We start from the raw sequence: 72,089 nt of genomic DNA, 5'->3' as shown, positions 1-72,089 counted from the left end.
AGGGCTAATCCTTTTCAAAGACCTTTGACTAGATGGGATGCTTTCACCATATGCAACATGGCCCTATGAATCCCATTCCCTTACACTCTACTAGAGGATGCACCCAGGAAAGACAATTGACCCATCTTGCAATGAATGTCAACACGATTTTTACCAAGCCAATCCATACCAAGGATTGGCTTGACCTATCTTGCAATGAATGCTAGCATCATTCCTATAAGGTCAAGGATGCCATGAAAGATTCCCAAATAAATAACCTTGAAAGCTTGAGAGGTGGAGTGGCCATGAAGGAGAAATGGAATCTCATTTGTCTCTGACTTGGAGTACTCTAGACATCCACTGGCCATTTCTACTTTTAATGACTTCTAAGTTTCTCTAGACTTAATACCAAGCATTTTCAAACATTGAGGATGCTGGAATTAGGGCTAGGGTTGCAACAATACACACACAAGATAGAGAAGCTTGAGTGCACAAAAACTCACTAGATTAGCAAAGTACACACCCCAAAATGAGTAGATAAGAGCATGTACATACGCACGGGGAAAAAACCTCCTAGTGAGAGAAAAAGTGCCCTGGCGGTCCTAAGTGTGTTCACACACATCACTACCATATAATGCTACGAATCCCCCCTGGAGTGATGATGTGAACATGTACAGGGTATGGCCGATTGATCTTGAAAAGGTAGTAAGCCCAAAGCTTTACGAAAAGCTTCGAACTTTTCACGAGGAAGAGCCTTCGTGAATAAATATGCCATGTTGTCATGTGTAGGCACATAGACCAAGCTAATCTCTGTTGTAGAGAGTCTTTCCCTGACATAGTGATAATGCACCACAATGTGCTTAGTATGAGCATGAAACACTGGGTTCCTCGTAATTGCTAATGCGCTCTGGCTGTTAGTGAAAATCGTAGTGCTAGATGACTGTCCAACACCCAAATCAGCCGTCGTAAGACGTATGAGCCACACACACTCAACTGTAGTAGCTGAAAAAGCTGTCCTGTACTCAACTTCACAGCTTGAAGTGGCCACTATATTCTGCTTCTTGCTGAGCCATGATATACATGAATCACCAAGGCGAATGCAAAACCCACTACTGGACACTCGTGTGTCATAACATTCAACCTAATCTGAATCACTGCCCCCCTTTGGATAAAATAATCCAAAACATTGAGTGCCTTATAAATAGCGAAAAAACCCACTTAACAACCTGCCAATGCTTCGTACCTGGGCTATGCATAAATCTGCTCAACCGTGAGACCACATACTGTATATCTAGCCTCGTGTTGCATACATAAAGAAGGGACCCAACATCCTGCTAATACAAACTAGCATCAAAAGAGTCTCTTGCATCTTGAAGACTAAGTCGAGTACCTGTCTCCCCATAGGTGTAGCCACAAGTTTACAATATTCAACATTAAACCTCTTCAATGGCTTCTGTATATATTTAGACTGCAATATAACAATGCCATCATTGCACTGCATAAACTGAATCCCCAAATAGTAATGCAAGGGCCCCAAAACTGACATCTCAAATGATGACTGCAAATCAGCCTTAAAGGCTAAAATCTAATCTATATCGAGTCTTATGAGCAGCATGTCATCAACATATAGAACGATGACAAAAAATGTGTCCTTACTCCTCTTCACATAGAGGTACTCTCTGTTGGACTGTTGCAAAAATCATTTGCAACTAAGTATGCATGAATCTTCTCATACCATGCTCTAGGAGCCTGCTTAAGGCCATAAAGAGCCTTTTTCAACCTGCATACTTTAGACTCTTCTCCTTTCACAACAAAACCAAGAGGCTGCAATACATACACTTCCTCATGTAAATCACCATTCAAGAATGTAGTCTTAATGTCCAATTGATGTACATTCCACCCATGAAATTCCTTGGACATATACCCCCCCCCCCTTCGATCTGAACGAAGGATGCCAACTTTACATTCACATACATATACTCCCCCCTTCGATCTGAACGAAGGATGCCAACTTTACATTCACATACATTTTCAGCCATGGATACAAAGTGCCTAAAGCACATAAAAACCTCTGGCTTCTGCTTTAATGGATACACCCAGCTATATCTGGAGTAATCATCAATAAAAGTGACAAAGTAGAGATATCCCCCAATAGATGGTGTCCTCAGGACCACATACATCACTGTGTATAAGCTATAATTTCTTAATAGCTCTCACAGATCCATTCTTTAGAAATGATGCCCGATGCATTTTACCAAGAATACACCCCTCACGTACATGTCTAATAGGGGTCTCAAGAGTTAGCAACTCAAACACCATATCATGCCTTTGAAGGCGTAACAAACTGCCATAATTCACATGGCCAAATCATGCATGCCATAATTCTGCATCACTCATAGAACGAGTCGGAGAGATTGAACAAGCATCATGCGCTGCAACTTCTCAAATACATCCATCTTGTATAGGCCATGAAACAAGGTACTTGAGGTAATGATAGAATAACCATCATTTCTATCATGAACTGTACATCTATCATCCACAAATTTCACCATCAAGCCTAAGTTCTTCTTAATGCTTGGCACATATAAAACTTTAGAAAGAGTAAATGCGTCCCCATTTGTAGTAGTAAGCACAACTCTACCAACTCCTTTGGTAGGATATGAGAAACCATTTGTACATGTGACAGTTCCTGCACTTAGGACAGATTCCAGAGATGAAAACAATTTTTTTGTGAAGTAATGTGCTTACTAGCACCGCTGTCAAAGTACTACTGACATGCATACATAACGAATAGAAGGGTCATAACTGCAATGTACAGTCCATGCCCAATAATCTTGAGCAAAACTTGTAGATTCCTTCTTCTCTGCACTTGGTGTAGATGCATCAGCCATACCCATGTCCGATTCTTTCTTTTTCTCCTTCTTTAGCCTTTTCTTGCACTCATTTATGTAGTGCCTGTTGCGTGACGAGTGGTGATCAATGCAAGGATGCAACACAAAGATGCAAGCAGGAAAACAAGAGACTTGACATTCTTATTTAGGGCTCTTGTAAAGAGTTCAAGTTGTAGATGAGTGTGGGAGTGGGCTTAAGAATAATCCCACATGGGAAGTTTTGGGAGTTTTAGGAGTTTTAGTATAAAAAGTGGCTCATTTGAGAGCTTAGGGACACGTTGGGCTAAACTTATGCTTGAGCTCTCTTGAGACTAGCTCTCCCTCTTGTTCATAGAGGTGCAAGCTCTTCTCTCTCCCCATCTACACAATTGTATGAGCAATGCTCTTTTTTTAATTCAATGCAATGAGATGATGTTTGTCTCTCTTCTCATTTATATTCTTTAGTGTGCATGCTTCCTTGTTGATGCTAGTGGATTCTCTATTAGGCTTTGTGTGGTTGTGGATTCAAGCTTAAGCTTCTCCATAGCTTGTAGCTTATCCATTGGATGGCATTGCTTGAGTAGTGATTAAGAATGCATGTTTATTTCAAGTTCCATTGAGCTTCAAAGGTTGTATGCATACTAGGGAAGTAAGAGCTTGAGAATGAAGTATGCTTTGAGCTTGTGTATGCATTAGCTTAGCTTTCTTCTTGTATTGGATGCATGAATGAGTGGGATGATGAGTGAATGAGTTATGGCAAGATTGAGCTTGTGTGTGTAAAGCCTATGTCAAGGTAGTGGTGTTCTTAGCATTCTCTCCATTCGTGGATAAGCTTCCGTGCACCGGTACGGGTTGAATCCCTAGCTCCGAAAGGGATGCAAATCCCATTGGATTGAGCTACACACGGATCATACTACTCATGCTACAAGTGAGAGAGTTTTCCGTCTCTCCATTGGCGCCGCTCTGCTAGGGAGAAGACTCAAAACCGGTTGAGAAGCTTGCATTACTACCACTATTTCTTTTTGTTTTTAGGTTTAGGGTTAGCACGAGTGTGGAATCTCGGAGCTAGTGATTAGAAGAGAAAAAGTAGATTAGTACTTACTTGTGCGATTGAGATCTACTCCCGCTAATGTTTTCTCATTCATGTATATGCTTTCCATGGTTGTTTTCATCGTTGTGTTCATTTTTTGTTCATAGATTAGAAACGAAAATCTGAATAATACATTAAGCTCAATGCATTATGTGTGAGCTTATTTAATGCAATATTACATAATGCATAATGCTCTACCCGCAGCAGTAGAGGTGTGAAGCAGACGAAAGAACCGAAGAAGAGGAGGCGTGACTCGTGAAGAAGTTGGCTGTTGTAAAAAATAAAAAAAATAAAAAAAATAAAAAAAAGCCACCTGGCCGCTGAAGGGCTGCGTGGAGGCGACGGGCAGCTGTGAAGGGCCGCAAGGAGGCTAAGGCGGCGAGCTTCAGCTGCTGGCGGGGTCAAGTGACGGCAGCAAAGGGAAGGAAGGGTGACTGTGGAAGGCGGCGAGAAGGCTGTGAAGGAGGCGAGAGGAGGCGAAGGTTGACGAGTGACTGTGGAAGGCGGTGAGAAGGATGTGAAGGAGGTGAGAAGCAGACGAAGGCGGTGCGAAGCTGGTGAACTGGCCGGCGAGAGGTAGCTGTGAAGGTGGTGGCCGGCGAGAGGCAGCTGCGAAGGCGAAGGCCCAAGCGGTTGCATCTGAGGCCGTGTGGGAGGCGAAGGATGAGAGGCAGCGAAGGAGGTGGCCGAAGGCCGGCAGCAAGAAGATTGACTGGCTGCAAGGAGGTGTAAAGAGGAGGCGAAGAGAGGCCGTGTGGCTGAAGGCAGCTGAGAGCGTGGAAGAGAAGGCGAAGTGTCGCCTGGCGGCTAAATACAGCTGAGCGAAGGCGACGGAGAGGTGGTTGGCTAGATAAGGCTGCAAGCTGGCGAAGGCTGTGCGCTGCAGAGAATGCGTGGCTGTGAAGAGGATAAACTCCGGCGAATCCGCAGAGCAGAGAGAGCGCGTGGCGGCGAAAAAGAAGATGCACCGGCAGAAAGATAGGTTAGTATTTTATTATTATTATTTTTTTAGTTTTTTGTTTTTTTCATATTTTTTTAAAAAAATAAAAATAAAAATAAAAAAACAATAAAACAATTAAAATAATTTTTTTTTAAGAAAAGAAAAGAAAAAGAAAAATAAATTAAAAAAATATAAATTATGTGTTTTATTTTGAGTCCATATTTCTTGCATATTCTGTATTTTTTAAAACTTTTGTAATTTTTTTGCATATTTAGTGTAACTTGCATCTTTTTAAATTTTTGTAATTTTTTTTTACATATTTAGTATTTTTGTGTAATTATTAAAATAAAATAAAAATAAAAATAAAAAATAGGATAGGTATTTACACACATATTCAGGTTAGTTACATTTAGTGGTTAGGTAGGGTTTAAAAATATATATATATTTTTTTTTAAAAACAAACCTTAAAATTTAACCTTATGCACTTGCGGTCGGGACGTCATATAGACACTGCCATAGGGCCTAGGGCACCTTCTAGAGTACCTACGCAGGAAAGTGGGACCCAATCGGTAGGAAATTTGGCAGATATTGCTGAAACCTTTTTCGAATCCCAATCTGATACCCTTTCCAGAACAACTAGCTCATTGTCCATGGACAATCTAGCGCCGTCAAATAGTCATCCCTTAGCCCCAAATAGGACACCCACAAGATCTTTTAATCCATTTGAAGCTGACACCATGGGGTTACCACTCAATGTGAGACTTCAATATGTCTACACGAATGCTCAAGGAGCTGAGATCTTTAGGGATCCACAACAACGGTATCTTGTTAAGATCGCAGACTTTTTCTCAGAGCTTGATAGAGCACCTCTAGTCAATGACCAGGGTAACATGTACATGGGTGGAGATGGTGTTCGCTACGAAGTCACCTATCATCCAGAGAATGTAGACAAATTAGGGGAGCTCTCTAAAAGCGAGTTCTTAGACTTATCAAAGCTTTTCAGAGCAAGGGAGTCTAGAGATGATTGGCTCATTGAGCCGGACATGCTTGGACCATCCAATGCCCAGTCCTCAAGCCATCCATAGATGATTTACTTTTTGTAGATCTAAATTTGGAAAGGGATAGGAAAGGCAAGAGCAAAATGGATCAGGGGGCTGAGAACCAATGGGAGTTTGTACGACAAATTCAAGTGACAAAGGTTTTACAGGATGACCCACTTCAAGACATCTATAAGGACTCTTTAGAAGGATATTATGCCACAACTAGATTGCCAAAGCTAGATCTTCCTCTAGCACTTGTGGTGGTAGTCGAGAAGCTTGCAGAATACAAGAACCGAATCGTTGATAAATGGGCCAATGAAAAAAACCTTAGATTGGAAGGAGATTCGGGAGCTCACGTGGAAAGGACAACCATTATTCATGGAAGTGTTCTCAACAAATACAGCTAAACCAGGAGAGACAGCCTTTCTTGGAGAAACTGCTGCTCCTCCCCTATGAGAGTTCATTAGAGAGGGACCCTCAACATCAAAGTGGACCACTGCAAGTAGCCCAACTCTAGCACCAAGATATTATCCTACACCAAAAGTGCGACCACAGATCACACCACAACAACGTTTCTCTCACTATGACAATCGGAGGGTAGGGGAGCCAACTCGGCCTCCCATAAATGCACCTCCTGAAATGCGAGTAACAACATCTTTGGAGGGGGTTGGTGAGGCAGGTAATAGGGGATCCACACCAATTTGGGATGCATGTGGACCATCTTACCAAAGAGAGAAACAATTCCCATTGAGAGTGAGAGGCCGTAGGCCCTATGATGAGTATTCAAGACAAGTAAGGCCATCAACTCTTCAGAAACTGGTAAAGAAGTACGAAGGGTCGGGAGATCCATATGAAATGTAGCAGCATTTAGGCAAGCAGTTCGAGCTGAGCAAGTGACTGATAAGTATATGCAAATTGAAGGATTTGGGCTCACTCTTGAGGGAAAGGCCCTTGCTTGGTTTCAGGCACTAGAGGCTTCAGACAAATCTTCTTTACGAGTTCTAGAAGAGAGATTCATTGCTGCTTTTTCCTTGATGGGGATTCAACATGACACGGTAGCAAACATCTACTCTTTCAAGCAAGGCGAGAATGAGAGTGTTAGAGATTGTGTAAATAGGATGAAGCAGGGATGAAGCAGTACATTAATCGTTGCCCAGAAGATGAGAAGCCCACCTAGAGTCGATTAATTTCTCTCTTCTTAAAAGGACTCAAAAATTCAACACTGCATACACATCTCTATACAAAGAAGCATACAAATTTCAATGAGTGTTGCCATGATGCTATGGATTTCACAGATAACTTCAAATTCCAAGATGGTTCTGGCCCTGAGGTGCAACCTAGGAATCAGTGGGGTGATGACCAAAGTTTAGGGTCTAGTGCACTAGTAAATCCACCAGACCAGATAGCTAACCTAGTACTAAGGAGATTGGGACAGACCTATTGCCCACCCATGTAGCCACAACAGCAGCAGCGAATGAGGAGTGTACTACCTACAGGTCCTCATCTTTGTGGAGCATGTGGCGGTAACCATAAAACCGAAGAATGTAATACCTTTTCTCCTCTAGTCACAAACCAACCCACAAAGAAGTGGTGCCAGGCCTGTGCTTGGAACTTTACCCACACCACACAGGAATGTACTCGCATTGCAAGAATGAGACAGGAGCGTGAGCAGCAAAGGGGTGGCGTGACTCCACAAATGCATCAACAATATACTAATTTTGAGCGTAAGTCATCGATGGCACAAGAGCAAGCATGACCTGTTCTTGGAGCTCAACCTCCTGCTCCTGGGATTGCTCCTGTGAGGGTTGTTGACTACGACAATTCAAATATGTGTAGAGACTTGGTAAACCCAGGCTATGTGGAGGAGGAATATGCATCATATTCATCCAAGGAAAATCTCTTTGAAAGTCCCGCATATCCAAGCCAAGCACTGTTGGAAGCTCAACCAAGGGAACAAAATTCTTTGATGTTGCTAGGCGGCTACCAACCTAGGACTCCAGGCCCCTCAGGTCAATGGCAGCAAAGGAAAGTAGAAGCCAAACTACTGGGCCCCTGTTATGAGTGCGGAGAACCCCATTGGGCTCGTGATTGTCCACATCGCTCAAGGCAAGCAGCTCGATCCAATACAACAGTACCACAGTTTCCACCAATTGAAAGATATTGTTTAGGGTGTTGTGTAGAACACTTCCCAAAGGATTGTTTACTGAAACCACATGAGGAAGGCACCTCTCAACCAAAGGTCTCACTCAACTTTGTAGGGGCAGTTCCATCGCCACCTTCATCAGAGAATGAGGATGTCGTGCCACTTAGAGTCATGACTAGAACACAGACACAAAATGCCGAAATGCAAACTGATGAGACACCTCGAACTAGGGATGCAAAGGCAAATCTAGTGGACAAGACCCTACATTCCAATAGAAGAAGGACCACTAGGAGAAAAAAGAACCGCAACAAGCGAACTAAAAGTGCATCCACTAGTTCTCAAGAAGTCTATAAACAAAACATGAGGGATCAAGCTTTTACATCCCAAGAAGTGCATGAGGAGCATCAACCTCAACCTGGGCCTAGTGCTAAACAAGATGAGGCTAGTACGACTGAGGATAGTTCTGGGGGTTCTGTTTTTGTGGATAAGGTGAACGAGACTCTAGATGCCATCATTGATGCTCATAGAAGTCGCATTGCAGCTTTATCTGAGCTACCCAAGAAGCTTCAAGAATACCCAAACCCTCGTGAGAGGAGAAGTTCAATCTAGCTGTACATCAGCAACTCATTAGGAAAGCTCAATCAATACTTGAGGGACCACCTCCACCTATCCCTCGGGGCCCAACCTCTCTTAAGCCAACATTAGAAACCATACCAAAAGTGTCATCAAGTTGGGAAATGAAAAGTGAGCTCATCTCACAATCTCATAGCGAGAAGTCTGTACCAATTGCCACCCCATTGAAAGAAGGTATTCTGCCACCACCTAACCTTGCCTTCCCATGCAATGATGAAGTTATTGATGCTAACGAGGACATGGCAAATGAGATGTAGGCAGCAGTTCATGAGAAAGTTAATGAGAATATGTCCTCTATTATTTCACCTCCATTCTCTGAGGTGGATTTTACCAGGGGCACAGAAAACAACTTTAGACGCCCAAACATCCAGGAGGAAGTTCAAACAATTGTTTCTCCTAGAAGTAAGCATACAATGAAATCCTTACCATCATATTTGGGAGAATATGAGAACTGTTCTCAAACCTTGAGGATACCATCCATTCATAGAAGGATGACAAAGGAGATGGATATGGGTATCGTGTGCTATTTTGTCAGCACCAGTGGCTTGTACCTTACCTTTGCTTGATTTGATAAAGCTTCGACCTGAGTTGTGGAATGATATTGCCACGTGTGTCAGAGCAGGTATTGCTACAAAAGGGTCACCATCATTGTACTATACACCCTGAGACAAAGCATGTTATGCCAGTTCCTATCAACAAAGTAGGAAAATTTTGTAAGGACGATCAGGGAAATGCTACCCTCCCATTAGAAGTGCGAAAAGTAGCTTCAACTGCAATACTTGATAGTGGTGCAGGAGTGGGCATTGTGACAAGGTCCATTTGGGAAAAGTGGGGCAAACCAGCTATTAGGAGTACCAGGATGCGCTTGCAGCTAGCAGATGGAAGCTTAGAACATCCCATTGGGCTACATGAGAACATATTGGTCACCACATGTGGGATTGAATATGAGCACACCTTTGCAGTAGTGGATTTTGGAAAACATCCAAACTATGTAGTGATATTGGGTAGACCATTCATACGACAATTTCAAATGATTCAAGATTGGGGATACAATTATTTGTACCTCCGACATGATTCTGTCATCACAAGGGTCAACCTAAAGAATCACTCATATCGTGATGTAACAAGGTCTCCAATAGATGAGTTTGATTCTGCTTCATCTGAGGGCTCAAGAGTTACATTGTCAGATGGGCAAGAAGATCTGTGGATGTGTGGAGCCTCATGTAGGGATTTCAACACTGAGAGACTTAAGGGTAATCGAAGTGTATCAGATGAGGCATACATTCCACAACCCTTCCATGAGCACTTAATTGAGCCACTAGAATGGAGTCATGTCCTTGCAACATTATCGACATGTGCTTTACCTAAGACAATTCAATTTTGTGACTCAGATGGATATGACATTATTCCTATACGAATGGTACAACCACGTGACCTTCTAGATGTTTTGTACTATGGGGATGCATCCACAACAGCACTGCATGTAGAGGAAGTCTCAGTGGAGGATTTAACACTCGAATCTGCTAATGATGCTGATAAGGAAGATGGATGGGACTCTGATTTTGTTAATGATGTGATAATCCCTGCGGAAGAGTTAGGAAAGGCACGCCTGCTCTTGAGAGGAAGGGAGGTTCAAGTAGAGATCCCTCGAAGCCGACCTAAACGTAAAAGCTGTAAGAGCCATAAGAGAATCCGTAAACAAGGTGAGAGGGAACGACGTGAGAGACTACAAAAAGAAAAGGAGTTTAAGAATGAACACTCTCGACCACCACCTCACTTCTCAGGAAAGAACGGATATCTATACTATGTCCAAGCACAAGACAGTAAGTAAAACGATCAGATGGATTCCAACCAGGAGAAAAGCTAAAAAATGTTAGCAAAAGTCGCAAAAAAAAACGAAGAAACAAAAACCAGAACTCAAGTCTAAAACCGATTCAAAAGAGAATGTCGGAAGTGCAAAGATAACGGTTGAACAAAAAAAACTGATGCAAGATTGCAAAGGAGAGCTCAAAACCGCATGGTCTTCAATGAGTGATGACTCAAGTGGACAAGAACAAGGTCTCAATGCTCCCCCAACTTCACACAGTACACTCTTCAAGATCGGAAGATTGTTCTTCAACAGCCCATGCGACAAAAGCCAAGCATGCCAGGGGTTTCATATGATGGTCCAGAAGATGCAAAAAAAATTGATATCGCTAAACCAGGAGAAGAGCCTCGCTATGTGTGGATTGCCACAGACTTGTCCTTAGATGAGGAGAAGTTATGAATTCAAACAATAAAGGAGTATCGCGATGTTTTTGCTTGGAGTTATAAAGACCTCAAAGGAGTTGATCCAAGCATATGTCAGTATACAATTCCATTACAAGAGGATGCAAAGCCTTCCAAGCAACATCCTTATACTTACAATGAGAATTTTGTACGAAAGATAAAAGAAGAAATAGACAAGCTCTTAGAGGCAGAATTTATCTATGAGATTGAACACACTGAATGGGTCTCCCCTATTGTAGTGGTGCCCAAGAAAAATGGAAAACTTCGAGTATGTGTAAACCTCAAGAAGGTAAATGCAGCTACTGTACATGATCATTACCCACTTCCAATCATAGATCATGTTCTGGAACGAGTTGCAGGAAAAAAGGCATATAGTTTCTTGGATGGATTCTCCGGTTACAATCAAGTGTCAATTGATCCAAAGGATCAACACAAGACAGCCTTTGCTACTGAAGACGGCATCTTTGCCTATCGTGTTATGCCATTTGGTCTAACAAATGCACCAGCAACCTTTCAGCGGTTAATGAGTCATGTATTCAAGGAGTACCTTAGGTAATTTCTTGAGATCTTCATGGATGATTTATGTGTTCACTCACAAGAGCGTGGTGATCATATAGAACACCTCAGACTTGTGTTTCAAAAGTGTCAAGTTTATCGTATATGCTTGAATCCTGACAAGTGCAAATTCATGGTAAGACAAGGGAAAATTTTGGGCCATATTGTTTCTCGCAATGGGATTTCAACAGATATGGATAAAATTGATGTCATTGTCTCATTACCTCGGCCTATCAACCCTAAAGGGGTACAAATATTCATGGGACATTGTGGCTATTATCGTCGATTCATTTACATGTACGCTGTCCTAGCCAGACCATTATATGCTCTTCTTGTAAAGTTTAATTGGACTGATGAGTGTGAGGAATCCTTTGAAAAGTTAAAGCAAGCATTAGTGACTGCACCCATCTTACGGGCACCAGATTGGAACCAAATCTTTCATGTCCATATTGATGCTTCAAACTTTGCAATTGGATGTATTTTGGCTCAATCCAGAGAACATAATAAGGATTTCCCAATCTCATATGCTAGTCGACATTTGAACAATGCTGAGAAGAATTATACCACAACAGAAAGAGAAGGTTTGTCCATGATATATGCAGTGAAAAAGTTTTGCCACCTTTTGGCAAACAAATTCATATTTTTTGTGGACCATCAAGCATTGCTATATTTAGTGAATAAGCCTTGTGCAACTGAAAGGATTGTGAGGTGGTTTGTCATCCTTCTTGAGTTTGATTTTGAAGTGGCAGTCCGAAAAGGAACAACTCATCTTAGGGCAGATCATTTGTCTCGAATCACCTCTGGTGAAGCTCCTGTCGGTGTGGATAATGATATGTTAGATTCAACACTTTTCCTTGTAGTAGAGACAGCTCCTAAATGGTTTGAATCCATCTTAGAAATGTTGACAAGGAGCAGATACAACTAGCGGGTCCTAATGTGGACCTATGGCGACCATTCAAGTTAATCTCAAGGAGATTATATCGTCAGGGTAATGATGGAGTGTTACGGCTTATACCTAACCCTGACCAATATGAGGAGATCTTGGAATGGGCACATGCGGGTATCGGTGGAATCCATGCATCAGCTACTTGTGTGCGACGTATATCTCAGGATGGGCAATGGTGGCCTACCATGCATGCGGATGCTGAAAAATTTGTTCGTAACTGTGCTTCATGTCAAATTCAACAGCTAATTCATAATGTCACATTATTCCAAATTTCAACTACACCAAGTTGGAGTAAGTATATTGTGGACTATCTGCAGCATGGTCTCCTAAATATCGAAAGCATGCTATTGAAGTTGAAGCGGCAAACTATATGCTGATAGAGGGCCAACTCTACAAGAGGGGCAAGGATGGCAACTTACACATGTGTGTATGTGAAGCTGACTACTTGAAATTCTTGACTCATGCACATGCAGGTGTTGGGGGTGGACACTTTTCGGGCAATACCACAGCTAAGTTGATTAGGTGGTCTGGGCTTTGGTGGCCAACCTTACAAATGGATGCCGAAGAATATGTAAAACTTTGTGACGATTGTCAAAGGACCAAACCTCCCATCACAAAGGACAATGTGCTATTGCGGCCTATGTTAAGCACACGTGCTTTTGCAAAATGGGGTATTGATTTTGTCGGTCCCATTAAACCTCCAGCTCGTCACACGCATGCCGAATATATTATAGTCGCAACTGACTATTTGACCAAATGGGTAGAGGCAAAGGCTACAGTTAAAAATGATGCCAGAACCACAGCCCAGTTCTTGTATGAGTACGTGTTTACACGCTATGGCTTACCTATTGAAATCGTTAGTGATCAAGGTGTGCACTTTGTGAATGAGGTCATAGAGTTTTTGCTTCAAGAATTTATGGTAATTCACAAGCATTCTGCACCCTATCATCCCCAGACCAATGGACAAGCTGAGAGTACTAACAAGATTCTCTGCACAGCACTCACAAAGATTGTTGAGGGACATAGGACTGATTGGGAGCAAAAGTTGCACTCAGTTCTTTGGGCATATAGGACAGCCTATAAAACATCTGTGGGCACAACCCCATTTGAGCTTGCTTTTGGGCTAAATGCAATTCTTCCCATTGAATTTCTTGTACCTACTCTACGAGTTGCTAAACAATTGGACTGGATTGGTCATGAGCTTTCACAACGCATTGATGAATTGGAAAAGCTTGATGAGACCCGCTTATTGGCGGTAATGGGGATGTATGCCGAGAAGAGGAGACAAAAGCAATGGTATGATAGAAATGTAACAACTGGCTGATTCAAAAAAGGGGACCTTGTGCTCTTGTACACACTTAAGAAGCATAAGAGAAAGCTCAAGAAACGTGGCCTAGGACCGTTTGTGATTAATGAGCTTACTCCAAGTGGTGCAGTACGTTTAGAGACACTAGAAGGTGAGCAAATGCCTAACTTCATTAATGGAAGTCGTCTCAAGAAATACAATGAACCATTAACTGAAGCCATGCTTCAACAAATGCATGCTGCACACACACGAAAAGAAGCACATGACCTACTTAAACGTCAGGCTCAAGAAGAGGCTAAAGCTAGAGTTGCAAAAGCCAAGGAGCGTCGCAAGGCTTCTATGTTGGTCTTATAGTTGGCTACTGATGAACAATATGTCGATCCTTTCAATATTCAAGTGTGTCTTCATCTTCATGAGACTACCTACTTTGTCTCTGCCTTAATTGACTCTGGTGCAGATTATAATGTTCTCTCATTTGACACATGGATAGCCTTGGGACAACCAACACTTGTGCACATTCCTATTGACTTACGAAGCTTCTCAGGTGAAGATAACCCTATAGAGGGAAAATGTGTCATTATGATGTCCATTCAGGATCACCAAATGTCAGTTCCCTTTTATGTGGCAAGTAAGTCCAAGGCAGTGGTAGAGGCTGTTCTCGGTCGATCATGGTTAAGTGCTACCAATTGTTCATTAGATTGGAAGACTAGACAATACAAATTACAAATTGATTCTGATTGCATCTTGGGATCTGCTACTCCACGAGCTTTATCGTGTCAAAAGGGTGGTATTTCTACCTTACACAACCCACTTTCAAAATCTGCTCTTGAAGCTCCAACACAAATGATGTGGATAATCGATGAGTCCTCAAGTGAGGGCCATGGCTGGCATGTTCCAATTATTCTAGTCACTGCTCAAAGAAGGCCAGGCAAGAAGGAATTATCAATTTGGCTACCCAAAGATGCATACAAACTTGTACCATCTAGCCTAGTTGCTAAGCCACCTAAAAAGCACATCTTTTCCAAGCCTAAACCTCAGATTGTTACTCATTGGGTCCCAAAGCATGTTCTTAAAGCACAAGGCTATTATGAGGGTGCAATAGCACTTTGGCTTCCCAAATGCCATGGTTTTCTAGGGGTAAAAGAGTGTATCAATAAGATTCCAAAAGCCACCCTTGGTTTTCCATATCAGTGGGTGCAAAGGAAATCAACACAACCTCTTCAAGATAGGATAGGTGGTTGTAATAGCACCTACAAATCTCCTTGTGTTGACCTCCCCAATACATGTATTGAATCACCAGTTGTCCCAATTTCTCCTTATTACACAATTCCACCATCAACTTGTGTACCTAAGACAAATCCAACTTTACATGACTCTCCTTTGAGCATAGATTCTAGCACTTCAATGCCTAAATCCTCTTATCTTGCTCAAATTCCTCGACAATTGCTAACCTTACCACCTCTTAAGAAGGACATACCCAAAACCAAAGGTAAGGCATTAACACTACAATTGAAGCTCTTTGGTAGATCAGTGTTTGAATAGTCTCACATTTACTAATGTGGTTCCTTATGCCTTTAGAGGATTGTGTTCTTTTTGAGATGATCTTATCTACAATGTTTTTGATTGGGATTGTAATGATGGATATGAGTGTATAAAGTTTGAAGTTTCTAAATTTCATTGTTCTACGACCAGATACCTCCTGATGGATACTTGACGAGATACATGTCCACCATGCATTGACCCTGATAGTACTCAACCTGAACATCGCGGGGGTTATAGTGCTCCTCCTTTTCAAACTCATTCTAGGTACTTTTATGCCCCCTTAGGTGAAAATTGCATCACTTTGTCACTGTATTCTATCAACAGCATCACCCATTTCCACATTGTCAAGAGTGTGCACGACTCGTATTAGGAGAAGCTTCACACATTTGTTGGCTATGCCGCTCTTACTTTCGACAATATGGCACGGGCTTAATGAAACAAATTGTGGGAATTACACCCCAACGCCATAACCTTCTTAATGTGAGAGTACCAGACCGAGGACCAAATCAACGTAGATTACCTGAGGAGGTTCAAGCATAACAATGGAGGGATACATGCATAAATGACTTGCAACCACCTATCTTGCAAGCCCTTCTTCCCCCAGTCTCAACATGTCAATTTTGGATCACTATGAGTACCTATATTGAGCAGTTCCAAAATCGAAATTGTCTGCTTAACCTTCCCATAGAACCAATGCTATATTTTAGCGAGGAAGCACTCCTTCCTCTACCACCTTCTCCAGAGGCCGGTTTTTGTTCAGGGTTATCCCTGCATCCTGAAGTGATTGATACCATCTTTCCAACAGAAGTGGACACGGATCCACCACCAGTACAAGGGTAAACTTATCAACTCCACAATAAGATCAACAAGCCAGGGCACTTTTCTCCCACTGGGTTTTTCCCCTCAGCTATATTCGGTGATTGGCACCAATAACAAATTTTATTCCTTTCTTTTCTTTTCTTTTTTGTTAATAAACATTTTGCAGAGATCTCAGCTAAACAAGAGCATACAAATACGCCCTAATAGTCCACCTACCGTGCACACAAATTAGGAAGGGGGGAGACATGCAATGCCTACAAAGAGCAAAGAGAAGCAATCTGCACAACATCAGCAATGCATCAATGCAAATGCACAACATCAACGAGCACTACAACAGGTGTATTCAAATCATAATCTTTTGTTCTTTATGTGCTTTTAACTTTTGGATATATTGATTGCATGTTCACACACAGTTGGCTGGTTTAAGTTTTAAATTAGTTGTTAAAATGTGGTGAGTGATTTCTAGATTCTTAGAGGACTTAATAGAAGGTATTTCTATTTGAAGACGGTGTAGGATATATACCAACGGAGTATGCCAAGTTCTTATGCTCTCAAAGCATATTAGTTATCCCTAGTGGTAGCTACCTCTTAGGTATGGGCTAGGTGCTAGGATTAATAAAAAATTTACGAAAATCATGCCCTAAAAAATATATACAAGTGAATCGAGACATGACGTGTCTACAGCCATGTGGAATGCTTGGTAGGACCTGGGGTTATCTTAGCACCTTGGGGCCGATGCCTTGGTTTCCATGGGGTGAACACTGACATCTAAAAGGTTAAGAAAGACCTTCAAGGACTCTATCGCCTTGATAGATGCTGGTAGGACTCTGGGGTACATTATGGGCCCTCGAGACCGATGCCCTCATCTTCATGGGATACTCCTTATGTCAAAAAGAAAGAAAAGGGTCTGTCGCCCTTGAGATACTTAGCGGCCTTTAGATTCTCTTGGCGGAGGTCTCTTGGCCATTGCTTGGGTCTCATTGGGATGGAATCTTCCTCGTTATTCAACTTTTACACACACACACCAAAAAAAAAAGGTCCAATCACCATTGCTCATATTTAGGAGTCGGGTTGCCACGTAGGAATAACTTAAACAATTGTAGAACATTGAGACTGCGGTCATAACCTATGGTGTACAAGCACACTTGCCTTTGCATAGCACTATCTACCACCTAGTCTCACTTTGGCTAGTCTTTACTCACCTCTTTTAGCACTCTTTAAAACTCTAATCAGCCTTTCACTTGTATGCTCACGTGTGAGATTGTCATTGCTGGTTTTTTTTCAATAAAAGGTAGTTTCCTGCAATAGTGACACTTACTCTTCTTTTTAGGCTTATCACCTTCTTTCTCTGCATCCTTACCTGAGGATTCTGATTTTGGCTTATAGCCACCATGCGAAGAAGATTTACCTTTGCCTTTCTGACTGGCAATAAAAGCTTGGTCACCAACTCGCATAACATATCTATTTTGCTTAGACTGCTCTTCTTGCAAGAGTACTGAAACCAGCTCATCATAGAAAGCTCCAAGAATTACCTTCCTCGGACACTCTACAACATTCCACATCACATTAGTTCAAAATTGAGAGCAAAAGAGAGAGAAGAATAAGAAAGCTCAAGAATTAGCTTCCTAGGGCACTCTACAACATTCTACATCACATTAGAGGCATAATTAAACCCTAGGAAAAACTTAATGAATATTTAATTACTAAAAATATACCAAAAACCCAAAATTTTTTTTAAGCACATAGAGCTTAACTTCGGGAGAGAAGAAAGTGATCCTCTAGCTCAAAAAAAAATCTCCAACAGCACCCACTAAGAGTGAAGGGGATAGTAGTAGGAGGTAATAGGCAGTAAAAGGGAAACTTGGCAATGATAAAAAGCAATCACCGTGGTGCAGGAAAGTAGGCACATTTTTTAGCCATGAGGAAGTAAGGAGAAGCATCTAGACATGCCAAATCCAGGAAAAGAAAGGTGGGCGGTGCCCCTTAATGGAATGAGCCCATGGAATAAGGATGGCACAAGGTGAGGTGAGAAGCATCCTTCCCATTCTAGAAGGGAGACATGGCTGCTTGCTGAGAATGGGTAAGCATGCCCCTTATTAATAAGGTCTAATTGACTAAGGCTATAATATGTGCACACCTATGTGCCCGAACAACCACCTACACTAGCCCAAAATTTCACCCTTCATAAAAATCACCAAGAGTTATTTTGAAAAATAATTTATTATTTTTCTTTAATAAATTTCTAATGTACCTTACCGAGCTTAAAATTAAGATTTATCACCATAACGCCCAATAATGCTCTACTTAAGAAATTTTCTAGCTTTTTACATCGTAAATTTTTTCTTCTCTAATATTCACTATACCATTACCCTATAAAATATATATATATATATATTATTATCTTTTGAGTCTCTAATTATTATATCCCCATATAATGCTAAGCTTAAGAATTTTCTCTAGCTTGTTGCCCAGGCAAAATTCATAAGTTCAATTTCTACAACATAAATGGTGTCAAGTAAAAAGAAAATGACTGATATCATTCATTTTAGAGAGGGAAGGATCTTACACTCTCACAATGTTAATGACTATGATCTTAAGGGTTACGGAGTGCGGATTGGTTTATCAAGGTTAACCCTGTGAGTGGCACTTTTTTGAGAGGATTTGATGTGGTGGTATTGTCTAACATCCCCCATAGATTGATCACAAATGGTGATCTATTTCTCTACAACTCGGGGGGTAAGTGTGTGAGTAGTTCCCAATAAATGGCCCCTAGCATACATATTGTGAGTTAATCGCACGAGTTCTCTAAATTAGGACTCTATAATGTTTATCATTTATGGTATTGAATAGGCTTTCTACCATCATCAAGAATCTACATCTATTAGCAAACGCTTGTATTCAGATAAAACATCCTTTGTGTGATGAAATTGACCATAAGATCTTCCTAGAGAGTTATTATTTAGTTTTCCCACCATAAATACTTGTTATTTCATTGTGATATCACATGGGTACCCAACTGACAATCATAACAAAAAATAAATTGCATAAAGACAAATGTCTATAAGTTATGAGTATCTTTCCTCAAACAATGTAGATAATAATTTCCCATGTTGTTGTTTTTGGACAAAACGTAATAAAAGTATTTATTTATCATGCCTAACCAAGCTTTTAATGTTGCACTTAGAATTGCAAATTTATGAGAGAGAGAGAGAGAGAGAGAGAGAGAGAGAGAGAGATTAAAACCCACAAAACGCAAGGAGAAACTTATCACTTGAATATGACAAAAAAAAATTCACATATCTTAGTTGCATTAAAAAAATCTAATAAGCATGTTTGATACAAAATGGATGAGATGAATATAGTATCTTAAGTACTTTCATGCAATGAAAAATTATGCCATTAAGGCTAATTTTTTAAAATGCATCATTGCATATAGCATTGTGGCTATATATCTTCTAATTTTGTAGCATTTTTAAAGACGTCGGTGGAGTACATGTGACTATTAGAAGGTTTCCTCATTTAATTAATGTCATAAAAAGTAACTACCAAGAAGCTAAAGATCATTTTCAAAGACAATAGTGGAGTATGCATGACCACTTAGGAAGTTTCTTCACTTAATTAATTATTGTGTAAACTAACTTGAACCAAGAAGATGAGATATTGGATAGGAGTGGTGTAAGATACTACATAACATTGGAAGTATCACGGCAAAGCGTGCTTAAAATTAATTTCATGAAAACAAGGATATAAATAGAATCATAAAAGTAGAAAAAAGAATCATGATTCAACACTTGTTTAAGAATTTTTAATAGAAAATGTTTTCAAGAAAGGTTGACATGACTAAGAAGTATTAAAGCAATGTGGCAAATTTCAATTTTGGGTCCTATCAGAGTCTTTATAGTAGGTAGTACACTATTCTCCATTACACTTGGCAATGTGCACATTGTTGAGCTCAAATTTTTAAACATTCTTATCATGCAGAGTGCATGCCACATGGTGGTGTTTGTTTTGTACAAAGCAACTTAGACAATGTGCCTCTCAAAAGGTTTTGACATTTGTACATCTCTTAAGCTTTAATTTTGCCTTAGACCAATGCTTTCTTGTGGAGCACAACAAGGCTTATAGTAAGGCTCTATTCCATGACACAAGGGTTTTAGTAAGGCTCTATTCCATGACACAAGGGTTTTAGTGTGGGTCTGATGTAGCTTATTTGCTTGAATTTCCTTTTCAAAATCATAGAAGAAGAAAGTGATTAGTTTGGTAATATGAAACTCACCAAAATTTCTTGTTCATTTGTCTTGTTTCATTTTCAACCTTTTGAGAGGAGGTTACAAGTATGGTCTAGAGTGAAGGTTTCTCCAAACATTACACATATGACAATACATCACAACCTCTAGACTAGATATGTGACCATAGAGTTCACTGGAGGAGTAGTTCAAACTTGAGGACCTAAGTGGGCCCAATACAAGTTTTGGTGGAATGAACACGACTTATTCGCGATTGATGATTTATTCTTTTGGCCAGCCTTGATGTGGTAGCTTGGAAAGGCAAGCAATGTATAGGCCTTCATAGTACGTTATGCCCCCATTGTCCCCATTGTATAGACCATCACAAGACATTATACATACACAACACAAAGGAGTAATGAGACACACAAAGAAGGAGTAATGAGACACACAAAAAGGCCATTTGAAAATCATATTGTGTGTTCAAGGACCTTTGGAAAATTGGATCACGTTTTTGCAAACGTGGAGGAACTTTGTTTCCTTAAAAAAAAAAAAAAAGGGCAAAACGACGTGGGGAGCTAGCCTGTCATCTATGTTTCAGCATGTGATTTCTGCAGCACTCTCTTCTTGTTCACTGCGTCTGCAGGGACGCCATAGCCTTCCCCACTTCCCCTTAGCCAGAACCTCAAGCTGAAGGCAAATAAGCTCTGCTTCTCTGCGTTTCTCTCTCCTTATTGTTGCCTGCATTTTCTCGCTGTTTTTCTTGCAGATCTGGTTGCATGCCATCGCCTTTGTAGTGTACGCTTGTCGAATTTCTCAGAGAGAGGGCGAGAAGCCATGACAGAAACCACCGGAAGGCAGCTTGGAACAGTCGGAGCCCTCAGCCTCTCTGTGATATCATCCGTCGCTATTGTCATCTGCAACAAAGCTCTCCTCACTACCTTTGGCTTCAACTTTGGTATGCTTAATTAACCCTAAATACTGTGTAACAGAAAAAAAAGACATCAAATTTTTACATGACCCTCAGATCCACAAACCAACACATATCTAATTTTTGTCGATTAATGCTGCAATTGAACTTGCTAAGGGAAAGCTGCTTTGCCATGGTAAATATGGATTAACTCCTAAATTGTTATCCACAGAACATTTATCTGAGTTGAAGAGAAGCATCACCAGGAGTAGATCTGTTTACTATACCCGTACAGAGATATCTCATTTTTTCCATGGCTCTGTCGTTGATGGTCCCCCTGTCTGATGCATGCTAAGTTAAATGTTTTTGCCGTGAAAGGAACCCATGATTTGTCGCATGGTTTCTGCGAGCAATTCATGCAAACTATCACTCATTCTTTCCAGCACCCTTGCAAACACTACATTTAAAATCCCCTCTACCAAAGGAGGCTTCTTTATAGCTGTCATGATCTTTTATATGGTTACTGCTGGTAATGCATGAGTAGTGTCATGCATGAAGCCTGTGCAGTTTTTTCCAAGCGTATGCTGATTACGCATGTGTCTTCCGAGTGATATGCAGTTGAGACTTGATATTGCCTCTAACTTTCTGCATGGCATTTTGGATGGAGTAGTGTGCGGTGTGCCTTCTTGTGGGAGAGTTTTCTATATTAACACGGGGCACTTTACCTATGTTGTGATACTGGTTTCAAGGGGTCTTACTCATGGTTTTACTCAACCTCTGTCAGGGTCACCGTGCAAAGCTTGAGCATATGTCTCTTAGCAGGTCTTGCAGTATGGTTGTGTCATGCCTGTTGCAGCTTGTAGTATGCCCACTATTATTACCTCTTGCATGCGATTATTTTTTTGGGGCTCAGAATCAACTTCTTCTAGAAGTAGAAGTAACTACTAGCAGACCAGATATGTGAATGGCAATGTGCCACTGCCGATTAATCAATCTAGGAAGCCAGTCGCTGCCCACTTTTCCTATGCATCTTCATGGCTAGGTCTACTGCATCACATAATATATTGCTGGTTCACAACCAGCCTAACCCTGACCACATTGACTTGCCTTGACTAGGCTGTCTGGTGCTGACAAATTGTCTAATAGGGGATAGGACACCGTGTACACATCACATCGTGCAAGTGGGCTACAAATATTGTGCAGGACTAGCACGACAGGACTTGTACAAGGCTTGCACAACACGACTCACCCCGATAGTACATGTGCAACTCGCCCTGGACAGGGGCTTACAAAATGCAGAGTATCCGACCTTGGGTCTTTGCACTTGTCTTTACAGTATGTCTATGTGGCATTCAAGTGTAGGATTCATGTGATGTCCTGTCTTGCGTAATATGTTGACGATAACGACGTTGCCTCCAGAGAGTCTGTCAACAATGTTGGACACTCTTGAAAGAAATCATCATCAAGTCAAACTGCTTCATGCGTCCCTCGATCTCGAAATGACGTAAGGCCCTAATGTTGGCGATGGGTGGTATGATGTTCGAGGCGAGGGAGGACAGTTTGCTCTAATATCAACACTTAAGCTTCGTCGATCACTTTTGGCTTTGGTTTGTTGTGGATCTTGGAAGTAGTAGGACCCACATATGGCTTCAACCAATTGACATGGATTACATTGTGCATGGTCCAACTCAGCGGAAGTTGGTGCTTCATTGAGACTTCATTTATCTTTTTTACAGCAGGATAAGGGTCCGAAGCTGCCAAAAAGGCAATTTGGGGCAATGCTTGCCCACTTGCTTCGTTGCCCACTTGCTTTCTAATTGAGAGATATATCCCATCATCTTTCGAGATCTTGACATCTCGGTAGTGCTTGTTGGCCTATCGAGGATACCTTTCTTGCGCTTTGGCCATGTAGTTGTTAATAGCTTCCAAGACCTCTTGGTAGGTTTGCCCCCGGTACATGTGAGATTGTCCTCGTTATAAGCGATTGAAATGGACGTCTAGATGTTGCCCCATATGGACTCACCGATGGAATTTGAAAAAGAATCATTAAGCATAGCTTAGGGCAAATGAATTCCCCACTTACCTTGTTGGTTGCTGAGGAAATTGGGACTCACCTGTGACCTCACTTATGGTTCAGGATGGCCAGCCTTGGAGGGGGTGCGCAGGCTGTTGGGTTGCCTTGGGACAAGCGCTGGTGGCTCATGGACACTAGGTCGTCCATCACACCAAGTTGTGGACAGTCCTATCAGCAAGCCGACCAGCAGTAACACTTCTTTCTATTGGGGAGGTGTGCTGGGTGCAAATCCATGGCTTGCAGAGAGGGAGAGAGAGAGAGTGAAAGGCGAGAGAGAGATGGTTTGCACGACTCAAAGATGATGATTAGTTGATTACTTCAGTTGAGTACAATGCTTTTTGTAGGCTTAGAGCCTTATCTTTTGACTCTATCAAACTCACTAGCAAGTGACACATGGCATAGCCAATGGCATCACTGCTTTTGTCACACACACATAATATCTCAGCCTAAGAGGTTGTTCACACACATACACACTTACAAACATATCAGGGTTGTTTCACACATATGGAGCTTCGGTTCCCAACAAAACCCCCCTTTGGAGTGAAGGAGGTGTGACCCGACACTAAAGGAAGAAATTGCCTCCCCCTTCCATCACATCCTGCAAAGGAACAACCTACCTGTGCATGTGCACCTCCCGTGCCTTTACAATAGTCTTCCAATCAGGAATATGTATGAAGTTGGATAGTCCTTTGACCACCCCTTGGTTGCAAACAGGGAATAACATGGGAAAGAAGCCTTTTATATCATGTAGGTCCTTTTTACACACATAGAACACATAAAAACATTTCATTTTGGGGGACATCCCGGGCAAAGGACCCTTATTGACTCAACATAAAAAGATAAGGGTGTTAGAAAGCCCACTCATAGTCTCCCGCCTCACGGAGAGAGAGGTTTTGAACTTGAGCAGTGATAGCATGAAATTCTTTATCTTCAGTATCCTTGTTTTCATCCTCAAATGTTTCTAGAACATCTTCAATAATAAGATTTGCATGATGCTGCTCTTGTTCCTTCTCCTTCTTTTTGAAGCAGTTAGCTTCTTTGTGACCAATTATCTTCCAATATTTGCACTAATCTTCTTGGATGTCTTCCAATTGTTGGTGTTGATGAAGGCTTTATCTAAGTTATAGATGTTGTTTGTTTGCTCTTCTTCTTTGTTTCTTCTGTCTTTCTCAATGAGCACCACTAGGTTATCATGGGTTGTGGCCACCAGGCGAAGGACTTTGAGTTTGTTGAAACCAAGTGATGCCATACATGCTCTTTATTAGCACAAGTATCTTATCTTCATTATCGGGCTCACATTTCAGAATAGCAAGCTGTTGGACTATCGACCTAAACTTGGCGAGATGATCTCGGAACTCTTCACTTTCATTCATTTTAAGGTCGTAAAACTTGAGCTTGAGAAAAACTTTCGAGTGAGTGATTCTATTACCAAAAATGCTCTCCAGTTCTCCTAGATTTGTTTTGCAGTGGGTTTGAAGTCGATGTGATGCACCAAGGAATCTGCCAGGCTGAGGCCAATCATGGCAACTCTCTGGTTACGTTGTTGCCGTAGCTTCAGCTTCTTTGGTTCATTGGCTTAAGGCTCCTTATCATCGTTAGAAATTGTCTCCCAAACTCCTTCCTCCATAAGGAGATGCTGCATTTTGGTTTGCAATGTGGGGAACCCGGTCTCGGTGAATCTGTCAATGAATGAAGAAGTGGTGGAGGACGGAAGAGACATTATGTGGGCTCAACAAAGCCGACGATGAGGCGAGGGGGTGGTGCAGAGAGTGCATGGGCTAGGACTGGTATAGGAAGTGGCAGGAGAAAGAAGGATGACGAAGGCGGGAAGAGGGCATGCAGAGAGGAAGTGGCAAGAGAGATACAAAAGGAAGTGCAGAGGGCGTGAAATGTTTGAAGTGAGAAAGCCTTGGCGAAGAGGCAAAAATGGGGAAAGTGGCGGAGCGAAATAGTTGAGGTGGGAAAAATTTGGGTGAAGAGGTGAAAAATGGGCACTGGCAGTCAAGGAAAGCTTGGGGCTAGCCTAGTGAACTTGCAATTTTTTTTCTTTTCTTGCACCCGTGTGCATTGATTGGTTGGATTGGGTGAAATTGGGTTTACTCAAAATTGTCACTTGAATACACTTGAACATTAGTGATCGAAAAGATGATTTCATGACACACATTCCTCTAGCACTTGTTCAAAATGCTGGAATGGGTCATGGAATGATGAACAAGTATGGGGTGCCAAGCACTAAATCTCCAATTGCAAAATGAATACAAAGTAAAACAAGAATTGCATTGACCGTCCAAGCAGCTATGCAAGGTAGCCGGTCACAGCCCTCCATCCTGGCGACATCGCAGCCCATATGACATCAAATGGGGAGAACCTCTCCAATGCTGCACAACGAGAGGAGTCACAACCTCTTGTTCAAATGACATCAAATGAACAAGAGCCATTCCACCGCCTAGGTGATAACACTTAGGGAGAACTCCGTGCACATCACCGCAAAGGGTATCTGGGGGCTATCCAAAGGTCTTTCAGCCAAAAGCCCCTTGACAGGGCCTCCAAGGGAACCCTAAAATGGCTCCAAAACACTAATCAAGGGTTTCCAATGCAAACCCTAATGCTGGTTCAGCCTAGTAACAGCTAAAACACCTTGTTTTCCTTGTCTCGGGCATTCTAAGGCTGCTTCAAATAAGCGAAAATGCTGTCAAAACCTGCAAACCCCATTTTTGAGACCTAAAACCCTGATATGCAGACAATCTAGGCATTTTCCTGTGATGAAACTTGGTACATAGATGCATCCCACCAAGAAGAAGCTTGAGATGGCTGCCTTTCACCTGTACTTGCTGTCCAGCACCTGTAAACCCTAATTTACAACTGATCAACACTAATTTCGTGGTGTTTGGCTCATCTCCCGGTGATGAAACTTATGGAGAGGTCAAGTACAGCATGAGGAACCTGCTTGCAGGTGGTTGTACATCATCAGGGTTGGTTATCCAGTCCTGAATCTGAAATCAGGGTTTTTGTCGTGTTTCCTGGTTGTACAACACCTACACACCCCAGGCCTCTAGCTCAAAAATGTCGTGTGCATGCATGTGGAATTAGTGGGGCTAGATGAAAGAAGGTCTCCCATGGATGAAACATGTAACATGTGGAAGAACTGCTTGCCTTAAGAAGTATGCAAAAACACAAAGATGAACAAAGAGAAGCGAGAGAGATGTTGCTGAAACAATGTTTTCTATATATATGTATCAAGATGTACATAGATCCTAGCCAATCATGGCCTCCAAAAGGTAACATCTATGCCTATGATATGTCCCACAAAGCTTGGGATCAAATGACTAATGATTGAAGTGACCCTTGCTATTTGTAGGCTCATGAAACTGTCCCTGAATCTACCCGATTGTTGTCAATGAGGTCCTTGGATAAAAAAACCTTCTCCGAAGCATCAAAATACAAAAAGGGGAAAAAAAGTTTGGGAAAAAAAAGTGATGTAGTAGTGATCAACTGTCTCACTGTTTCCATCTGCAATCTTTCCCATGCAAGGTGCACATGATCTTCAAACATCTTAGGTAAAAACTGATCATAAAATTGCTTCTTGAGATCTTTCCATTTCTTGGCAGACGTTCCCTCAATCGTGAGTGCCCCCCACCATGCATTGGCTGTCTCCATAAGATGTAAACTAGCCATGCGAATCTTGGATGACTCCGAATAGTTTTCTGAATCAAAAGCTTTGTCTTTGTAACCATAAGCTCCATCATATGGTGTAAACCGCACCATCCTTCCTTCTTTGAACTCCTTAGCTTTGCGCTTACCTTGAGGTACCCTCTGAGAGCAGCCAGCCATGGAGGGAACATCGTTCTTAGCTATTCTTTTGACCTCTTTTGACGGTTTTGAGCATGTACATGTAGCCTTTGGCTGTTTGATTTTTAACTAATGAAGGATCTTTTCTCCGCCGCGCGGGGTGGGGGGGGGTGGGGAGATGATTGTCAAAAATAGTAGACGAGAGACAAATATGCCCTAATCTACTGCATATATTCCATTATATGCATGAATATGAACTGTCACGTGCATCCCGCACTTGGATGCCACGTAGACATTTCTGTACAGAAGGTGCAGGACCTGGGATGGTGAACTGGTCCCATGTGAGCCCAGTCCGGGACAAGTCAGCCAGGGATCCATCTCAGTTGTCCGAGGTCAGGTGTGCATTGTCCTGCACATGAGTCCAAGGTCAGGTGTGCACTGTCCTGCACATGAAGCAGTGCCAGTCCGCGTTGTGAGTCTCCCTCTGGAAAGATGTCAGATGTTTTGTGTATCTGGTTTGCAACTGAATGCCAGACCTCTGTAGGCATGTAGGTTTGCATGTAGAGATGGGGCCAGCCATAGGGCTACCCCAGTGCGAAGAGTTGCACCCTTAGTGTGGGCATGGGGGAGGTGTAGAACCACCCCCAAGGGGCCAGGAGGGCCCAAGCTCTGTCCACCAGCCATGGCATGGGCTGGAAGGGCTGTCGGCCAGCTTTCATGCTGCTGGACACGCAGCCGACAGGGCTAATACCCCTACCTAGCAGGTCGGCCAGGTGTAGGGGGCAGTCCCACACCTCTGCGCAGAATGCCCAGCAGCCAGGAGCTGTCCGAGAAAGCATGCGCAGAATGGCCAGCATTTATTATAGTGTGAAAGCATTTTATTGAATAAGACCCAGTCGTGGAGCTTTATGAAGCTGGCCGACTGGATGCAAAAGGGAGTATAAATACTCCAGCCTAGAATCATTGAAGTCATCTCATAATTCACCAAGTGCTCCAAGCAAACAAGGGCCAGGACAGCCAAGAAGTTGCTAACGCAAAGGGGTGAAGGACTGAAGGTCAAGGGCAGGATTTTCCAGCCAAGAAAAGGTCAAGTTTCTGTATTTGTTTTCAGATTTACATCATTCTAATAAAGCAAATACACCATCCGTGGTGGGGGCCCTACAGAGGGTAATTGGGACCCAATACTGTGTCCTCTCCATCTCCCCCTTCTCTCTCTATTTTCTGCACATCTACTTTCAGTTTGTGCGTTAATTCCGTCGCGAAAAGAGTGCTGATTTCTGAGTTTTGAAGTACCGATCCTTCTCCGAAGCTTCCGCATATTACAGTGGTATCAGAGCTCACTTCAAGGACAAAGATTCAGCAAAGAAAACCATAAAATTTTTTCGCTCGTGTGGTTGGTTTTTAGACGCCGGTGGACTACCCCTTTCGGAGTGACTCCTGTCCCTCGAAGGACGGTTGGTTTTTAGCCTCCGGAAGCCTCCGGAAGTCTCCCACACAGATAGTGGATGGTCAGATTGCGTTCCGGAAAGGAATTGCATTTTCCCGCTATGGCGAGTTTCGGCGACGAGAGAGAACCAGAACCATGGGACCAGAGTGCACCAGGCAGCCCAGCTAGGGCACCCGGCTTGAGTGTCATAGACATGTTCCAACAGATGATGCGAGCAATCGCAGACCAGACAACCAAGTTGGTGTGTGGGAGAAACAGGAATTAGGGTTAGTTTAATGTGGGAGACATACACAGAGAGAACAAGAGAGAGAGAGAGAGAGTTGTGGGGATAAGTCAACTCATGAGGCATGAGTGTGTGACTCCCCTATCACACATGTATATTGCACTAGTACACATAGTGCACTTAGTACATTAAAAGTACTAAGTGTACTATGTACTATAACTTATGGGCTTGTACACACTATAAGGGTGGGCATAACGCCTTTACCCCAACAACCTCCCACTTAAAGGCAAAGTGCCCTTAAATGAAGGAAAAGAAAAATCAGCATGTACATGATAATATACAAGGCCATATCAAGGCTGAAACTGGCCTCATCCAATGCCCATCAAGTGTCTGCAATGAGCAAACCGCTCCGGAGGCAAACTCTTCGTCAACAGATCAGCCGGGTTGTCATCCGTATGAATCTTAACAAGCTGAATTTGCTTGTTCTCTATCACCTCTCTGATGAAGTGATACTTCACATCCACATGCTTCGTCTTTGCATGAAAGACAGGGTTCTTTGCCAACTGGATGGCACTCTGACTGTCACAATGCAACAATGGAATATCCCCTGTATAGCCCAAATCAACCACTAACCGAGATGGCCATAATGCCTCCTTGCAAGCCTCTGTGGCTGCAATATACTCGGCCTCTGTAGTAGATAAGGCAGTGCACTTCTGCATCCTGGATATCCATGACACAGCACCTCCTGTGAATGTAAACACATAACCGGTAGTAGACTTCCGGTTATCTGGATGACCGGCATAATCCGAATCCGTGTAACCATGCACTAATGCATCCTGTTTGCCCAAACAAATGCACATATCCTGTGTGCCCTTCAGGTATCTCATGACACCTTTCACTGCTTCCCAATGCTTCTTGCCAGGGTTGGCCATGTATCTAGAAACCACTCCCACTGCAAATGCAATGTCCGGCCTAGTAGCAACCATGGCATACATGAGACTGCCACAAGCTGAAGCATACGGAATCTTGGCCATATCAGCCCTGTCTCTATCTGACTGTGGGCTGTCCATAGCACTGAGTTTCACATATGGAGGCAAAGGAGTACTAGTCTTCTTCCCCCCGTCCATATTGAACCTCTGCAAGACTTTGCCAATGTATTCCTTCTGAGACAAATACAACACATGCTGATTTCTGTCCCGAAGTATCCGCATACCCAAGATGTGATTTGCATCACCCAAATCCTTCATATCAAAGGTTTGATGCAGCCTCTGCTTCAAGGCATCCATCTCCTTACGAGATTTCCCGGCAATCAACATATCATCAACATACAAGATGAGGATCAATAGACTGCCATCCAAAGCTTTCTTGGTGTATAAGCAGTGATCTATGTCACTTCTCATGAATTTCTGAGATTTCATGAATGTATCAAATTTGTGATACCATTCCCTTGGTGCCTGTTTGAGCCCGTAAAGACTCTTTTTCAGCTTGCATACAAGCTTCTCCTTTCCACTCACTGCATAACCCTCTGGCTGCTGCATATATATCTCCTCATGGAGATCACCGTGAAGAAAAGCAGTCTTCACATCCATCTGAATCAAGTCCAGATCATCATGCGCAACCAAAGCCAACACAGCTCTAAGTGTGGTCATTTTGACCACTGGAGAGAAGATCTCATCAAAGTCCACACCATATTCCTGCTTGAAGCCCTTAGCCACTAACCTGGCTTTGTATCTTGGCTTTGCATCAGATGCAACTTTGAGCCTGTACACCCACTTGCATGGCAAAACCTTCTTGCCTGCAGGCAAAGGCACCAACTTCCAAGTTCCATTTTTATGCAGAGAATCCATCTCTGACTTCATGGCACGCTCCCAAAGAGCCTTGTCTGCCCTCTGTAAAGCCTCTTTGTAACATGAGGGCTCCCCACAGTCAGTGAGCATCAAGTAGTCAACCCATGGAACAAACCTGTCAGGGGCTCTGGAGGGTCTAGTGGACCTCCGTACCCAATGACCATCATTTGCAGGTTGCTGTCCAGCCTGCATATCACCCATTGGTGGCTCCTGTTCCATGCCATAAGGCTGAAAAATCATGCCCGGTATCTCCTCTAACTGTGGTATATCCATAGGGATATCTTCTGCCATCTCTGGCTGTCCATTTGGACCATTTTCAGCACCATTTAAGGGCTGGTTTTCCTGCTGTAATGGCTGATTTACAGCCCTTGATTGTTGTCCATGATGTCCATCATCATCAAAGATGACTCTGCCAGGCTCCTGTTGCCTTGCAGGCTCCTTATACATGCATGTTTCATCAAAAATGACATCATTGCTGCGTATGATCTTTCTATTCATGGGATCCCAAAGTCTATACCCCATTTCACCTCTGTCACCATATCCTAGGAATATGCATTTGTGAGACTTAGGATCAAGTTTGGTGCGCATTTCCCTGCGTATGTGCACATACGCAATGCAACCAAACACTCTCAAGTGCTTGTATGACGGAGGCTTCCCTGTCCATACTTCTTCTGGCACTTTCCCACCAAGCCTCGTGTTAGGTGACCTATTTATAAGGTGAACGGCTGTCATAACAGCTTCAGCCCAAAAACCATGAGGTAATGCAGCATGTGACAACATAGAACGGACCTTCTCCTGAATGGTCCTGTTAATCCTCTCTGCTGTCCCGTTTTGTGGAGGATCATAAGGAGTAGAGAGCTCCCTCTTGATGCCTTTAGCATCACAAAAGTCCTGAAACTGTTTGGACATATACTCTCCACCATTGTCGGAACGCAAAGCCTTCAGTGTTTTGCCAGTTTGATTCTCAATAAGAGCAACAAACTTCTCAAACACTGAGAATGTATCGCTCTTCAAACGAAGAGGATAAACCCACACCTTGCGTGTGGCATCATCAATAAAAGACAAAATATTTTGCCCCTCCCAAAGAAAGCTGAGGCATCTCACATACATCTGTATGCACAAGCTCTAACTGAGCATCTTTCTGTCCAAGAGCTTTCTTGTGGGGGCACTGTAGTTGCCTACCATATATACAATGCTCACAAAACTGAAAACTTGAAAACTTTAGAGAAGGCAAGTAACCCAAACGAGACAATTGCTCCATTCCCTTGACACTCATGTGTCCCAACCGGCTATGCCACATAGAAATTTCCGGCAGCTCGGTTGCATTTACATTAGCATGGTGACAAACACCTGCATGCATGAAATAAAGAGTGTCCACCTTAGAGCCTCTGGCAACAACCAGTGAGCCCTTGCTAATTTTCCACTTTCCACTACTAAATGTGGTAACATAATCAGCATCATCAAGCTGTCCAGTAGAAAGCAGATTCTTCTTGATCTCAGGCACATGCCTGACATCATGGAGCATAAGCTGTGAGCCATCTGAAAATACAAGCCTCACATCACCTCTGCCAAGAATCTTGCATGCATGGTTATCACCCAAATAAACCACTCCTTCATTGCCAGCAGTATACCTGACAAACAAGTCTCTGCAACCTGTGACATGAAAGGAGGCACCTGAATCAATGATCCATGAGTGCATACCATGACCACCTGTAAGAAGTGAATGGGCATCAAGTGAAAACGTGAATAGGACTTCATCCTCACTGTCACCTGCATGTGACACATTGACTTCTTCAATCTTGACTCCACTTTTGCCCTTTGGCTTTGCTTCTTTGGCTTCATCTTTGTCTTTGTCTTTGCCTTTGCCCTTTTCCTTTTGATCATTCTTCCATTTGTAGCATTGCTTTTTGAAGTGTCCCTTCTTGCCACAATAATGGCATTCCAAGTCCTTTTTGGAGCGGGACTTGCTCCTTCCCCGTTCTTGGCTTTTACCCCTTTGCTGGGATCTCCCACGTGCATTCATTGCATTGGACTTTCCAACAGAGTTGTTTTTCCTGTTCATCTCTTCTTGAAGAAGAGCACCCTCAACATCTGCATATGACAGCATAGCATTCGAATTGCTGGTGGCTGTCCTGAATGTGTCCCAACTCTCTGGCAAAGTGCATAACAAAAAAGTGGCTTTGAACTCATCGTCCATTGCCAACTTTTGATTAATGACCTGGCTGACAATACCATTAAACTCATTTAGATGGGCTGTCATAGACGCCCCTTCCTTCATCTGAAGACCTATGAGTTTCTTTAACCAATACACTTTGCTTGAGGCACTTTGTTGGGCATACAAGTCCTGCAATCTCTGCCACATTCCCCAAGCTGTCTTCTCTTCACGAATGCTGAAAAGTAATGAGTCTGACACAGACAACATGATAGTAGATCTTGCCAGCTCATCCATATCTTCCCACTCTTCAGCAGTAAGAGAAGCGGGCATTACACCCCTTTCTTTGATAGGCTTGTGCTGCTTTTTCTGGAGCAACACATTGTAGCACTGGGTTTGCCAAATATCATAATTATGCGAGCCTTCAAGCTTCTTGATGTGAAGCAATGAAGAGCTCTCACCTGTGGTTGCCATAGCAAAATGCAACCTGTCAATGCCTGACTCCCTGCAAAATGTGCAATCACTGCACCAAAAGCACACAAAGTGCTCACAGTTTTTCTCCCAAGCTTTATCTCCCACTGCGGAAGCAAGAATGCAACTTTTCTCCCACTTTATGTGATGAAATCACCAAAATCTGGTTGCTGCAGATTTTGGACAGCACCTTAAATGTGCTCTATTGCCCTTCCAAAGTACTGTACAGCAGTACCAAGTGCTCACCAATGATGTACCAAACCTGTACCAGCAAGTACAGCAGCTGAAATTGAACCTTTTGGTCACTCAAAACAGTGTACAGCCATGCCAAAACATGCACAAAGCTGTGCCAAATCTGTACCAGCAGGTACAATAGCAATAAATGCTCTCCTGGCTGTCCAAATGAGTGTAAATCAGACTTTTACAGTCCTGTACACTGTATACAACAGTCCCGAACAGAAATTGGGCAAAAGCCCCTTGACTGCAAGCTGATTTTTCAGGATTGAAGGCATAAATGTCTTGCCTGTTGCTTTGCCAAGCTCAACAAGCATACAAACTTGAAAAGCCCCTTGATTTAAGATCAATTTCTGATCATACATGGTACATTGACGCACATGAAGGCATCCTGAGTGTTCACGATGCTTCCCCCTGGCCACATATACATCAAATACATGAAAGCCCCTTGATTCACAGGCACATTGAGTGCTTGTAAGGCATCAGCACATTATCCACAGCATCAAATGCGATTGCCTGCATGCAAATCAATCCAATCGGCACAAAAGCCCCTTGATTTGCACTGCAATTTGCTGCAATTTTGCCCAAATGTGCGATTTTTCACATCATACAGCATGTATGAGTGCTTAATTGCACAATTACATTAAAAGCCCCAAATTTTGACATCCAATTTCCTGCAAATTGATCCTGATTTGACCAATTTCCTGCAAATTTATCCTGATTGTGACCAATGTCACCCAATTTTGCCAATTTTGCTCAAAAATTGAGCAATTGGGCACCTGTACCTGCTCAATTGTTGATTGTACTTGCTCAATTGCAAATCCCAAAAAAAAATTGAGGCAAATACCTTGTAATTTCTGATTTTTGTTGTAGGAAAGGAGGGCGTCGATTTTGCTGTTGATGCTGCTGCTCGTCAGGCTTCTACAGTCGTATTGAAACGGAGGAGGCGCCCGTGGCTAGTTGTGCAGAGTAGGAGGTTGGGCAGACCAGCGTGGCTGTTGGAGAGGCGGACTGTTGAACAGTCGTACAGAGAGAGTCGGAGCAGCGGATTGTTGGCGGAGGGGTATTCTCAGAGACCACGTGGTAGTTGGCGAGCACCAGGCCATTGAATACTAGGCCAGCTTACACGCTTACCCACGCCTAGCGCCTAGTAGCCAGCGCTTCTTCGCTCATACGCGTGTTCGCTACCAGTTGTGTGGCAAAGTCTACGAGACAGCAGCGCTGACACGCCTGTGTGTGTTCCAACGCCCGTTTGCCTAGCTTCGCCTAGTGCTACACAACCCGGCTGTAGCCCGCGTGAGTTCGCAAACGCTCACTTCGCCGTGTGTGCCTTCGCCTAGCGCTGGCTCCTTCGCTTACTTGTCCAGTGCTAATGCGCTTTGCAGCCACTACAAAGGTCTGTTGCAGCACGTCACTTCGCCTCTATGCTGAAGGAGAAAAGGCTGCCCTCGACTCCTTCTCTTTCAGCCCACCTGCCTGCGAATAGTTCAACACACGCAGCAAATGAATTCCAGTTGAATTCCAGCGATGCAGCACTTGAGAACAAAACCCTAAAACCGAGGCTCTGATACCAGTTGTGTGGGAGAAACAGGAATTAGGGTTAGTTTAATGTGGGAGACATACACAGAGAGAACAAGAGAGAGAGAGAGAGTTGTGGGGATAAGTCAACTCATGAGGCATGAGTGTGTGACTCCCCTATCACACATGTATATTGCACTAGTACACATAGTGCACTTAGTACATTAAAAGTACTAAGTGTACTATGTACTATAACTTATGGGCTTGTACACACTATAAGGGTGGGCATAACGCCTTTACCCCAACAGTTGGATGAGCAGAAGGCGCGGATTTTGGCTCTGGAGGAGCGTTCTCGCTCTCCAGCGTCGCGTTTTCCATCTCCTCCTCCCTCTCCTTCCGTATCCCAGATACCAGATCCTCGTCTCACAGGGACCCTCTCGCGGGGTCACAGCCGCAGCCAAGCTCCTTGTTTGAGATGCAGATGCGTGCATTGGAGATTTGACAACGAGAAGACGACGCCATGCGACGAGTGGAACACGAGTGTTACCTCAGAGCTTTGGACGCCAGATTGACACCGGCGGCGCCCTCGAATCATTTTCCCGAGAAAATGAATTTCAGTAAGTATAATGGTAAACTCGATCCCACTACTCTTTATTCATGGTTACATCAATTTGAAGCTTACTGTGCCGCAGTTAGGAAAACAGATATTGACAAAGTGATCTTAGCTAGTTGGTACTTGGAAGGTGAGGCCATTCCTTGGTGGACTCAGTGGGCTCATGCCCACACCAGAGCAGGTATGGCAGCTTATGTGTGGGACGAGTTCGTCCGCGACCTTAAGCAGCAGTTTCTACCGCCCCACTACCTTGAGCGACTCGAAGACGAGTTCAGGGGAGCACGTCAGAACGCGCAACCAGTCCTTCAGTTTGCCAATAAAATTTCGACCTTGTGTCTGCAATTAGGCTTATCTGATACGGACAAGAAAGGGCAGTTTTTGTATGGCCTGGACACGCAAATCCAATGGGAGGTGCGTATGTTTAGGCCAGCCACCTTTGAGGACGCACTCTCGCTTGCGCAGAGTGCAGAAATGAAACACAATGGTGGCAAGCCCAAGACTTCCCAGCCGGCTTCCCCCAAGGCTAACGCCTCGGGGGGCAAAAGCCAGAACCAGACGGGGTCTTCCCCAGGACAGAGCCCGGGAGCCTCTGGCTCCAAGAACTCGAACAATGCGTCTAAGCTTACTCCAGACCAAAAAGCGGAGGCAGGCAAGACAGGTGGCAAGTTGAGTGCTGAGGAGCTTTCTCAGTACAGGACGGAGGGTAGATGTTTCTTTTGTCACACAAAAGGACATACTTCTCGGGATTGTCCGAAGAAGCCTCCAAAGGCCGCCGCAGCCTCCACAGCTTCCGTGGTGAACACAGCTCCCACACAGACCCCAGCGGCTACCCCTAGTTCTTCAACCCCCGGTGCTTCAGTTGGAGCAATTATTAGCCGGGAGCTCGAAGATTAGTAGAAGGGTGCCCATGACCAGGAGTATGAGCGCAACGAATTGCTCAAGTCCTTTGGCTACATAGGTGGCCAGAGAGTCGTTGTCTTGTTTGACAGCGGCAGCACGGAGGATGTGATCACGGAACAGGCCGCTAGGCGTGCCCGTTTCGAGCTGACTCCGGTGGACAAACAAGTTGAGGGTTTTAGCACAGGTATGACAACGAGCGTCAAGTATGAAGCTCTAGGTGCTAAGTTAGTGATTCAGGGCATAGAGTTTGTGCGTGACTTTATGGTTGCCCCTCTTGTCGGAGCAGACATAATTTTGGGTATCCAGTGGTTTCACAAGTTTCTTCCTGATGTCAAGTGGGACAAGCACACGTTCCAGATCGATCGGAATGTGTCAAACACCCCGGTGACCATTAAGTGTGAACCAGGTATTCCAAACTTCCCGCTCATAAGCCACTTGCAGGCTAAGCGAGCAGTCAGGAAAGGCGCACAGTGTGCGATGATTTACATCCAGACAGCCCAGACGGTGGCCAGTGCTTCCGAGAAGTACTCGGTTCTCCATGAAAAGTTCCAGAAGATTTTTCTTCGGGACAGTCTCCCTCTCCAGCTCCCCCCGTCCAGACCGGAGGATCACAAGATTGACCTCCTCCCAAGCTCGGAACCCCCGAGCAAGTTTCCGTATCGCCTTTCTAAGGCAATGGAATCGGAGTTGGACCGCCAACTCCAAGAATTGTTGCAAGCTGGCTTCATCCGCCCCAGCGTGTCGCCATTTGCAGCACCGATCTTGTTTGTCAAGAAGAAAGATGGGTCTTCTCGGTTGTGTGTCGATTATCGTGCACTCAACAAGCTGACTATCAAGGGCAGATTCCCGATGCCTCGAATTGACTATATTCTCGAGAGGCTGAATGGAGCTAAGGTGTTCTCAAAACTGGATTTAAAGAGTGGGTACCACCAGGTACGGATTGTTGAGGGGGACATCCCCAAGACAGCTTTCCGTACAGAACGGGCCCACTATGAATTTGTGGTTATGCCATTTGGATTGACAAACGCCCCAGCTACATTTAACCGCATGATGATGCGTATTTTCCGGGAGTTGATTGGAGAGTGTGTTCATATTTCTGGACGATATACTCATATTTTCAGCTACAGTTGAGCAGCATGACATTGATGTGGAGAAAGTCCTTAAGTTGCTGGAAAGCAACGAGCTCTATGTCAATGAAAAGAAGTCAGAATTTTATCTGTTCCAGGTACATTACTTGGGATATATAATTAGTGCTGAAGGCATTCGACTTGATCCGGCTAAAGTGGCCGAGATTGTTAACTGGGAAGTACCTCAGACCGCTTATGACATTAGATCATTTGTGGGTATATGCCAGGCATATTCCACCCACATTGACAAGTTTTCTGATCTCTCGGCAGACCTCACCGATCTGCTAAAGGGAGTGAAAACAAGAAGGCAAAAGATTCGAATGACTCCACGAGCGTTGGAGGCATTCCAGAACCTCAAGGTGGCTCTATCAGAAGCGCGTTGTTTAGCCCTTGCCTCGTGGGACGAACCATTCCAAGTGGTCACCGATGCGAGTAACATCGCAATTGGAGGTGTATTGCAACAGAATGGTCATCCAGTAGCTTACATGTCTCGTAAGTTACTGCCCGCCGAGAAGAACTACTCAGTCTATGATCGTGAATTCCTAGCAGTTATACAGGCCTTGAAACATTGGAAACATTTCCTGTATGGCCGTGACTTCGAGGTTCGCACTGACCATCAGGCATTGCGCTGGATTCAGACGATGCCAAGTGCACAGTGGAGTGATCGACAACACCGCTGGAGTCGGATATTCCAGCAGTTCGGTGGTATGATTGAGTACCTTCCAGGAAAGGCCAATCCAGTGGCCGATGCTTTGAGCAGGAAGGGACAAGTATCTGCGATTCAGACCACTAGACTTGACCTTGTTGGTACAGGACTAGAAGACATGAAGCACACGTACGCGGATTCCGAGGAATTCGGTACACAGTGGGAACAGGCATTGGATGCCACAGGACCATGCCATTTTCTGATACGCGATGGTTGGCTTTTCTACAAAGGCCGACTATGTGTCATGAAATCATTCCGGGCAGCTCTTCTCCATGATGCCCATGACGCCATTACAGGTGGTCATAGGGGCATGAATTCGACTCTGGAGAAATTAGAACGGCAATACTATTGGCCAAAGATGAGGCGTGATGTGTTTACATATGTACAACGCTGTGACATTTGTCAAAAGGTGAAAGCTCCTCGTGGAAAGAAGATAGGGTTGTTACAGCCTTTGCCGATTCCTGAGGGTCCTTTCCAGGACATTTCGATGGACTTTCTCACAAATCTGCCTCCCAGTCCGAGTAAGCGTAATACACAGTGTTTAACTATTGTTGATAGGTTCAGCAAATTTGTTATGCTTATTCCTTGCAGGGCCAATGTGACCGCCGAGGATGTTGCCCAGCTATTCATTCGGCATTGGTACCCGATTGGCGGGATTCCTAGGACCATAGTGTCAGACCGAGATGCCAAGTTTACTAGTCATTTTTGGAGGGCATTGTTTGATAATTTTGGTACTAAGTTGAATTTTTCTAGTGCATTCCACCCACAGACTGATGGCCAGACAGAGATATACAACCAGTTGGCCTTTGATGTGCTGAAGTGGTATGTCCACGATCAGCAAGGTAAGTGGGAATCGTTTTTGCCTTTAGTTCAAGCTGTTTTGAATGACTCTTTTTCTTCAGCTATTGGCAGGACTCCATATGAGGCAGCGTTTGGAAGGCCTTTCCAGTCGTTGTTAACCAGGACTTCGTCTTCAGTACCGGAGGCGAACAGAGTGACGGAGTCTTACCAGGAGATCCTAGAGTCCGTTAAAGACAGATTGGCTAAAGCGCAAGAGGCCTACATTGACAGGCCAATAAAGACCGAAGGGACATGAAGTTTTCGGAAGGGGATTGGGTGTATCTTCGGATTATGAAGCAAAGATTGAAGCAGGTGGGCAAGCGATGCCCAAAGTTGTCTTTCAGGAGCTTCGGACCATTTCCCATCCGGAAAAAGATTAATGAGGTGTCTATGCAGTTAAAGCTACCTCCGAGTTGGACTATGCACGATGTATTTCATGTCAGTTGGTTAAAGCCATATGCAGGTCCACCCCCTTCAGAGGTCAAAGACGAAGCGCAACCAGACATTATTGATGAAGCAGAAGTAATGGTTCCAGAACAGATCCTTCTGCACCGTTTCAAGCATGGCTCAGGCCGAAGACTACGACAGTTTCTCACGAAGTTTCAGGACCGAGGAACTCATGAAGCGGTATGGCTCGACAAAGAATTTTTCGAAGACTATCCGGCATTATTGACGGATTATTTGGAGGCTATGCAGCTTCCGTTAAGTTAAGCAGAAGGGGATGTCACGTGCATCCCGCACTTGGATGCCACGTAGACATTTCTGTACAGAAGGTGCAGGACCTGGGATGGTGAACTGGTCCCATGTGAGCCCAGTCCGGGACGAGTCAGCCAGGGATCCATCTCAGTCGTCCGAGGTCAGGTGTGCATTGTCCTCCACATGAGTCCAAGGTCAGGTGTGCACTGTCCTGCACATGAAGCAGTGCCAGTCCGCGCTGTGAGTCTCCCTCTGGAATGATGTCAGATGTTTTGTGTATCTGGTTTGCAACTGGATGCCAGACCTCTGTAGGCATGTAGGTTTGCATGTAGAGATGGGGCCAGCCATAGGGCTACCCCAGTGCGAAGAGTTGCACCCTTAGTGTGGGCATGGGGGAGGTGTAGAACCACCCCCAAGGGGCCAGGAGGGCCCAAGCTGTGCCCACCAGCCATGGCGTGGGCTGGAAGGGCTGTCGGCCAGCTTTCATGCTGCTGGACAGGCAGCCGACAGGGCTAATACCCCTACCCAGCAGGTCGGCCAGGTGTAGGGGGCAGTCCCACACCTCTGCGCAGAATGCCCAGCAGCCAGGAGCTGTCCGAGAAAGCATGCGCAGAATGGCCAGCATTTATTATAGTGTGAAAGCATTTTATTGAATAAGACCCAGTCGTGGAGCTTTATGAAGCTGGCCGACTGGATGCAAAATGGAGTATAAATACTCCAGCCTAGAATCATTGAAGTCATCTCATAATTCACCAAGTGCTCCAAGCAAACAAGGGCCAGGACAGCCAAGAAGTTGCTAACGCAAAGGGGTGAAGGACTGAAGGTCAAGGGCAGGATTTTCCAGCCAAGAAAAGGTCAAGTTTCAGTATTTGTTTTCAGATTTACATCATTCTAATAAAGCAAATACACCATCCGTGGTGGGGGCCCTACAGAGGGTAATTGGGACCCAATACTGTGTCCTCTCCATCTCCCCCTTCTCTCTCTATTTTCTGCACATCTCCTTTCAGTTTGTGCGTTAATTCCGTCGCGAAAAGAGTGCTGATTTCTGAGTTTTGAAGTACCGATCCTTCTCCGAAGCTTCCGCATATTACATGAACAATGAACTGTAGCATGGTAAACACAAACCCTGATGAGAGGGGGGCTTCCCTGTTGCTGATGATGATGATGGCACTTGCTGAAGTAAGCTCATGGTATGTCGGGGAACCACGGGCTACTCTGTCTTTGAGCTCACTACCTAGTGCATGCCTGGACTTCACAGTGACTCTCATTCCTAGCCCCCTATTTATAGTGTCCTATGGACTGGTTGGGTGGCTTTTAGGGTTGGTTGGCTGCCAGCCCTACTTTATTAAAACATATAAATAATAATAAGAATTAACCAATTTAGTTGTTGTTGGCGTATGTGGTAGATTTCGTGATGAGCTAAGTGATGGTACTTGACTGGTCTGTTGCTGGTAGATACAGTTACTCTTGTAGGAGTTCAGTTTATGGAAAAGCTTCTCCTTGTGTCAACTGCTTGGTCTCCTTATGTAGTTTTCCTTGGACTTTTGACTTGCATGTGTAGGAGGGTCATGCATACTTAATGCATGAGGCGGTTTTTCTCTGAGTTTAGGTGTAGGTCTCTTGCGGTGAGTAGAATAGTCATGACTCATGTGTGCTGACTTTTAGATTTAGATTACCTTATGGTGCGTACAAGGGTGAATGCACATTTCAATGTTTTCAAACCAGCTAGTGTTTCCAAGAGAATCTCTTTAATATTTTTCATTGCATGGTTGTTAGTGGTCATTAAAGATATTGGTTGTATGTGCACCTGTTTCATTGTCTAGATACATGGCTATTGAGACTTTTGTTTCAGTTTTCGGGAATGGGTGTTATGGAATGACACGTTATATTTTTTTTTCTAAGGCATGATGGAAAGATTGTTTGGGATGCTCGTTTTTTAGCATCAGATCAAACACTTAATCTAAATTCCATCTGTTTTGTGCAAAGCATTTTATTATCTTTTTTGTGGACTTAAAAAATGCTAATACTTGATGATTTTGATTGTGTGCAGCGACGACACTCACTAGCTGGCACCTGCTGGTGACATTTTGCTCTTTACATGTTGCTCAAATGTTAAAGTTGTTTGAGCACAAACCATTTGACCCACGAACAGTGATGGGGTTTGGAGTCTTGAATGGAATCTCAATTGGACTGTTGAACCTTTGCTTGGGTTTCAATTCTGTAGGTTTCTATCAGGTGTGTAATATAGCCGGGATAAATAATCCTCGGCAAAGTTAGTGCCTTTTACATTCTGTAGGTTTCTGTACACCAGAACACTGTACGTTCATCATAAGTAGACAGTTTTTTGTTCCAGACAGAGCCTTCTTTTGAGTGCTTTCTCACATGCCTTAGTGTTAGAGGGTTGATAAAAAAGCTGAACTCTACAGAGCTTGCTTGTTCTCTAGGAAATGGACAACTATTGTAAATGGATATGTTGTGTTAATTCTACATGCAGATGACAAAGTTGGCAATCATTCCTTGCACTGTTCTACTTGAGACACTCTTTCTAAGGAAAGTGTTCAGGTTAGTTATTCTCCACAATTTTAAAAAACATGCTAATTTTTTGCATAGGGCCTTTTTCAAATGGTAGAATGAGCGAATTAGTTTTCTTATAGTTTATTTAATCTTAGTAGATAGCTTCCCTATTTTGCTTATTGGCTATTCCACCCCTTCCTCTTTTAAACCCCCTCCTCCCATTTCCCTCCCCCTTGCTCTACAAATGCATCTTATTAAATGTGTGTCAATATTTTGAAACTCACAGATGAATGCATGCTTTTTTCTGGATATTTGTGGTAGAATGATTTATCAGCTCTATCATACATATGTCTTACAAATCACACACATCAGTGTCAAAACAAGTTTTTTTTGCCTCTCTGGATTAGTGCATTGTGTGAGAAATCACATTGCATCAAAATGGCTGGATAACACTTGTTTGAGTTTGTGCAGTTTTTTGCCCTATTTTCAATATTTTAGGGTACCTGATGCATCCGAAAGTTTGACTGTCTGATGTTCATGCCAATGTGGGAAGCTTGTCCCTTTCTTTTTCATGTTGTCTTGACATCCTGTCTATTCTTGGATCATATGTGACATCTTTGGGTAGTTTGTAGACGTTGATAAATTTTTTTCTTATTTCTATTTTTCCTGATGAACTCTTCATGTTGTAGCGGACAAATCCAGTCATCACTTTTCATACTCCTCCTTGGGGTAGGCATTGCTACGGTCACAGATCTGCAGCTCAATTTCCTGGGATCAATACTGTCTCTTCTTGCAATCATAACCACCTGCGTTGCTCAGATAGTATCCTTTGTGCTTAAGCCATAGGTGCCATTGATTTTGTTCTATCCTCTTTTTCTTTTTTTGTGTGGAGCTGGCTGTGTTGTTGTACGTGACCAGTTGAACTGTACCTTAACTATTGCAATTTTAGATGACTAACACGATACAGAAGAAGTTCAAAGTATCTTCCACCCAACTGCTGTATCAATCATGCCCATACCAAGCGACAACTTTGTTTATCACAGGCCCTTTTCTCGATGGCTTCCTGACAAAGAAGAATGTCTTTGCTTTTACTTACACTACTCCTGTCCTGGTAATACTTTGCTATTTCAATTTTATACACTTAGTTTCTCAGCCTATGCCAACTAGGCTACTGACCCTAGTGTTCTGTTGCTTACAGTGCTTCATTGTCCTGTCCTGTTTGATATCGGTCTCTGTAAACTTCAGTACATTTCTTGTCATTGGGAAGACTTCTCCGGTTACTTATCAGGTTTTGGGACATCTAAAAACCTGCCTTGTTCTGGCGTTTGGTTACATTCTGCTGCAAAACCCGTTTAGCTGGCAGAATATATTTGGGATCGGCATCGCCGTGGTTGGCATGGGCTTGTACTCCTATATATCTGTTAAAGAGAGCCAGCAAAAAGCCAATGAAGCTGTTTCTCAACTACCACAGGTGATGCTCCAATTGTTTTTTCTTTTATGGTTTACAGAGTAATATTTTTCACCAGAATGTCCAATGTGAGTTTATGTAATCAAGCTCTGATGTGGCTGTCAGTTCCATGAATACAGAAAGTACTGCATTTACTTAGCTGTCTTTTAAGCTCGGTTGACGTGAAAATATTTCAATACTAAAGTCTACATCACAAATCTAGACTTGACGTTGTTTAATGAAACAATGAGGTGTCATACAAGTTCAAGCATTTTCTTGTGCTTTCAGATATGAATAGTACATGCTTGTAGATAGTGAATGTGCACAGGTGCATGTGCATGCTGTTTTTTACTCACTTGAGTGCTAGTCTGCCAGAGTTTTCTATCAAACAATAACATTGCAGTTAATGGGCCACTATTTTAATATACTTTAAAGACAGGCACAACTGAAATTGGTTTTTTACATAGTAAGTATAATGATGGCAAGTCTGTCATGCAGTGTGTGTCAAGTATCTATGCTTACCCTGGTGTAAATCCTGAGAACTCAAGGTCAATCATACAATGATTGTCTGGGAAATACAAAGTGATCAACAAATAGATGGAGATTGCTGATGCTCCTCAATTGCTGGCTGTCTCCTGCAGATTCTTGCTTTTGGATGCATGCTTGGCCCTTGCTTTGGCTGCTTGATTGCTGTGTAGGCTGAATACGTGATGATGACGAAGTGGGGAGGGGCCATGGGGCCATTTAAACTCCTTTATTCTGGTTTGCCTGCTTGACCAGGTCCATGACCCCTTTCTATGTGCCCTGACCAGCCATTTCTGCTGCCCGACCAGGCCTTCTGCTGCCCGACCAGCCCCCACCAGCTCTGTCCTGCCTGTCCACCCACACTGTTGCCCTGTCCTGTGTCCCCATCGGCTTACGCCATGGCCCTTTCTGCCCTGTCTGGCACCCGCGCGATGGTCTGCAGGTTCATACCAGTGTGCATAGAGCCTTTGTAAGATATCAAGTCATTTACAAACTGCTATGTATTTCTGTGCACCTTGCCTTGACCTACTGTCTGAATTGCCTTAATGAATGTCTCACATCGTGGGTGTGCGTGCGCGTGATTCTATTTTTGTGCACCTTTCCAGGATGGGACGTGTGGCTCCTGAGAAAGGTTTGATAACCAGCTGGCTGAGATTGGGATTCTGCCTCTGGTCTTGCTTCCTGAGTGCACTAGGAGGCTCATGGCTCTCGGTCAGAAAGAGTCATTATGATGCAATGAAGTGGGCCTGACAACCTTGTAGAGCGGAAATGGCAGGGATTGCACATGTCATAGAAGGTGATGGTCTAGGAATAGCATTGCCATCAAAGGCAATGACAGAGAAAATGTATTTGTCACAAGAGGCAAAGACAGAAAGGCTACTTGACAATTGTAGCAATCTCACATGTTATAAGAGTCTAATATAAAAGCTACGTGGCAATGGCAGGGAACTAGCATGTCATAACAGGGTAAGATGGGTGGCAATGGTAGGGTGACATAACAGGATATAGGCTAAAATCGTGGAGTAGTGTGCAATTATACACTCTAGAGTCTAGACAATCTGCACTGTTGGTGGCTTTGCTTTGCAGCATATCTCAAGCTTTAATTCATGGGACTCTCCCCTGCTTAACAATGTTCTGCACGAGATGGACCTCACAGTGTCTGCAGTGGTCGAAGACCCACTGCATTACCATGGCTGAAAAGTGCAAGACGTATGTCATGTAACTAAGTTGGCATATAATAGATGAGGTTAGACCAGTGCTTAAAAACTAAACATGTTGCAAGGGTTATGTAAGTTAATGAGTTTAGAGTAAAGTGAGCTAAACTTAAGGACACTGTCACCTAGGGTCTATATAAGTGAAACACAGGATTATAAATGGGTATCAGCTTCTGCAGCGAGCCTCGAAGGATGGGTTGGTTGAGGGATTACCGACCATCAAGGCTCCGTCTTCTGCTTGTTCCTGTTGTTTACAGGGGAAGCAACACTGAGCCGCCTTTATGAAGGAGGCGACACACAGATCTTCGACATCACTTGCTCTCATTCATGCATACTTATGTGGTCCTATGAGTACCGCGTCTTTGAGTAAGGCGTACATGCTCGTGATGGTGGATGATTTTACCAAATATACTTGGGTTTTCTTTCTGAAGACCAAGGATGAGACTTTTCATCACTTCTGTGATTGGAAAGCTGAGGTGGAAAAAGAGACCGGTCACTCGGTCAAGGCTCTCAGGACCGATGGAGGGGGTGAGTTCACACCCCAGGAGTTTCAGCAATACTGCAAGACACATGGCATTCGGAGACAGCTCACTACATCATATACTCCATCACAGAATGGAGTTGCCGAGAGGAAGAATAGGACCATTATGGAGATGGCCCGTGCTATGCTTGAGCATTCTTCATTACCTCGACGTTTCTGGGCTGAGGCGGCTTCCACAGATGTCTACATTCAGAATAGGTCTCCTACTGTTGCTCTTCCCGACAAAGCTCCATATGAGGCTTTCCATGGTGATAAGCCCTCCGTTGTTCATTTCCGGATATTTGGGTGTACGGCGTATGTTCATGTGCCTAGGGAGCACCGCTCCAAGTTGGACTCGAAGTCTCAGCGCATGACTTTTCTCGGATACAGCACTGTGTCCAAGGCATATCGTCTTTATGATCCTCAGGCCGGTAAAGTTGTTGTGAGTCGTGATGTGGTGTTTGACGAGACTCCTACATCTTCAGAGGGGGGTGGTGAGCTTCTTGAAAGGGAGATAGAATTAGGGTTTCATGTGAGAGACATACACAGAGAGAAGAAGGAGAGAGAAAGAGTTGTGGGGATAAGTCAACTCACCAAGTGTGAGTGTGTGACTCCCCTATCACACATGTATATTTGCACTAGTACACATAGTGCACTTAATACATTAAAAGTACTAAGTGTACTATGTACTATAACTTATGGGCTTGTACACACTATAAGGGTGGGCATAATGCCTTTACCCCAACAACCTCCCACTTAAAGGCAAAGTGCCCTTAAATGAAGGAAAAGAAAAATCAGCATGTACATGATAATATACAAGGCCATATCAAGGCTGAAACTGGCCTCATCCAATGCCCATCAAGTGTCTGCAACGAGCAAACCGCTCCGGAGGCAAACTCTTTGTCAACAGATCAGCCGGGTTGTCATCCGTATGAATCTTAACAAGCTGAATTTGCTTGTTCTCTATCACCTCTCTGATGAAGTGATACTTCACATCCACATGCTTCGTCTTTGCATGAAAGACAGGGTTCTTTGCCAACTGGATGGCACTCTGACTGTCACAATGCAACAATGGAATATCCCCTGTATAGCCCAAATCAACCACTAACCGAGATAGCCATAATGTCTCCTTGCAAGCCTCTGTGGCTGCAATATACTCGGCCTCTGTAGTGGATAAGGCAGTGCACTTCTGCATCCTGGATATCCATGACACAGCACCTCCTGTGAATGTAAACACATAACCGGTAGTAGACTTCCGGTTATCTGGATGACCGGTATAATCCGAATCCGTGTAACCATGCACTAATGCATCCTGTTTGCCAAAGCAAATGCACATATCCTGTGTGCCCTTCAGGTATCTCATGACACCTTTCACTGCTTCCCAATGCTTCTTGCCAGGGTTGGCCATGTATCTAGAAACCACTCCCACTGCAAATGCAATGTCCGGCCTAGTAGCAACCATGGCATACATGAGACTGCCACAAGCTGAAGCATACGGAATCTTGGCCATATCAACCCTGTCACTATCTGACTGTGGGCTGTCCATAGCACTGAGTTTCACATATGGAGGCAAAGGAGTACTAGTTTTCTTCCCCCCATCCATATTGAAACTCTGCAAAACTTTGCCAATGTATTCCTTCTGAGACAAATACAACACATGCTGATTTCTGTCTCGAAGTATCCGCATACCCAAAATGTGATTTGCATCACCCAAATCCTTCATATCAAAGGTTTGCTGCAGCCTCTTCTTCAAGGCATCCATCTCTTTACGAGATTTCCCGGCAATCAACATATCATCAACATACAAGATGAGGATCAATAGACTGCCATCCAAAGCTTTCTTGGTGTATAAGCAGTGATCTATGTCACTTCTCCTGAAATTCTGGGATTTCATGAATGTATCAAATTTATGATACCATTTCCTTGGTGCCTGTTTGAGCCCATAAAGACTCTTTTTCAGCTTGCATACAAGCTTCTCCTTTCCATTTACTGCATAACCCTCTGGCTGTTGCATATATATCTCCTCATGGAGATCACCGTGAAGAAAAGTAGTCTTCACATCCATCTGAATCAAATCCAGATCATCATGAGCAACCAAAGCTAATACAGCTCTAAGTGTGGTCATTTTGACCACTGGAGAGAAGATCTCATCAAAGTCCACACCATATTCCTGCTTGAAGCCCTTAGCCACTAACCTGGCTTTGTATCTTGGCTTTGCATCAGGTGCAACTTTGAGCCTGTAAACCCACTTGCATGGCAAAACCTTCTTGCCTGTAGGCAAATGCACCAACTTCCATGTTCCATTTTTGTGCAGAGAATCCATCTCTGACTTCATAGCACTCTCCCAAAGAGCCTTGTCTGCCCTCTGTAAAGCCTCCTTATAACATGAGGGCTCCCCACAGTCAGTGAGCATCAAGTAGTCAACCCCTGGAACAAACTTGTCAGGGGCTCTGGAGGGTCTTGTGGACCTCCGTACCCAATGACCATCATTTGCAGGTTTCTGTCCAGCCTGCATATCACCTATTGGTGGCTCCTATTCCATGCCATAAGGCTGAAATATCATGCCCGGTATCTCCTCTAATTGTGGGATATCCATAGGGATATCTTCTGCCATCTCTGGCTGTCCATTTGGACCATTTTCAGCACCATTTAAGGGCTGGTTTTGCTGCTGTAATGGCTGATTTACAGCCCTTGGTTGTTGTCCATGATGTCCATCATCATCAAAGATGACTCTGCCAGGCTCCTGTTGCCTTGCAGGCTCCTTATACATGCTTGTTTCATAAAAAATGGCATCATTGCTGCGTATAATCTTTCTATTCACTGGATCCCAAAGTCTATACCCCATTTCACCTCTGTCACCATATCCTAGGAATATGCATTTGTGAGACTTAGGATCAAGTTTGGTGCGCATTTCCGTGCGTATGTGCACGTATGCAACGCAACCAAACACTCTCAAGTGCTTGTATGACGGAGGCTTCCCTGTCCATACTTCCTTTGGCACTTTCCCACCAAGCCTCGTGTTAGGTGACCTGTTTATAAGATGAACGGCTGTCATAACAGCTTCAGCCCAAAAACCATGAGGTAACGCAGCATGTGACAACATAGAACGGACCTTCTCGTGAATGGTCATGTTCATCCTCTCTGCTGTCCCGTTTTGTGGAGGATCATAAGGAGTAGAGAGCTCCCTCTTGATGCCTTTAGCATCACAAAAGTCTTGAAACTGTTTGGACATATACTCTCCACCATTGTCGGAACGCAAAGCCTTCAGTGTTTTGCCAGTTTGATTCTCAACATGAGCAACAAACTTCTCAAACACTGAGAATGTATCACTCTTCAAACGAAGAGGATAAACCCACACCTTGCGTGTGGCATCGTCAATAAAAGACACAAAATATTTTGCCCCTCCCAAAGAAAGCTGAGGCATCTCACATACATCTGTATGCACAAGCTCTAACTGAGCATCTTTCTGTCCAAGAGCTTTCTTGTGGGGGCACTTGAGTTGCCTGCCATATATACAATGCTCACAAAACTGAAAACTTGAAAACTTTAGAGAAGGCAAGTAACCAAAACGAGACAATTGCTCCATTCCTTTGACACTCATGTGTCCCAACCGGCTATGCCACATAGAGATTTCCGGCAGCTCGGTTGCATTTACATTAGCATGGTGACAAACACCTGCATGCATGAAGTAAAGAGTGTCCACCTTAGAGCCTCTGGCAACAACCAGTGAGCCCTTACTAATCTTCCACTTTCCACGACCAAATGTGGTAACATAATCAGCATCATCAAGCTGTCCAGTAGAAAGCAGGTTCTTCTTGATCTCAGGCACATGCCTGACATCATGGAGCATAAGCTGTGAGCCATCTGAAAACACAAGCCTCACATCACCTCTGCCAAGAATCTTGCATGCATGGTTGTCACCCAAATAAACTACTCCTTCATTGCCAGCAGTATACCTGACAAACAAGTCTCTGCAACTTGTGACATGAAAGGAGGCACCTGAATCAATGATCCATGAGTGCATACCATGACCATCTCCTGTAAGAAGTGAATGGGCATCAAGTGAAGACGTGAATAGGACTTCATCCTCACTATCACCTGCATGTGACACATTGACTTCTTCAATCTTGACTCCACTTTTGCCCTTTGGCTTTGCTTCTTTGGCTTCATCTTTGTCTTTGTCTTTGCCTTTGCCCTTTTCCTTTTGATCATTCTTCCATTTGTAGCATTGCTTTTTGAAGTGTCCCTTCTTGCCACAATAATGGCATTCCAAGTCCTTTTTGGAGCGGGACTTGCTCCTTCCCCATTCTTGGCTTTTACCCCTTTGCTGGGATCTCCCACGTGCATTCATTGCATTGGACTTTCCAACAGAATTGTTCTTCCTGTTCATCTCTTCTTGAAGAAGAGCACCCTCCACATCTGCATATGACAGCATAGCATTCGAATTGCTAGTGGCTGTCCTGAATGTGTCCCAACTCTCTGGCAAAGTGCATAAGAGAAAAGTGGCTTTGAACTCATCGTCCATTGCTGTCACCAATTGGCCGACCATTTGGTCCATCTCCAGTTTTTGCGTCTCGTTCACTTGAGGCCAGGCCGGTGTCTCGTGTGAAGAGGCCAGTATTTTGCTGACATGGACGGAAGCCAGACTGGTGCCACCCGTGTGTTAGCAAGACGGTGTCGTATGGACGGGAGCCAGACTGGTGCCACCCGTGTATGACTTGGACTGTGTTCAACCCATGGGATTGTCATGCCATGGAAGAGCCAGTATTCGTGCCGTGTTTTGCCTGTGGGACTGTCACACCATAGGGAGACTCGTGCCTGGAACTATGTCTTACCTATGGGACTGTTACTCCATAGGAAGACCAGGTTTTTATGTTTTACGTTGTGCCAGTTTTGTGCCGACAGATATTTTGTACTTGTTCCATGAACGGGAGATATGTCCCTGTTACTATTTGCACATGCACACATGATTTGCATGCTTGAAACTGTTTTCGCATGACTTGTATTTTTGTGTTTGCCTGCTTGACGTGTTACTTACTGAGCGGGGACGCCTGCCAGTGAGTCGTGAAGTCTGCTCTGTATTCTGACGAGTTTTGGTGCATGTGAACAGGTGGTAAGTATGTCGCACATGTTGTTTTTTATTATTTTATTTCTAACCTTTAGTTTTATAAGGTGAAGTGTTCACATTCACTTAAATGTGGGCACCACTTTGGGCACCCACTTAGGGGCCAAGGTGGGGAGCCCCACTTAAGTGAGTGTGGGGGTGGGCATGGTCACCTACCCATACTCCCCACCCACATGCAAGCTTAGAGAAAACTTCACTTTAATTTTATAAAAAAAGGCTCCCTCCATCAAGCGTAGACATGATTCGCTTCCACCTTACGTGAGATAACCGGCGACTTTCCCTCTCTCTGGCGCATGTTTTCATGAAGGCGACTGCTTCTGTTCCCTCTGCTGCTGGCTGCGCCTCCTCTTCCACAGGCGGCTAGTGCTGACTGCAGGTGGTTGCTTTCACCTCCCTACAGGCGGCTGTTTCTACTTCCTACAGGCGGCTGCTTCTACCCTCCTACAGGTGGGCTGCGCCTGTGTACAGCAGCCAGGCATCCTTCCTCACAGGCGGCTGTGTGCACCTCAGCCCCTTCAGCAGGCTGTCACCTCCAAGGGCTACACTGCTGCGCTGCCTCCTCTCCTCGAGGCTGCCCTTTTTCTCTTGCAGGCAGCTGTGGGTGTACACTCTCTTCATAACAGGCTGCTCCTCCACACCATCTTCTTCCCACGCTGCAGTCGGGTATCCTCTCCCTTGCAAGTGGGTACTCCTCCTCTCACAGCAGGCGGCTGTGGACTTTTGCGGTGGTGGCACATCTTCTCCACTGGCGACTACAAGAAGACTTCACATCCCCTGGGTGGCTTCATCTCCTACACAAACACCACGAGTATTGGTTTTCTATCAGCCATCCACAAGTAAGTGAATTTCAGATTTAAGTAAAGTATTTTGTGTTTAAATCTGATAAGGGATTCCCGACTCCCTCTATGGCCACACCCGTTCGGTGCCGGGTTGTCCAAGCTCTATTGGAGAACCTCGGTCCAAAGGTGCTGAGATCGGGAGAGCCAGGCGTTAGTACGAGAGCGCCTGTTTGTGCGTGGTCTCGGAACACCAGTGAGGCGCTCTCCGCGGAGTCCAGTGAAAGCACAGGACCGTAGAGATTGGACCACACTAGTGGTCGTTCTGCTTCGAGCTTCTACATCGAAATTCGACTTCGAGCCTATTTGTTTGGTACTGTTTTCATATGTACATGGACATCATCTGGTTCTTGGAACCCATGGAGCATTGTATTCATTAAATACTCCCAATAAATATATCATATATTGAGGGGGGGGGTCAGCCCGTTCTGGCCCCAGTGCTGGTGTCCATCTTTCCATTTCCTTTCATTTCAATTTCAAGTTGTATTAAGTTGTCCATTTCAAATTTGTGGTTTTAAAGTTGTGCTATTAAGCTTGTGGGTGTCCAACGGAGTCTTTCCCACTTGACGGGATCGGTTTCAATTGCCAACTTTTGATTAATGACCTGGCTTACAATACCATTAAACTCATTTAGATGGGCTGTCATAAACGCCCCTTCCTTCATCTGAAGACCTATGAGTTTCTTCAACCAATACACTTTGCTTGAGGCACTTTGCTGGGCATACAAGTCCTGCAATCTTTGCCACATTCCCCAAGCTGTCTTCTCTTCACGAATGCTGAAAAGTAAAGAGTCTGACACAGACAACATGATAGTAGATCTTGCCAGCTCATCCATATCTTCCCACTCTTCAACAGTGAGAGAAGCGGGCATTACACCCCTTTCTTTGATAGGCTTGTGCTGCTTCTTCTGGAGCAACACATTATAGCACTGGGTTTGCCAAATATCATAATTATGTGAGCCTTCAAGCTTCTTGATGTGTGAAGCAATGAAGAGCTCTCACCTGTGGTTGCCATAGCAATATGCAACCTGTCAATGCCTGACTCCTTGCAAAATGTGCAAACACTGCACCAGAAGCACACAAAGTGCTCACAGTTGTTCTCCCAAAGTTTATCTCCCACTGCGGAAGCACAAATGCAACTCTACTCCCACTGTATGTGATGAAATCACCAAAATCTGGTTGCTGCAGATTTAGGACAGCACCTTAAATGTGCTCTGTTGCTCTTCCAAAGTACTGTACAGCAGTACTAAGTGCTCACCAATGATGTACCAAACCTGTACCGGCAAGTACAGCAGCTGAAAATGAACCGTTTCTTCACTCAAATCAATGTACAGCCATGCCAAAACTTGCACAAAGTTGTACCAAATCTGTACCAGCAAGTACAGTAGCAATAAATGCTCTCCTGGTTGTCCAAATGAGCAAGTGGATTTCTGAGGATCTAAGGCATAAAAGTCTTGCCTGCTGCCAAAGAGGTGATAGTCCAAGTGTTAAAGTGTTTGCCTAGGACCGAAAGGTCTTGGGTTCAAACCCTGCTTGGACCCCTCGGCGGCACCTCTCATCCGCGCTCTCCATAAGCTTCCCCTTCGGCGTCGATCGTGTTCTGGCCGCCTTTCCCAGGAGGACTCCAGTGTAGCCCCTCCGCTCTCTGTGGTCGAGTGTGCTCGTCGCCCTCTTCAGAGGGCCGCGTAGATGATCTTGTAGCTCACGACACCAGCGTGTCTGGGACGTTGAGCGAGTTGTAATGTTAACTATTAGTAGGATCTCTCTCCCGGGGAAAAAAAAAAAGTCTTGCCTGCTGCTTTGCCAAGCTCAACAAGCATAAAATCTTGAAAAGCTCCTTGATTTAAGATCAATTTCTGATCATACATGGTACATTAACGCACATGAAGGCATCCAAAGTCTTCACAGTGCTTCCCCCTGGCCACATATACATCCAATACATAAAAGCCCCTTGATTTACAGGCACATTGAGTGCTTGACAGGCATCAACACATTGCCCAAAGCATCAAACGCGAGTGCTTGCATGCAAATCAACCCAATCGGCACAAAAGCCCTTTGATTTGCACATCAATTTCCTGCAATTTTGCCCGAATGTGAAATTTCTCACATCATACAGCGTGTATGAATGCTTAATTGCACAATTACATCAAAAGCCCCAAATTTTGACATCCAATTTCTTGCAAATTGATCCTAAATGTGACCAATGTCACCCAATTTTGCCAATTTTGCTCAAAATTTGAGCAATTTGGCACCTGTACCTGCTCAATTAATGATTGTACCTGCTCAATTGCAAATCCCAAAAAAAAAATTGAAGCATGTACCTCTGAAAATTTCTGTTGCAGGAAGGGGAGGGGTCGTGTTGATGCTGCTGTAGTCTGAAAAACTGCTTGGACTTTGAAAGTCGCAGGAGAATTAGGAAGCTAAGCTGTTTGCAGCTGTCCTCCGACCATGCCTTTGCTCTGCGTGCCTGTATTCGTGCAGGTCTTTGTAGTCGGACAGGTGCATGCGTACAAGGCTTCTCCTAGCTGGAGGCTGCATCAGTTCTGTACACTTTACAAGGCGTTTGAGCCGGTGCTCTTTGTTACGCCTTGGCCAGCGCTACACGCGATGAGGTGAGCGCCGCCCGCCAGCCTGCATGCGCTTATCCGCCCAACGCGTTGCTGCCTTCGCCGCCTCCGCCTAGTAGCCAGCCGTCTAACGCCCAACGCGTTTATGCAAGCGCACGAGCTCAGCTGCGGAGAACTGCCGCTCGTCGTCGCCTACGTTTACGCTTCGAGAAAATCACCTGCCAGCTGGCGGCGTTTAGCTCTGGGCGCCTCACCTACTGCGAGCGCTGCTGCCCTGTGGTGTGCGTTGCTACGCCTTGTGGCCAGAAGTCTGACGCCTTGCTGCAACTGCTCACGTTGCCTTACGCCTTGTGGCCACCAACGCCTTGCTGCAACTGCTCACGTTGCCTTACAACTGGGTGAAGAAGCGAGGCAACCAGGGCTACCAGGTCTGCACACGCAGCACACAGGTCCGTACAGCACACGCAGGCTCGTTTTGCAGCTCTTCTACAGTCGATTTCAAGCTCTGCACACTTGAGAACAAAACCCTAAAACCAGGGCTCTGATACCAGTTGAAAGGGAGATAGAATTAGGGTTTCATGTGAGAGACATACACAGAGAGAAGAAGGAGAGAGAAAGAGTTGTGGGGATAAGTCAACTCACCAAGTGTGAGTGTGTGACTCCCCTATCACACATGTATATTTGCACTAGTACACATAGTACACTTAGTACATTAAAAGTACTAAGTGTACTATGTACTATAACTTATGGGCTTGTACACACTATAAGGGTGGGCATAATGCCTTTACCCCAACACTTCTGCTTCCTTCACCTCTGTCTCCACCTCCTCCTTCTCCTGCTCCCGCTGTTTCTGTTACACCTCCTGCTGAGGATACTCAGTCAGATGATGATGACCCTGCTCCTCCTCTGGCGAGTTCGAGCAGATTTGTACCTGGTTGGTATTATCAGACAGTTCGTGATTCTGGGTTGCGTGAGCTCCCTTCTGCTCCTCCGCCTGGTTCTCTTCGGCGTTCTTCCAGAGTTACAGGGAAACAAATTCATGAGGGCAACATGTTTGTTAATTATGCTCTTATGTCTACAATTATTAATGGTCCTTCCGATCCCACTTCTGTAGACGAGGCTCTTTCACATGAGCCTTGGCGTCATGCTATGCAGGCAGAGCTGGATGCTATCGAGCGAAATGGCACTTGGATTTTGGTGCCTCGGCCTCTGCAGTGTAAGGTGATTGGTATGCGTTGGATTTTCAAATCAAAGTTTCGAGCTGATGGCAGCTTGGACAAGCACAAGGCGAGGTTGGTTGCCAAGGGTTATGCTCAGCGCCTTGGTGTTGACTTCGATGAGACCTTCGCTCCGACGGCCCGGATGACTACCATTCGCACCGTTCTTGCACTTGCAGGACATCATAGATGGCCCGTTTTCCAGATGTACATCAAGTCGGCTTTCCTGAATGGAGAGCTTACACAAGGGCTTTATATTGATCAGCCGCCAGGATTTGTTGTTCCGGGCAAACTGTACCGGCTGAAGAAGGCTTTATATGGTCTAAAGTAGGCTCCGCAGGCTTGGTACCAGCGGATTGATGAGTTCTTTCAAAAGCTCGGCCTGCGCCGTCCTCATGCAGATTCGAACCTTTATATCCTCCTTGAGAGGGGGTTGATTGTTATCATTGTGGTCTATGTTGATGACCTTAGCTTTACAGGTTCTTATTCTGTGCGGATCCGTTCTGTTATGGATGCTTTGGAGACAGAGTTTGAGTCTTGGCCTCTTGCATTATTTTCTTGGCTTTGAGATTTGGCAGACCTCAAAGGGCATTTTCTTCTCTCAGCAGAAATACACTCGGGAGATTCTCGATAGATTTCAGATGATTGGGTACAAACCAGTATCTTCTCCTATGGATATTGGTGAGAAGCTTTCTTCACTTGATGCTTCTCCAGGGATTGATCAGGGACAGTATCGGGTTCTCGTCGGTTGTTTGGTATGGTTGACCTACTCCTGATTGGACATATGCTTCGCAGTCAATTTATTGAGTTCGTTCTCATCCAAACCCCGTCAGCAGCATTGGCGGTGTGCTCTCAGAGTTCTTCGGTACTTGCGTGGCACTTTGGATTTTGGCATCTTTTATGGCCAAGGACGCACTCTTGTTGGATGGTCTGACTCAGACTGGGCTGGAGATCCAGATACACGGCGTTCGACCAGTGGTTGTGTTTTTTCACTTGGGTCTGGAGCCATTTCTTGGAGCAGTAAAAAGCAGCCTATTGTGGCGCTTAACTCTACCAAGGCGGAGTACCGTGCAGTTTGTTATGATGCATGTGAGGCGATATGGTTGCGGAGATTATTGGAGGAGCTCGGTTGTCCTCCTACCGGATCTACTCTTCTTTGGTGTTACAATTAGAGTTGCATTGCCATCGCCAAGAACCTGTGTTTCATGCTCGTATGAAACACATTGAGATTCAGTATCACTATGTTTGTGAACGGGTTCTTGCTGGAGATTTGCGTTTGGAGTATTGTCCTTCTGTAGAGAATGCTTCAGATATGTTCACCAAGCCGGTTTCTGAGGCTTCCTTGGCTCCTCATCTTCGGATTCTCGGAGTTTGTTCAGCATCTGGTGCTGAGAGGGGGTGTTAGCACATTCATCCCCAGATTCTGCTCTTTTATGGTGCCCATTTGGTCCCCTTTTGCATGGCCATTGCTTGTGGGCTAGCCACCCCTTTTTTACTATTTTTCCGGGATTTTTCCTAGCCTTTCTGGCATTTACCCTCACTTATGAGACTATCTATGTCTCTTGCTTGGGACTGTTTTGCTTCAGTATATTCAGCATAGTTTGCTCCATATCTCTCTCTCTCTTGCACTCTCTGTTCATCACATTCTAGTGCCACTCTGCTTCCGCTCTGTGCACTCTTTCAGATCCCTGGTTGACTTGTCCTAGACAAGGGCTCACAAAGGGCCAATTACCATTTCTAAGACTTGCAACTCCTGTATAGATATAGCCATGTGGCATCCAAGTGTGGGATGCACGTGACATCCCTTTCTACTTAACTTGACGACGGAAGTTGCATAGCCTCCAAATAGTCCGTCAATAATGCCGGAGAAGTTCTTGTCAAGACAAATTGCCTCATGCGTCCCTCGGTCCCGAAACTTCAGGAGGAAATGACGCTCTTTATGACCGAAGCCATGCTTGAAGTGCTACAAAAGGGTCTGTTCTGGAACCATCACTTTGGCATTTTGACGATATCCAATTTTGATTCATCTTGAACATCTGTGGGAGGTGGTCTGGCATAGTGCTTCAACCAAGCAACGTGAAACACATCATTCATGGTCCAATTGGAAGGTAACTTCAACTTCATGGACACCTCCTCGTTGATCTTCAGAATGGGAAAAGGTTCGAAACTCCGAAACGACAACTTTAGGCATTGCTTACCCACCTGTTTCAACCTTTGTTTTATAATCCTGAGATATACCCAATCCCCCTTTCAAGAATTTTGCATCCTTTTTGTCCTTGTTGGCCTGCCGAGAATAGGCCTCCTGTGCTTTGGCCAACCTGTCTCTTGGTAAGTCTCCATCACTCAGTCAGCATCGGGTACTGAAGACGATGTCTTGGTCAATAATGACTAGAACAGTCTTCCAAACACTGCCTCATATGGACTTGTGCCAATAGATGAAGAAAAAGAATCATTCAAAACAGCTTGAACCAAAGGCAAAAATTGTTCCCACTTACCTTGTTGGTCATGGACATAACACTTCAGCACTTCGAACACCAATTGATTCTAAATCTTTGTCTGGCCGCTTGTATGTTGGTGGAATGCACTAGAAAAATTTAACTTAGTACCAAAATTATCAAACAATGCCCTCCGAAAATGACTGGTAACTTGGCATCGCAATCTGATATAGTGGTCCTAGATATGCTGCATAAAGATACATCACACATCACCTTGTAGACAAATCTTCATAGATAAACCATCGAGCTAAGTTTCTATCACTTCTCCAGTGGTGAAGGGCAGACTTGGCCATGATTGGTTGCACTAAAGAGAACATACATGCACACACATAAACATATGCACATTGTAGTTTGTCGGTTGGGCAAAATGCACTCCTTTGGCTAGAACGAATCAATATAAACCACCTGGTGCAACTTAAAAACTTAAAAGAACTTTACATGCCTGCTAATACAGCAGAAAGACATTTCTGTAAGCCTACTGATGCAATGCATGTGTGAACAAAGGTAAATGAACAAAAAAGATTTACAACACACAAGTCTATGCTATGCATGCTTGAAGCTTTGTGACCAGACTCTCATGGAGTCAAGATCGCACTTTGATTTTTTATTAAATTTGTTATGTTGACAATAGCACAGGGAGCAATCCAACATGAGATTGCTGGAATTCATTCGTCTTAAGCTTATAAGTGAGCAGTTCCTGATTTTCATACTTTAGGTCAAATTATTCTGGGTTATCCAAGTTAAGGCAGTATCAAGGCTTTAAGTAGTAATTGGAGCAGGTTTTGAAGGTTCCTTTCTGATTGCCTGCAGGTGGTCAAAGAGAAAGAGACGGAGCCTCTTACGAAAGTAGAAGTTGGATCAAATCAGCTGGATGATTCTAATAACGTACCACCTTTGTGGAGCAGGCCAGGTTCAGCAAAAGATCTCCAAGCTTGATTGTAGAATCGATGAGAAGTAGCAGAGCAGGTTTTCTTTATTGCTAACTCGTTACTCAACCTATGGTAGACATGGTAGACTCATTGTTTTTTCGATACTATATGGAAAGCTGGATCTAGTAGCCTGGAGTAGTACGCATGCTAGAGGAGTGCCTCTCATACTTGGATCAAAGGGCAGCAGCTTGTGTCTATCATTGATGTGGAGGCTAACCATTTTGACACCTAGAAGATGCTTCTTCGAACTGTGAAATGACCTTTATAAGGTTGAAATTTTCCAGGTAGTTGTACATGTGTGAGTCACATGCGGGGTGAATGGATGTTGCATCTAACCAAGTTGTCAAAATCTTAGAAAAGACTTCAAAGTAATTATTTTTTAAAAAGGGCAGCGGCATTAAGATCGACTCAAAAATGTATTTTTCCCAAAAATCATAGTTTTTCATTCCGATGTAATTTCCCAATTTGGGAAAGTTTTCAAATTTCGAAGTAAAATTTCCTTTGCCTTTCTTTCCATCTTGTTTGTGAAGAATCTCCAGCCTTCATTATGTTGTAACCTTGTGTGGCTTCATGTCTAATCAGATGCTTGTCAGACGTATGGTAAGAGATGCAAGTGTGATGCCCATTATGTTTGAAGTTCTGATTGCTGAAAGCTGCCTTTCAAGAAAGGTGCCTGGGCACATTCGAGCAGTTGGTGACTTTGTATGTGTTGAGGCATAGTCGTCCCAGATCGAATCTGTTTCGATGCACATGAGCAATTTAATATACATGAGAACTCCCTTGTACTGTTATACTGTTTGCTACAAAGATGAAGGCTAGGAAGGTTAAGCACATGCCAAATATGCTAATATGCTCGTATGGATGTATATTTTCATACTTGAGCAATGCATGCGGGACGACCCCCTATCCTCAAGTTGCATGGACACTTGCGTAGATAGTTTCCTTGAGATTCCTGCAAGGACAATGTACACCCTTCGGATTAGCAATTCCAGTTGTCTTTGTCCTTGAAGCTCCAATTATGGGGAGCACATGGATGTGGAGTTTCTAGTCATCTCTTACATTTGATACATCAGTAAATCAATGTCCTGTCTCTCTTTTATTGCGCAATTTGTACTTTGAAGTCTTTTCATCATGACAGAAAGATGTTATCTTTCTTACATGGTATCAAAGCTTTGGCCTGTAGAGGACCTTTTTGCTAGTTGCTTTGATAAAAAATACATCTTACGACATTCATTACTACTAGGGAGGATTTAGTGTGCCCACTAGAGTTGTTTATCATTCTTCTTGTGTTACCCTAGCTGCATGGGTGCCCCCCCCCCCCCCCTCCCCCCCCTGGGATTTCTATCCGGAGGGGTGTGGTGCTCTCGGGGTGTGCTAGCCCGCGCCGAAAAGTTTGCCTCTATATGGGTGGTGGTGCTTGCTTGAGACGGGAACGGGGCGGACCGCGGAGCGGGGGAAGGGTGAGGTGAGGCGTTTGGTCCCCGCAACCCCCTCGAAGACGCGGGACGTTTTTCCCCCTTCGGCGAGTGTCTACCCACCCTCCGTCGAACGGCTTGGCTTGCCTTCGGCCGCATGGGCTCACGGGACTCAGCGTGCCGGGGTGGCCGTCGGTGCCTAGTACGCGATGAGAGGCGGAGAGTCGTGTCTCGGGCCGGTGCCCCGTTGCCGGTGAGTTCCGGTAGTTTCTAGTCATCTCTTACATTTGATACATCAGTAAATCAATGTCCTGTCTCTCTTTTATTGCGCAATTTGTACTTTGAAGTCTTTTCATCATGACAGAAAAATGTTATCTTTCTTACATGGTATCAAAGCTTTGGTCTGTAGAGGACCTTTTTGCTAGTTGCTTTGATAAAAAATACATCTTACGACATTCATTACTACTAGGGAGGATTTAGTGTGCCCACTAGAGTTGTTTATAATTCTTCTTGTGTTACCCTAGCTGCATGGGTGCCCATCTAGGTGAGTCCGATCTCCTTGACAAATAACTTCACCCGCATGCGCTCTTTCTTCAAGCATTGCCACATTTGAATTCATGCCATACATAGACATACTATTCACACAGTTCATTTCAGTTCATGGCATACGTGGACATTCTCATCACATGGTTGTGGCGTATGAACATCCTATGCTTTTGAAAAATCCATGGTTGCACTAGCAATAGTACATAGTTATGATCTCACTGATTGAAACTCTTCTTTATCATCAATGTGGAGAAAATGTGATAGTATGGTTCATGTCTCCATAGGTGCTGAAGCCTTGGAAATGCTCAAAGCATCAATAATAGGCATGAAACTTAACAAGGATTCTCACTCTTGAGAAGCAACTTCACCTAGAAAAGTTGATGACAATGAATCAAATTCTTGCTAGGTTAGCATGCTAAAATGGCATTAGCTTGTATGTGACCCCCGGAGAATTGGCTCGTCAATGATTGCTAGCTCAGTATGATAAAATGGCATTAACTTGTATGTGGCCCCTCAAGAATTGGTTGGTCAATGAACAAGGTATTTCTGGTCAAGAACGACATTGACCATTGGCTTCCATCTAACATGCATGAATCCAATAGCATACATGCAAGCAAGAGTAGGAAAGAGAAGAGCTCACAAGTATGCTTACAAGTATTCTATTGCAAGGGATTGATTATGCATTGCTTATTGTCAAATAGCATACACACAAGCAAGAGTAGGGAAGAGAAGAGCTCACAAGTATGCTTGATTATGTGTTGCTTATTGTCAAAAATGCTTTATATACAAGTTACTAGTTTTCACACTAGGCTAGTCAAACTTAAAAATGGTATGGGATAAGCATCATGTGAGGCCTCCGTTTGTTGTGGAAGTGGTGTGGACCCTTCAAAATTAGGTAGTTGGTAGAAGTGGTTAGCACCCTGTGATGATTGAGGGCAATGATCACCATTGAATGATTTTCACTTGGGTATATAATAGTTTGGGATGCCTTAGCGTGCAACATTGTATTATGTCTGAATCTCACAGCGTGATGCCGAGAGATTAGGCTTCTTTATGGTGAACACGTTGGCCAAGGTGAGGTTGTGTTGGTGTGGAAGTGGAGTTGACGTAGAGAGAACGTTGCATGCATTGAAGCTCATTGGAGGCCCAGGCTTGCACCCGCCATGCCCCCCCCATCCGGAGATGTACCTAGAGTTGCAGGTGCATGTATGTGTGCAGATCGTTAGGTGTGTGAGATGTGAAAAAAATGTGATGTCCAAAGTGAAGTATGCAGGTGATGTGCATGGACAATAGGCTAAAGAAGGTATGCTCCTGTGTGTGCACTCTGCCAACACAAGGACTTTTCCAACTCAAATGCTTTCTTTGACTCTCTTTCATGATTTCTTGGACATTTACCTTTCAACCCTTTATATGGGGAGTCAAAATCATATAGCTGCTCGATCATTGTCCACATTGGCTTGAGAGATTTGGTGTTATTGAACACTGGGGATAGAGGCAGCGTGGATCAATGGGTGGTGGGTCAAAAAAGAGTTTATGGAAGGTTCTTGCTGATTTGAGGAAGGTCCACGTGCGATGGGTCGTACCATGTATCATGTGCCATGGTCCCCCCATCTAGAGATGTACTTTGAGGGTTGTAAGTGTAATGAGGCTTAATGCATGTTCTTGAAAGAGTGGTGCCTATGTTCTTGGGAACCTCCTCAAGGATGACGATGATGAGTTGGAAGAAGGATCATGAATGTGGTTAGTCAGGTGGTTGAATTTGTGGTTGAGTTGGGGGAGAAGCTCTAGGATTTGGGGTTGAACAATGGATAAAATAGGCTCCCATAGAGGATGGTACAGATATATTGACAGGAGGGTTATGGGTGTGGGGTAGAGTGTCACTGGTTGGAGCGATGGGTGGGGTGGCTTTGGAAGCACTTTAGGCGAGGGTTAGGTTTGGCTCTTGGGGATTTTCTTTGTCACCCAAACTATCAGAAGAGAAGGCTTGATTGGCTTGTGGAGCTTCTTTTCTGGCCTGACTTGTTTTCCTCCTAAAATTCATCAAGGTCGTCCTCTTCATCCTCTTCCATAGCCATTAATCTTCTTCCTCCATAGCCACTAATCTTCTTCCTTCCCAAGCTCTCTCTCTCTCTCTCTCTCTCTCTCTCTCTCTCTCTCTCTCTCTTTGCATTGGAGCCTTGCGGATCTCCGTGAGCACTACAACATCACTAGGGTTTGAGGAAATAAAAGAGGCAAGCTTCAAATTGAAAAGAAGAAAGGTGATTTCCTTCACTTGCTATGTATTAACTTTGTTGATTGCTCACTCATTTCTAATATTGGGTTCCTTTTCTTCTCTTGTAGATTAGAAAGTGGACGGAGCCAATCACTATGGTAGATGTGACTCATGTGCTCCCGATGATCACTTGCAATGGTCTCTTGGCTCCCCAAACTATTTGAGTTTAGAAGTTTTATTTAGTGAAATTTTTATCCTTTTGTTTAGCTGTCGAATCTCGATACAAAAAAGATGTAATTTGTTGATGTTGAATATAGAAGTTCCATCTTGCTTACTTTGTGCTTTTTCTATGCTATTTTGAAATGATGTTATTTTTTAATTACATTTAATTATCAATGTCTTTGAAAAGTAGATTTTGGGTGCTCGGACAATGGTAGCTCTCTTTTTGTGATTTTTTGTAATGATGCTCAGTAAGAGGTATTATTTCTTGAATTTTCCAACCATGCTCATCATTAAAAAATCCAATAATATTTGTAAGATATTAATAAATGATGTGCTGGAGATGGATGAGTGGGCAATGTGCCAAGGCAGAAATAGGAAAGCATTTGGTACCAACTCCACTCTAGCGCACTACCTCGGAGTGTTGCCCCTAGAAGACATTCAAAGAATTCACCTCCAACTCCGCCTTCCCCCCTTTTTATCGGCAAGGCCTTTTCCAAGGTCCTCTATGTATCTAGCATTTCCCAAATGGAAAATTGTATAATACTTGTAAAAACATCATTGGTATTTGCCACTTTTGGAAGTGGATTTAGGGGTAAGGTGTTAGTGCACATAGCCGTAGGGGAATCCTTGGGGAAAGACGAGCCAAAGGACGTTGTTGCTACCATCCTTTCTCGTGAGGTGCCTCTTGCTAAAAAGCAACGCACCTAGGTTGTTTTAAAGACAATCCCAAAAGATCATGTAAAATGAGATATATTATTTATGAAATGCTCCTTTTTTTGAAACTCTACCTATAATTCTCTACATATAATTAAGTCATGTTTTAAAGTGTTATCAAAGTCATGTGTATACAAAAATTATAATTTAAATTGTTCAAGTCTACGTTTATGTTTTAAATTATTCAAGTCATTGTGGGGGGCTTATGGAAGCCATTTGGGAGTGCTTTGCATGTGCCATAAGCCGAAACTTGGTATAAAAATATTTAAATGTTGCTAAGGTACCTTAACTTGTCTAGAATTAAATTTATTGAGCTTATTCAGCTGCTAAGGTGCCCTACCATGCCCTAGTAAATGCATATGTAAAGATTCAACCACCCAACAAGATAATATCCTTTGGCCTTTTCATCGGTGCTATAGAAAATTTAAAAAGTTTATAATTGTCTATGAAACCATCAAAAAACACCCAGAGAGGAGGCTTCCATAAGCCCCCCTGCTAAGGAGCCCTACCAAGCCCAGATTAAATGTATATGAAAATATTCATCTCCCACCACAATCTGCCACCACAATATTTCACTAGTGTTATAGAGGATTTAAAAAAGTGAATTCCTATCCATGAAACCATCATAAAATCTAACTTTTTGAGCTTATTTAGCTGCAAAGGTGTCCTACCATGCCCTGATAATTATATATGTGAAGATTCAACCACCCACAATCTGGACAAGATAATTTCTCGTGTCCTTTTCGTCGATGTTAGAGGATTAAAAAATTATGTAATTGTCCATGAAACCATCACAAAACACTAAGGGGAGGCTTCCATACCCCCCCCCCCCAACATTTGTTTGCAAACATAAATTGAAAAAAAAGGGTTGACATTTTTCCAAAACACATGCTCTTCTGGTAGCCCTTTTGTTTCAATTTTTGTGCAAACAAATGTTGTGGGGGGCACCTATGGAAGGTGTTTTGTGATGGTTTCATGGACAGCTATAGATAATTTTTAATACTCTAACATTAATAGAAAGGACAACGGAAATTATCTTATCCAGATTGTGGGTTGTTGAATCTTCACATATTATTAGGGCATTGTAGGGCACCTTAGCAGCTAAATAAGCTCAACCAGTTAGATTGTATGAATCTTCTCTATAAACCTATGTCTAATTCAATGATATTCCTTTCACTTGGATTTCAAACACTAGACTTATGTGGCAAGGCTTTTTGTTTACACCTTTGGCCATTTGAAGCCTTGGGGTGGCCTCCATGAGACCCTCCATGCTACTTACAAAGTTTTCTAGCTATATTAAGATATTTGAAAGGGACCTCATACACCCCTTTATGTATACACAAAGTGTACAACGCAAGGTAGTGTTTGATTATTGTTTCATTGACCTTAGTTTTTGTAGTGTGGGGTGTGTGTGTGTGTGTTGACGTAAGCACATGGAAGAGAGAGAGAGGTAGTCATACACATGAAATGACTTTCAAATAATTTCTACAAAGTGGTTGATTTTAGCAAAGGAGATTGCATCCAAAACTAGACAAAGCCACCATACCCTTTGATTTGATGTCCATGACTCATAAACATGGTATATATGTGTAGATGATAAAAAAATAGCTAACTCAAGTCAAATTATATAGTTTAAGTAAATTTTTATAAAAAAAGTTAAGATTTTTTTTTTGCTACCATTTACTATTTTGGATGATTTTAAAAAATGTTTTTGCATTAAAAAATCACAATAACCACAAAACAATGTAAAAAATGCTAAAAAGTAGAAAAAATCAAGATTACTATAAGGACATGAGTTTTGGCGAAACAAGCCTATTATCATGCGAAAAGGCATGCCCTTATGGCACCCTAAGGTTTGGTAAAAATTGGGGACACAATGACATGTAAATACCTTTTCCTTGCATTGATGTTGATGGAGGGATAAAATTTAAAAGAATTCCACAATATAACATTACATGCATCTATGATGCATGTTTACACTTGACAACCATTCAAAGATACACACAAATAATAAAAAAAGAGATAGCATTCTCCTTACATTCATAGAAAAAGTTTTACAAAAGAGTGGGATTAATCCTCTCTGAAATTAAATGTACAATGCACTAAGATTGAAGAGCCTCACAATCAAAGGGTTTTTCCAAATCATGAATTTACATCTTTTTGTCCTCCCTAGGGAGAATAATCTACACTATAATGAGTTTACATATTGGGAAAATTAGTCTTATTGCCTCCAACTTGCCCTAAGCTAGTACATATAAGCATGCTTATAGCCTTTGGCATAGATACTCCTTAAATATAATCTGCATGGCATACACCTCTTGTGTATCCAAGCTTCCATTTCATCAAGTACGCTCTAGATAACAATAAAATTATCATTAAAATTGTAACTATGGTTTGAATGAATAGAAGGTAGGCCCAACCATTCAAGCTAGTTGCCATAAATTACCCCCCATCATTCAAATTATGGCATGCTTTCCTTCCAACAATTTACTAGCTTAATAAAAACTTTGAGGAGGCTACTCAAGGTTAAAGAACAACAAGTAAAACTTAACTAAGATATGTTAGCCTACCTTCACTTAGTTTTATAATGACCTAGGAATCTTTATCTCCGACATGCTCTCATTTTGTTAGCATTTGTGTCGCTTCTTAATTTCCTCTTTTGGTCCCTCACAAGACTAAGCAAGTAGAATGAGAGGGTGAGGTTGGATATGGGTTAAGGGATGGGACATAGATATGCAGGTTAAGGAACAAGTTAAGAGAGTAAGGTTAAGGGGAACTTGTGAGAGAATAGTATGGCTTGGAAAATTCTTTTTCAATCTTATAATAATTAAGGATAATCTTTGAAAGAAAAGAATGATAAAAAATGTGAATTCTTTGAGCCTTTAGAGGTAAGAGGACTTGTGGCTAATGATCGGTCTAAATGTGAAAATAAATATGGGGGATTTGTTGGATTGAGATTTATTGAGAAAATGGTCTTAAAAAGTCACTTTTTCATGTAGACATTGGTTGGGAATATATTTTTTGCAAAAGTGAAAAATAAAAAAATTACTGTTTTTGGGCCCCCCATGGCTACGAGTTTGATGAGGTGGCAAGGAGGGGAGTTAAGGGCCAAGATTGAAGAGGCCCACTTACCTTTTAAAAAATTCAAGGATTCAAGGAAATGCTAAAGGTGGAAAGGTTCAGTTATGATGACCAAAAGCTTGTCTTGATGTGACAAGAGAGACAAGAGAGGTTGGACATAAAATATTCAAAAAGAAATGAGAGGGAATGTTTGAAATTTGAAAAAGTAAAGAGGGAGGAATGTTTATTTCTTAAAAAGCATTAGGGGATCTTTTTTGAATAGTTAATGTGAGAAAATAAGGGAAAAAAACTTTTTCATATGTATATTATTTAAAAGTAAAATTTTAGCATAATATTCACAAAATTTGAAAAAGTCAATTTTTTGGGCTTCCTTAACTTCATTTTTTTTAATGTGACAAGTAGGTAGTTATGATAAGATCTTAAAAGCTGATGAGTACATCCACTTGCTTTGAAGTTGTAGAATACTTGTAGAGAGAGAATGAGAAGAAAAAATAAAAATTTCAGATACATATATGCTAGGGGGAGTGTTTAAGGGAGAAAGTGTCAAAATTATAAAAATAAAATTTAAAAATTTTGAGCCACATTTTAAAAACGCCCATAGAGTTAGTGATATAACAAGAGAGAGAAGAGAGGTTAAGGAAAAAAATTTCAAAAAGTAATAGAAAGGAATGTTTAAAAACTAGAAAAGTAAAGAGGGAGGATTGTTTGTATATTTAAAAAGTAAAGGGAGGGAGGGTAATGATTGGGGATCTTTTATTTTAGGTCCTACAAATATGGTAAAGTTTAGGCAAGTAGGGGGGGGGGATGGAAAGTCTACAAAAGAGCCCAAGAATAGGGGTCATCATTGGCCTTATCACCTTAAGCCTCTACATTTTAAGAATTAATCCCTTAAAATTAGGAATCCTTAGAGGGCCCTTTTTGAATCCAAATGCCTTCTAATCCAAGTTGAGGTAAGCACTACTTGATTATACTAAGAGGAGGAAAGTAGTACTTGGTTAATCACCAAGCTAAGGCAAGTAATATTATTAATCTCTAAGGCTCTAGTGGCTAAGTCCTAGTAGAGATTTAATGAAGCACCTTTTTCCTTATACTTATGAGAACTAGTGTAAAATTTGCTAGGTGGGATACATCAATCCAAACCTAACATCCTAAGTTTTCAAGTATCTCTCGTCGTGTTGCCTCTCTTAATCTAAGTAAATCTAAGTTTTGAACCCTTATTGATTCTCACCAAGTCACTAACCCAAAAACTAATAGATTTGTGCTAGCCTTGTGGGGCCAAACATAAATCCTCCAAGGAAATCTAAAAAGAACAAAGAAAATGTGAGAGGTCTCGAGATACATTGTAGTTTCATCTACAAGCTCAAAATTCATGAGTTCCTCCTTTCTACATACTCCTCTCTACATAAAGGTAGAGACTCAAGCCAGATACCCTAGTAAAGGATCAAAGATATATACTCATAGCCTTAGCCACAATGAGATATTGCAAGAGGGCTAGGGGGCATCCCTGACAAACAAATCAAGCGATGTGGAAGTGCTCTTCTCTATCACCACATACTAGTGCATGGTTATGAGCATCACTATATACAAGCATGGTCATGAGCTTCACTATATACAAGCATGATTGAGAGAATCCCATGCATCTAAAGGTCCCTTCCAAAAAACCCCAATTAAGTCTATTATATGCTTTGCTGTAGAATGGCTGAGGGTTTTGGCCCATTATTCCCATTGCCTCCAACTCCCTCCCAAAAGGAGAATATATTGTTAAAAATGTGTCTCCCTTATAGGAACCCAATCTGAGTGTCATGAATCACATATTTTGCAAGATTGGTTGCAACCTTATACTAATTATTTTTGCCACAATTTTATAAGAATTTCCAAGCAGTGTAATTGTTCGTCATTATCTTATCCCCTTCTTTTGGGATGCGATGAATAAAACTTCATATCCTCCATGAAGCAAGAGTGCATATTTCCTATGCTCTCCACATATTCCAGAAGGCCATATTGATTTGTTCCCCAAAGTCATTCCAAAAAGTTAATCAAATGGAGGGACATAAATCATCTTCTCTTACACACTTACCATAGGGTAAGGAATGTATATCTTACCTTATTAGCCAACATCATTAGCCAAAAATGAATCATCAAGGGCTATCCTCATCTCTTCCATAGTTTTTTATGGTATGGTGGCCCATATCCTCTATTACGCTCTATTTCTTAGAAGGGAGAGAACGAGGATTAACAAATAATTACTGACAATAAAAGTTGACACAATCCGTCTCACCATAGTAGGTCACCATAGTAGGATCCAAGTGAAATATTGTGATCATCATGTAATACTTTAATTTCTAAGACGTGGGAACCATAAGTATTAAAGAAGCCTGTATTTCATATGCCACCCATCTGGATATCAATACTCTACCTTCTACTCCATGGCAAGCTACAACTCATTCCTAATAGTGCAACTCAATCTCTTGACAATGCAATCTAAAACGGCATCATGATGCTCGCATTATGACAATGTAATCCAAAAGGGCATCATTACCAAATATGAAGCATCAAGGGTTATCTTCATCTCTTCCATGGTTTTTTATGGTATGGTGGCACATATCTTCTGTTGTGTTCTAATAGCTGACAATAAAAGTCGGCGCGATCTATCTCACCATAGTAGGTTAGAGAAAGAGAATGAGGATTAACAAATAATAGCTAACAATAAATGGGTTTATGTTAAATTTTAGGGTGCCACGATACGTGACACCCCGCGGCCCCCAGCACGGGCGGTCACCTAGCCGGTGGACCGCCTCGGTCTAGGCTGTGGTGCAAAAGGTGTATAGACACATGTTTGTATATCCGTGCATTTGCTGGGATTCGAACCTAGGTCCCTGCCAAGGGAGGCAAAGCATCTATCCACACTGCACCGCGCGCACACTCATGATATAAACACATGTCCATAACATGTTATGGACAAATGTCTACAGATGGCCCCGTCTCACCGGCCATTGACTGGGTGATCGGGCCCGCGGGGTGCGACACATATCATGGCACCCCAAAATTTAAAGTAAGTCCAATAAATGTTGACGCAATCTATCTCACAATAGTAGGATCCAAGTGAAATGCTGTGATCATCACACAACACTTTAATTGCTAAGAGATGGGACTATAAGTATTAAAGAAGTATTTATTTCATATGCCACCTATTTGGATATTAATACTTTACCTTCTACTCTGTGGCATGTTGCAACTCAGTCCTAACAATGTAACTTAGTCTCTTGATAATGCAATACAATCTTGACAATGTAATCCAAAAGGGCATCATGATGCTAGCATCATGATTCTTATAATTCTCCCTTTCCAAGGCTACCCTGCACGTGATAGCCCTCTCATGATAAAAAATCCCCTATCTTCTTTGTAAGGCCACCTTGTGGTCAAAACCACTAGTGACCATCTGCAATGCATGTGTAACACCTTGTTGGCTATATTAGAGAAATCCTAGGAGATCCACATGTTAGCCATCTGGTAGGATAGATCATCATATGAGTAGAATTTCTCAAGAATAAGCACATGCACACATGGGGCATAGAGATATGTTACCCAAGATCTCTGATACTTAAAACCACTGGGCAATGATTTTTCATAATCCCACCAAGTGAGGATGTACTAAAACCCATCCCCGAAGAAATGAAGATTAATCCTTGGAGGTCAACCCAAGGAATACGAGAAAAATCCTTAATCCTTGGGATTCTCTCACGTCGTGTGAAGGCTAGAAGTATTTCCCTTGAAGAGGTGGGTGCATAATTTGAAAGGTACTTTTGTTTAAATGTTTTGATTTTTAAATGCATTTCAAATTTTTAGCTTTTTGATTTACTTGTTTCACTTTTTTCTAGGCAAAAAAATACTTGCACATGCAATGGATTATGTTTGAAAAGTTGAACTATGCAAACTAGGATGAAGTGAGAAGCTTACATCCAGAAACAAGTAATCCATCACAGTTGGAGAGATTTTCACCTTTGTTCTCAAAAGCGGTGAGTAATTATGAACCCTTCTACACTATCTTTTGGCACCTTAGATTCTAGAATCTCTTTTGCAAGCTCAAAATCTTGTCAAATTGGATTGTAGAATCCAAAATGTCTTCTAAATTAAGTGTTTTGTGTTTTTGGTCTTCATTTGTTATTCTAGTTTCTAGGTTTAAAATTCTTTAGCTTGTTTTTAGGATTCAAGAATCCTAATTTATCAGTCATCGTGGCTCTATTGTTTGTTTAGTGAAGCCTTTCCTTTTTGTTCTCTAATAATCTCTATATGTTTTTTACTAGAATCAAGACCCACATGTTAGCTTAAAGAGCATTCCTCCTAACTTTAAGCAACATCTCTCAAGAGAGAAAGCAAAAACAGGAGGTACAACAAGTAGATAGTATTTCTAATGTGTTTACATTTGTTCCTGACAATGTTGATGAAGTTCCGGTGAAGTGGTACATGCATGAGGGAAGGGTCAAAGAAATGGACCATTTTATTATAGCACAACCTTACACTTTGGCCATCCCAGATGCTCTTTTTGGTTTTTAAACTCAATGATAATGTTAATTATGGAGTTTCTATGTATAAAAAAGTAATTAAGG

The 72,089-nt window shown here is 43.2% G+C and overlaps 1 protein-coding gene across 1 annotated transcript; it reads left to right on the top strand.

The window, feature by feature from the left end:
• The first annotated feature begins 20,770 nt into the window (after positions 1–20,770).
• On the top strand, positions 20,771–59,806 carry LOC147629227 (UDP-xylose transporter 3-like). Its single transcript, XM_086812486.1, has 7 exons — positions 20,771–21,315; positions 41,955–42,139; positions 42,399–42,466; positions 43,108–43,240; positions 43,368–43,529; positions 43,617–43,889; positions 59,174–59,806. Exons 1-7 carry the CDS (start codon positions 21,195–21,197, stop codon positions 59,297–59,299), a joined length of 1,068 nt encoding a protein of 355 aa, XP_086668612.1. The 5' UTR covers positions 20,771–21,194; the 3' UTR covers positions 59,300–59,806.
• Positions 59,807–72,089: the final 12,283 nt, after the last annotated feature.

This window comes from Cibotium barometz, chromosome 18, assembly GCF_041138505.1.
Source record: "Cibotium barometz isolate CiBa-2024 chromosome 18, ASM4113850v1, whole genome shotgun sequence".
Classification (NCBI taxonomy): Eukaryota; Viridiplantae; Streptophyta; class Polypodiopsida; order Cyatheales; family Cibotiaceae; genus Cibotium; species Cibotium barometz.
This window is presented reverse-complemented; position numbering and strand designations above follow the sequence as displayed.

Bases quoted from the DNA above. Each gene is read 5' to 3' on its own strand.
- LOC147629227 (XM_086812486.1), top strand. From the start codon at position 21,195: ATGACAGAAACCACCGGAAGGCAGCTTGGAACAGTCGGAGCCCTCAGC. The intron at 42,140-42,398 runs GTGTGTAATATA...TTCTACATGCAG, and splicing joins ATTCTGTAGGTTTCTATCAG to ATGACAAAGTTGGCAATCAT. The intron at 42,467-43,107 runs GTTAGTTATTCT...TTCATGTTGTAG, and splicing joins TTTCTAAGGAAAGTGTTCAG to CGGACAAATCCAGTCATCAC.